This window comes from Artemia sp. Qi Xiang Cuo, chromosome 15 (assembly GCF_049724085.1).
Source record: "Artemia sp. Qi Xiang Cuo chromosome 15, ASM4972408v1, whole genome shotgun sequence".
NCBI lineage: Eukaryota > Metazoa > Arthropoda > Branchiopoda > Anostraca > Artemiidae > Artemia > Artemia sp. Qi Xiang Cuo.
The window spans coordinates 11,264,820-11,327,781 of NC_142808.1; the positions used below are offsets into that span (position 1 = coordinate 11,264,820).

Genomic DNA, 62,962 nt, shown 5'->3' on the forward strand with positions numbered 1-62,962 from the left:
GAATGAGTTAGACTATTTTATTAGTATTTTGTTGTGGTTTAACATCTCACAGTTACATTATATTGATTTTTCCAAGTTCATTTTGAATTTCCTTCGTTGAAATGCAAGAGTTGGAATATATCAGTAGTGTTTGGTTGTGGTTTACCGCGTCACAGTTACATTTTCTTGATTTTTCAAAGTTCATTTCTAAGTTCTTTCGTTGAAATGCAAGAGTTGGAATATTTCAGTAGTGTTTGGTTGTGGTTTACCTTGTCACAGTTACATTTTCTGGATTTTTCAAAGTTCATTTTGAATTTCATTCGTTGAAAGGCAAGAGTTGGAATATTTCAGTAGTGTTTGGTTGTGGTTTACCTAGTTACAGTTACATGTTCTTGATTTTTAAATGTTCATTTAGAATTTCTTTCTTTGAAATGCAAGAGTTGGAATATTTCAGTAGTGTTTGGTTGTGGTTTACCTTGTCACAGTTACATTTTAATTATTTTTCAAAGTTAATTTTGAATTTCTTTCATTGAAATGCAAGAGTTGGAATATTTCAGTAGTGTTTGGTTGTGGTTTACCTTGTCACAGTTACATTTTCTTTATTTTTCAAAGTTCATTTTGAATTTCTTTCGTTGAAATGCAAGAGTTGGAATATTTCAGTAGTGTGCTGTTGTAGTTTACCCTGTCACAGTTACATTCCCTTAATTTTTCAAAGTTCATTTTGAATTTCTTTCTTTGAAATGCAAGAGTTGGAATATTTCAGTAGTGTTTGGTTTTGGTTTACCTTGTCACAGTTACATTTTCATAATTTTTCAAAGTTCATTTTGAATTTATTTCTTTTAAATTAAAGAGTTGGAATATTTAAGTTGTGTTTTGTTTTGGTTTACCTTGTCACAGTTACATTTTCTTGATTTTTCAAAGTTTATTTTGAATTTCTTTCTTTGAAATGCAAGAGTTGGAATATTTCAGTAGTGTTTGGTTGTGGTTTACCTTGTCACAGTTACATTCTCATGATTTTTCAAATTTCATTTTTAATTTATTTCGTTGAAATGCAAGAGTTGGAATATTTCAGTTGTGTTTCGTTGTGGTTTACCTTGTCACAGTTACATTTTCTTGATTTTTCAAAGTTCATTTTGAATTTCTTTCGTTGAAATGCAAGAGTTGGAATATTTCAGTAGTGTTTGGTCGTGGTTTACCTTGTCACAGCTACATTTTATTGATTTTTCAAAGTTCATTTTGAATTTCTTTCGTTGAAATGCAAGAGTTGGAATATTTCAGTAGTGTTTGGTTGTTGATTACCGTGTAACAGTTACATTTTCTTTATTTTTCAAAGTTCATTTCGAATTTCTATCGTGGAAATGCAAGAGTTGGAATATTTCAGTAGTGTTTGGTTGTGGTTAACCTTGTCACAGTTACATTTTCTTGATTTTTCAAAGTTCATTTGAATTTCTTTCGTTGAAAGGCAAGAGTTGGAATATTTCTGTAGTGTATGTGTGTTGTTTACCTTGTCACAGTTACATTTTCTTGATTTTTCAATGTTTATTTCGAATTTCTTTCGTTGAAATGCAAGAGTTGGAATATTTCAGTAGTGTTTGGTTGTGGTTTACCTTGTCACAGTTACATTTTCTGGATTTTTCAAAGTTCATTTTGAATTTCCTTCGTTGAAATGCAAGAGTTGGAATATTTCAGTAGTGTTTGGTTGTGGTTTACCGTGTCACAGTTACATTTTCTTGATTTTTCAAAGTTCATTTCGAATTTCTTTCGTTGAAATGCAAGAGTTGGAATATTTCAGTAGTGTTTGGTTGTGGTTTACCTTGTCACAGTTACATCTTCTTTATTTTTCAAAGTTCATTACTAATTTATTACATTGAAATTCAAGATTTGTATTATTTCAGAATTGTTTGGTTGTGTTTTACCTTGTAACAGTTAAATTTTAATGATTTTTCAAAGTTCATTTTGAATTTCTTTCATTGAAATCCAAGAGTTGGAATATTTCAGTAGTGTGCTGTTGTAGTTTACCCTGTCACAGTTACATTCCCTTAATTTTTCAAAGTTCATTTTGAATTTCTTTCTTTGAAATGCAAGAGTTGGAATATTTCAGTAGTGTATGGTTGTGGTTTACCTTGTCACAGTTACATTTTCTGGATTTTTCAAAGTTCATTTTGAATTTCATTCGTTGAAAGGCAAGAGTTGGAATATTTCAGTAGTGTTTGGTTGTTGTTTACCGTGTCACAGTTACATTTTCTTGATTTTTCAAAGTTTATTTCGAAGTTCTTTCGTTGAAATGCAAGAGTTGGAATATTTCAGTAGTGTTTGGTTGTGGTTTACCTTGTCACAGTTACATTTTCTGGATTTTTCAAAGTTCATTTTGAATTTACTTCGTTGAAATGCAAGAGTTGGAATATTTCAGTAGTGTTTGGTTGTGGTTTAACGTGTCACAGTTACATTTTCTTGATTTTTCAAAGTTCATTTAGAATATCTTTCTTTGAAATGCAAGAGTTGGAATATTTCAGTAGTGTTTTGTTGTGGTTTACCTTGTCACAGTTACATCTTCTTGATTTTTCAAAGTTCATTTTGAATTTATTTCATTGAAATGCAAGAGTTGGAATATTTCAGTAGTGTTTGGTTATGGTTTACCTTGTCACAGTTACATTTTCTTGATTTTTCAAAGTTCATTTTGAATTTCTTTCGTTGAAATGCAAGAGTTGGAATATTTCAGTAGTGTGCTGTTGTAGTTTACCCTGTCACAGTTACATTCACATTATTGTTCAAAGTTCATTTTGAATTTCTTTCGTTGAAATGCAAGAGTTGGAATATTTCAGTAGTGTTTGGTTTTGGTTTACCTTGTCACAGTTACATTTTCATTATTTTTCAAAGTTCATTTTGAATATCTTTCGTTGAAATGCAAGAGTTTGAATATTTCAGTAGTGTTTTGTTTTGGTTTACCTTTTCACAGTTACATTTTATTTATTTTTCAAATTTCATTTTGAATTTCTATCTTTGAAATGCAAGAGTTGGAATATTTCAGTAGTGTTTGGTTGTGGTTTACCTTGTCACACTTACATTCTCATGATTTTTCAAATTTCATTTTGAATTTCGTTCGTTGACATGCAAAAGTTGGAATATTTCAGTTGTGTTTCGTTGTGGTTTACCTTGTCACAGTTACATTTTCTTGATTTTTCAAAGTTCATTTTGAATTTCTTTCGTTGAAATGCAAGAGTTGGAATATTTCAGTAGTGTTTGGTTATGGTTTACCTTGTCACAGTTACATTTTCTTGATTTTTCAAAGTTGATTTTGAATTTCTTTTGTTGAAATGCAAGAGTTGGAATATTTCAGTAGTGTTTGGTTGTTGTTTTCCGTGTCACAGTTACATTTTCTTGATTTTTCAAAGTTCATTTCGAATTTCTTTCGTGGAAATGCAAGAGTTGGAATATTTCAGTAGTGTTTGGTTGTGGTTTACCTTGTCACAGTTAGATTTTCTTGATTATTCAAAGTTCATCTGAATTTCTTTCCTTGAAATGTAAGAGTTGGAATATTTCAGTAGTGTTTGGCTGTGGTTTACCTTGTCACAGTTACATTTTCTTGATTTTTCAAAGTTCATTTTGAATTTATTTCATTAAAATGCAAGAGTTGGACTATTTCAATAGTGTTTGGTTTTGGTTTACCTTGTCACAGTTACATTTTCTTGATTTTTCAAAGTTCATTTTGAATTTCTTTCATTGAAATGCAAGAATTGGAATATTTCAGTAGTGTTTGGTTGTGGTTTACCTTGTCACAGCTACATTTTCTTGATTTTTCAAAGTTCATTTTGAATTTCTTTATTTGAAATGGAAGAGTTGGAATAATTCAGTAGTTTGTTATTGTAGATTACCTTGTCACAGTTACATTCCCTTAATTTTTCAAAGTTGATTTTGAATTTCTCTTATTGAAATGTTATAGTTGGAATATTTCAGTAGTGTTTGGTTGTGGTTTACCTTGTCACAGTTACATTATCTTAATTTTTCAAAGTTCATTTTGAATTTCTTTCGTTGCAATGCAAGAGTTGGAGTATTTCAGTAGTGTTTCGTTGTGGTTTACCTTGTCACAGTTACATTTTCTTGATTTTTCAAAGATCATTTTGAATTTCTTTCATTGATATGCAAGAGTTGGAATATTTCAATAGTGTATGGCTATGGTTTACCTTGTCACACTTACATTTTCTTGATTTTTCAAAGTTCATTTTGAATTTATTTCGTTGAAATGCAAGAGTTGGAATATTTCAGTAGTGTTTGGTTGTGGTTTACCTTGTCACACTTACATTTTCTTGATTTTTCAAACATCATTTTGAATTTCTTTCGTTGAAATGCAAGAGTTGGAATATTTCAGTAGTGTTAGGTTGTGGTTTACCTTGTCACAGTTATATTTTCTTGATTTTTCCAATTTCATTTTGAATTTATTTCGTTGAAATGCAACAGTTGGAATATTTCAGTACTGTTTGGTTATGGTTTACCTTGTCACAGTTACATTTTCTTGATTTTTCAAAGATAATTTTGAATTTATTTCGCTTAAAATCAACATTTGGAATATTTAAGTAGTGTTTGGGCGTGGTTTAACTTGTCACAGTTACACTTTCTTGATTTTTCAAAGTTCATGTTGAATTTCTTTTGTTGAAATGCAAGAGTTGGAATATTTCAGTAGTGTTTGCTTGTGGTTTACCTTGTGACAGTTACATTTTCTTGATTTTTCAAAGTTCATCTGAATTTCTTTCCTTGAAATGCAAGAGTTAGAATATATCAGTAGTGTTTGGCTGTGGTTTACCTTGTCACAGTTACATTTTCTTGATTTTTCAAAGTTCATTTTGAATTTCTATCGTTGAAATGCAAGAGTTGGAATATTTCAGTAGTGTCTCGTTGTTGTTTACTTTGTCAGAGTTACATTCTCTTTATTTTTCAACGAAAGAAATTCAAAATGAACTTTGAAAAATCAATAAAATGTAACTGTGACAAGGTAAACCACAACCAAAAACTACTGAAATATTCCAACTCTTGCATTTCAATGAAAGAAATTAAAAATGAACTTTGAAAAATCAAGAAAATATAACTGTGACAAGGTAAACCACAACCAAACACTATTGAAATATTCCAACTCTTGCATTTCAATGAAAGAAATTCAAAATGAACTTTGAAAAATCAAGAAAATGTAACTGTGATAAGGTAAACCACAGCCAAACACTACTGAAATATTCCAACTCTTACATTTCAAGGAAGGAAATTCAGATGAAATTTGAAAAATCAAGAAAATGTAACTGTGACAAGGTAAACAACAGCAAAAACTACTGAAATATTCCAACTCTTTAATTTCAAAAAAATAAATTCAAAATTAACTTTGAACCACTACCAAACACTACTGAAATATTCCAACTCTTGCATTTCAATGAAAGAAATTCAAAATGAACTTTGAAAAATCAAGTAAATGTAACTGTGACATGGTAAACCACAACGAAACACAACTGAAATATTCCAACTCTTTCATTTCAACGAAAGAAATTCAAAATGAACTTTGAAAAATTAAGAAAATGTAACCCTGATAAGGTAAACCACAACCAAACACTACTGAAATATTCAAACTCTTGCATTTCAACGAAAGAAGTTCAAAATGAACTTTGAAAAATAAAGAAAATGTAACTGTGACAAGGTTAACCACAGCCAAACACTACTGAAATATTCCAACTCTTGCATTTCAACGAAAGAAATTAAAAATGAACTTTGAAAAATCAAAATAATGTAACTCTGACAAGGTAAACCACAACCAAACACTACTGAAATATTCCAACTCTTGCATTTCAACGAAAAAAATTCAAAATAAACTTTGAAAAATCAAGAAAATGTAACTGTGACAAGGTAAACCACAACCAAACACTACTGAAATAGTCCAACTCTTGCATTTCAATGAAAGAAATTCAAAATGAACTTTGAAAAATCAGGAAAATGTAGCTGTGACAAGGTAAACCACAACCAAACACTACTGAAATATTCCAACTCTTGCATTTCAACGAAAGAAATTCGAAATGAACTTTGAAAAATCAAGAAAATGTAACTATGACACGGTAAACCACAACCAAACACTACTGAAATATTCCAACTCTTGCATTTCAACGAAGGAAATTCAAAATGAACTTTGAAAAATCAATAAAATGTAACTGTGACAAGGTAAACAACAACCAAACACTACTGAAATATTACAACTCTTGAATTTCAACGAAATAAATTCAAAATGAACTTTGAAAAATCAAGAAAATGTAACTGTGACAAGCTAAACCACAACGAAACACAACTGAAATATTCCAACTCTTGCATTTCAACGAAAGAAATTCAAAATGAACTTTGAAAAATCATGAGAATGTAACTATGACAAGGTAAACCACAACCAAACACTACTGAAATATTCCAACTCTTGCATTTCAATGAAAGAAACTCAAAATGAACTTTGAAAAATCAAGAAAATGTAACTGTGAAAAGGTAAACCACAACCAAACACTACTGAAATATTCCAACTCTTGTATTTCAAAGAAAGAAATTCAAAATGAACTTTGAAAAATTATGAAAATGTAACTGTGACACGGTAAACAACAACGAAACACTACTGAAATATTCCAACACTTACATTTCATATAAATAAATTCAAAATGAAGTTTGAACTATTAAGATACTGTACCTGTGACAGGGTAAACTACAACAGAACACTACGGAAATATTCAAACTCTTGCATTTCAAAGAAAAAAAAAATTCAGAATGAACTATAAAAAATCAAGAAAATGTAAATGTGACAAGTTAAACAATAAACAAACACTACTGAAATATTCCAACTCTTGCATTTCAATGAAAGAAATTCAAAATGAACTTTTAAAAATCAAGAAGATGTAACTGTGACAAGGTAAACCACAACCAAACACTACTGAAATATTCCAACTCTTGCATTTCAAAGAAAGAACTTAACAATGAACATTGAAAAATCATGAAAATGTAACTGTGACAAGGTAAACCACAACCAAACACTACTGAAATATTCCAACTCTTGCATTTCAACGAAAGAAATTCTAAATGAACTTTGAAAAATCAAGAAAATGTAACTGTGACAAGGTAAATCACAACCAATCACTACTGAAATATTCCAACTCTTGCATTTCAACGAAGGAAATTCAAAATGAACTTTGAAAAATCCAGAAAATGTAACTGTGACAAGGTAAACCACAACCAAACACTACTGAAATATTCCAACTCTTGCATTTCAACGAAAGAAATTCGAAATTAACTTTGAAAAATCAAGAAAATGTAACTGTGACAAGGTAAACCACAACCAAACACTACTGAAATATTCCAACTCTTGCAATTCAAAGAAGGAAATTCAAAATGAACTTTTAAAAATCCAGAAAATGTAAATCTGACAAGGTAAACCACAACCAAACACTACTGAAATATTCCAACTCTTGCATTTCAACGAAAAAAATTCAAAATGAACTTTGAAAAATCAATAAAATGTAAGTGTCACACGTTAAACCACAACCAAACACTACTTAAATATTCAAACTCTTGCATTTAAACTAAATAAATTCAAATTAACTTTGAAAAATCAAGAAAATTTAACTGTGACAAGGTAAACCACAACCAAACACTACTGAAATATTCCAACTCTTACATTTCAATGAAAGAAATTCAAAATGAACTTTGAAAAATCAAGAAAATGTAACTGTGACAAGGTAAACCACAACGAAACACTACTGAAATATTCCAACTCTTGCATTTCAATGACAGAAATTCAAAATGAACTTTGAAAAATGAAAAAAATGTAACTGTGACAAGGTAAACCACAACCAAACACTACTGAAACATTACAAATCTTGCATTTCAAAAAAATAAATTCAAAATTAAATTTGAAAATAAAGAAAATGTAACTGTGACAGGGTAAACTACAACAACACAATAATGAAATATTCCAACTCTTGCCTTTCAACAAAAGAAATTCAAAATGAACTTTGAAAAATCAAGAAAATGTAACTGTGACAAGGTAAACCACAACCAAACGCAACTGAAATATTTCAACTCTTGAAATTCAATGAATGAAATTCAAAATTAAATTTGAAAAATCAAGAAAATGTAACTGTGAAAAGGTAAACCAAACACTACTGAAATATTACAACTCTTGCATTTCAGTGAAAGAAATTCAAAATGAACTTTGAAAAATCAAGAAAATGTAACTGTGACAAGGTAAACCACAACCAAACACTACTGAAATATTCCAACTCTTGCATTTCAACGAAAGAAATTCAAAATGAACTTTGAAAAATCAAGAAAATGTAACTGTGACAAGGTAAACCACAACCAAACACTACTGAAACATTCCAACTCTTGCATTTCAACGAAGGAAATTCAAAATGAACTTTGAAAAATCAAGAAAATGTAACTGTGACAAGGTAAATTACAACCAAACACTACTGAAATATTCCAACTCTTGCATTTCAACGAAAGAAATTCAAAATGAACTTTTAAAAATCAACAAAATGTAACTGTGACAAGTTAAACCACAACCAAACACTAGTGAAACATTCCAACTCTTGAATTTAAAAGAAGTAAATTAAAAATTAACTTTGAAAAATCAGAACTTTGGAGGGGGGAGGGGCCGGCCGGAGGGGGTCGTTCTGTGTCTCAATGCACAAAAAAAGTAAAAAAAATGGGGGAGGGAAGGGGAGGGGAGGGGGAGGGGAGGAGGAGGAGGAGGGAGGAGGAGGAGGGGAGGGGAGGGGGAGGAGGGGAGGGGAAGGGGAGGAGGAGGGAGGAGATGGAGGGAGGGGGGAGGGGCCCTTTGGGCCCGGAGGGGGGGGTCTGGGGGAACCTTGAGGGCCGGGGAGCCCTTTGGGAGCCCAGTGGACCTTTGAGGACCAGTGGCTTCCTTCGGGGTTGGGTAGAGGGATTGGAACCCTTTGGGGTTGGGGTAGGGGGATCGGAACCCTTTGGGTTGTGGTATAGGACCTCACAACACTGTTCAAATGGAACTTGTGTATTATAACGACCACAGAGTTTGACCCTCAAATTCTCTTCTAAAACCTTTCCTAAAATCATCTTTTAAAATGGCTCTAACTGTTTCGCCGAAATAATTCCATAACCTGTCTAAAACAGTTTCGCCCAAATAATCCCTAAACGTAAATTCAGCGTGTTCCTTTTGTTTTTGGCATCTCTGCGCTGAAGCATTTCAAATTAATAAGAAACCTGATTCCCGCGCTAAAACAATTCATCGCTAAGATGTTTCTTTGAGAATTGTTTCCATGGCGTTTGGTTATTAATATCTTTTGGAGTTCGACCAAAAGAGCTGTTTCCGAGGCAAAGACATTAATGACTTGGATCTATTCCTGGAGAAATGTTGACAGTATCATAAATTGCTGTTGACATCCGTAAATGTGAGAAAGTTTCTGTTTTTTCATTCTCAGTGAGAAAACCATAAACCACGTGGTCATGCCACGACTGGTACCCCCCCCTTTCTACTAACAGGCTCATTCGATTGGAAATTAAAGGGCTAGTGCCCTTTTTAATAGTCGAAAATGATTGGAGGGCAAGTCCCCCCCCCACTCCCAAATTCCCCCGAAGACATCCAATCAAAATTTAGAGATAGCCATCTTGTTCCGCGTAGTTCATTTCCATATAGAAAATATATTTTGAGGAGGATGCTCCCCTACAACCCTCAGGGCAAGGGTTTTAAGTTATGCCCTGGGGGCATATAAGGTTTTTATAGAAGGCGTTGTCGTAGAATACCTGAATTCCCAATGAGAGTTAGAATGTTTTGGTATGAACGCACACCTATTAGGTCTCTGCTCTCCTCCCTAACAAGGAAAGAAACAGAGTGTAAGGCAGTGGCGGATCCAAGGGAGGGGAGAGGGGTGCCCCCTTAACTTAGTCTAAAGTAATGTAATTTACTTAATTAACGCAAGATTGCGTTTATTGAACTTGCTCCTAACGCAAGTTAATCGGATCAACCTATTTGGCACCCCCCCTAAAAAAATACTGGATCCGCTCCTGGTGTAAAGGCACTATAACTTTTATTTTGTAATTAACTGAACCCTGTTACAAAGTTTTTATGCGACCACCCCTTCTACGTAAAGTGCCCCTGAAAAAATAAATAAGTATTATTTCATTGAACCCTTATGGCTCTTTACTTAAGTAACGCCATAGCATTGCTTCTGACCTAAAAAGTTGAGTAGAAATTTCAGCTTGCATTTTTATGAATATCCGAAATTATCTGAGGGGAATATGTTTGCGGGAGCATATTTCACGGCTGGGAAATTTCTGCTGGGTGGAATTTAACGTGGGAGAATTATCAGCAGGAAAAGAAAATCTTCTTGGATGGGGGAGGAATTCCCAAGGGTTGAGTTTTCCAAATGTGAATTATTCAGGGAGGGGACGACTAAACCCATTCGATAATGTTCTAAATTTTACATCTGAAAGTAACGGGAATAAAGAATCAACGGAAATGTCAGAGATAGCACTTCTGGTTCCTTTAGACGATTATTTTCGTGCCTTTTGACAAAAAGACATTTTCAAAAGACAGATTATTTTCATTGGTATTACTTTCTCTGTGGCTGCTCAATTATGCATGTGAGGGGGGAGACTTCCCCCACCACTGTTTACGCTAAGGTTTCAGTTTTTATCTCAAGGCTTAAAAAGGAACGCAATGCGATAAAAGAATACCTCAAAATAATGCATATACAAAAATATATGCATGTAACACGGAACAATTAATCAAATTTGCATATTATGAGTTGAGGCTCATCCAAATCATGGGCCAGGGGGCATGAAAGCAACCCTGCAATAACTAAAAATATAAAGTATTTTTGAGTACAACTTCCACAACTCAAACGGTCCAACATTCTACAGCCCAAAGAGTCTCTCTAATCTCCTAAATCGGGAACGGAGGAGATAAGTGAAGTTCCGCCCCGTATTGGTTGAGTCGCCAACCTCACCCTTACCCTCTCCTACTGTCTACGCTAAAGTTTTCTTCTTTATGCCAACTACGCTGTCCCCACTCCAAAGGCTTTAATAAGGTAAAGTTTTGTATGGGAAGAATACATAGTAAATCTATTATAAAATACTAAAAATTACAGCCATACTTAAAATAAGGTTAAAATACATACTTTGCGATAAATACTAAATTATTGTGGCACGAAAAATCCGAAAAATGGTCTAATCAAAATGATGCTGTTCTTTCTTCATCAACAAATGGAATAACCTAGCAAGATCCATTCATTGTTGCGTGAAAAAATCAGGTTTGATTTTTCAGAGGCATGTAAATTAAGCTGTGTATAGCAAAGGCCATAAGACTTCAATGTTTTATTATTATTAATTTAAAAAAAAACCTTACATAAAAATAAGTTTTCTAAGAAGAGTAAAGAGCCATATTGAACTCAGGACCAGCAGAAATTAATTCCTATTATAGTTAAAACTCAAAAAGACCAGAAATTACCCCAAACGAACAGAAATTAAAATTAACTATCTTACAAACGTAAAGATAACCGGTGCAAACATAAATAAATGAATAAATCTTATATAGCTTCAATATTTTTTATTATTTTCCCCCCAGAGCTGCTTCATATACAAGGGTTAAAAATACCATTTTATTAAAAATAGTTGAAAGGTTAAGTAACAAAACTCTGGCGTCGACAAAACCCCCCAGGGCCCGGGGGCAGGAAGGGATTCTCGTATAAACTTCAGAGAGGGCTCATTTGATTGCAAATCGGAAGTTCTAGTCCAGCTCTTAAGAGTCAAAATTGATCGAAGGGCAAATAACCCCCCCACGCCCTTTTCCCCATCCCTTTCTTTGAATTAATTCTGTTTATACCTGAAGGTCGAATGAGAGTTAAAATGTTTTGGTATTAACACACACTTATTAGGCATCTGCTCTCCTCCCTAACAAGGAAAAAACAGAGAGTGTAAGGCAGTGGCGGATCCAGGGGAGGGGACACTCCCCCACAATCCTCAAGGCAAGGATTTTAAGTTAAACCCTGGGGACATATAAGGTTTTTATAGAAGAGGGTGTCGTATAAACTTCAAAAAAAGCTCATTCGATTGGAAATTCAAAGGGCTAGTGCCCTTTTTGATAGTTGAAAGTGATTGGAGGCCAACTAACCCCCCTCTCACGCCCACCTTTTCCCCAAACACATACAATCAAAATTATGAGACATCCATTTTATGAAACGTAGTTTTAAGTTCTGGAAATTAGGTCTTTGAGGATGACAACTCCCCCACAGCCCTCAGGGAAAGGGTTGTAATTTAAGGATTCTCCGAATCCTTTCCATTATTTCTTATGGAAGGGATGCTCGTATAAACGTTAGAGAGGGCTCATTTGACTGAAAATTTAAAGTTCTTGTTCACTTTTTAAGAGTCAAAAGAGATTGGAGGGTAACTAGCCCCCCCTCCTCCAAGCCATAAATGCATCAGATAAAAATTTTTAGATAGCCATTTTGTTAAAATAGTTCAAAGTTCTGATAAAAAAAAATTCCGGTGTCGACAGAGCCCACCAGGGCCCGGGGGTAGGTGTTTTAAGTTATGCCCTGGGGCATAACTTATTAAGGGGGGTTTATAACTTATGGGAAGAAGACATAGTAAATCTATTATAATTATCCAATTATAAGGTTAAAATACATACTCTGTGATAGATGCAAAATTGCTTTGGCATACAAAATCCTATTAAGGTCAATTCCAAACAGTCGTGATCCCTTTGTGTCAGCAAGTGTAATGCTCTAAACCCCCTTATTGAAGATATTTTTTAGATCCATTGATTTTTGTTCATCGCATTCCACAATTAATACAAGCTGTCTATTGTTTATATATAAGTTTTCTATCAAACAGCTTATCGTACAGATTTTGAAAAAAGCGTCGTTCGATTTAAATTGAAAGTTCTAGATCTGTTTTTTAAAGTAAAGAATAATCGGACAGTAAGTACCCCCCCCCATGCCATAAAAGCTTGAAACTTTTTGCAATCAAAAACGAACAAAAATTAATTTTAAAAAAAACTTTCCAAAAAATAAGTTTTTCAAAGAAAAGTAAAGGCCATTTTAAACTCAAGCTCAGTTAATACGAATACCTGTTAAAATTCAAACTCAAAACGATCAAAGATTACTTTTAAAGAAAAAATGAAAACCAAATCGAACAGAAATTAAAAAACAATCATAGCAAAAAACACACGACAAGTAACAATATTAATGAATAAATAAATCTTAAAGCGAATAATGCTTAAATTGAATATAGAAATCAAGCTTAAAACGAAAACATATGTTTTGCTATTAAAGTATAAATGAAACTTAAAACGATCTGAAATTAAATAAATAATCAATGCGAACAAACATACAATATATATTAATGTAAATGAATAAATAAATCTTAAAACAAGTGAAACTTAAAAAAAAAATGCAAATCAAGTTTGAATCGAATAAAAATAACTACAAACAAGAGTTTGGGTGTCGCCTCACTGCAGAAGCCTGAAACCTACTGCGTCATTGGCGCTTTAGTGAAAATAATTCTTTGAAATGTTTTCACTTTTGTAACTTTAAGAAATCAAAAATTAATTAAGATTTTAGGGAATAAATATCAGCACATGTATATTAAATTGACAATGCACATTTTTTTCAGTAAACTCATTTGAATTTTTTTTCTGTAAAGTACAAATTATATTCTGGCTTTTAGAAAGCATAGGGGTTTTGAACCCTTCTCATATTAATATATGCTCGTTTTGAAAAAACTATTCCCAAATGCCCATGGATGTCCAAAGGTCTGATCAATGCTACACATATGAAGGCGTCTCTGTTCAAGGTTGCATGTAAAAGTAAAACACAGGATGATTTTTTGAAGCATCAATTTAAAAAACTTTTTCCACAAAATAAGTTTTTCAAATAAAAGTAAAGAGCTCCATTAAACAACAAATGAGCAAAAATAAAATCAAATAATCTACCAAGCTCGAAACTACCACAAATCAGCATCGATAAATAAATGAAACCCAAAACGAACAGAAATCACAAAAAAAATAACATAAGTTGGGCACAAAACCTCTATGCCTTCCCAAGGCCAGAACAAAATTTGCACTTTACTGAAAAAAATATAAATGTTTTTACTTTTATAACTTTAATAAATCAAATAATTTTAACATTTTGATTAATAAACATCATTATATGTATATTAAACTGACAATGGACATTCATTTGTATTTTTTTTTTCAGTAAAGTGAAAATTTTGTTCTGACCTTGGGAAGGCATAAGGGTTTTGCGCCCAACTTATGTTAATTTCTGCTCGTTTTGAGTTTCACTCGGTTACTTTTTGTAATTTCTGTTCGTTTTGGGTTTCATTTATTCATCGATGCTGATTTGTGGTAGTTTCGAGGTTGGTAGATTATTTGATTTTATTTTTGCTCATTTTTTGTTTAATGGAGTCCTTTACTTTTCTTTGGAAAACTTATTTTATGGAAAAAGTTTTTTAAATTAATTTCTGTTCGTTTTATATTGACATAGTCTTTTCAGGGAAAAAGAAAATAGCACTTTAAATCTTTTCGTTTTTTAAGACTTTATAGTTTGGCCTGCTATTTGTATGCTGGAGAAAAATTTTCAGCAATTTTTAACAACATACACCATTTTGAAAATCTGGACACAAATAGTACTGTTTAACTTAGTTTCATACCTCCACTAGTTGACCTGAAATGGAAAACTTGATACCATTGGCAAAAAAATATGTTTACTCTCTTTGATAGCTTGAATACACTTACACTATTTTGATTTGGTTAAATTTTAAAAGCAGAAGTAGCCTCGAAAGTTTGAACATAATACCCTCAGTTGTTCTTGGGATACTGCTCAGATGCCTTATTTGGAATTAGCATTATCACATTGCATTTTGAATTAATCTTAAGGCAACATTTAGTTTTGAAACATATTGGGCAAATGAGAGGGAGGACGTTTGTGTAAAAACCTCCTCAAAAATATATTTTCTATCTGGAAATCAACTACGCTGAACAAAATGACTATCTCAAATTTTTGATTGGTTGTGTTTGGGGGAATGATGGGCACGGGGGGGGGTGATAATTGCCCTCCAATCACTTTCGACTATCAAAAAGGGTAATAGCCCTTTGAATTTCCAATCGAATTAGCCTGTTTTGAAGTTTCTACGACAACACCTTCTATAAAAACCTTATATGCCCCCAGGGCATAACTTAAAACCCTTGCCCTGAGGGTTGTGAGGGAGTTTCCTCCTCAAAAACATATTTTCTGTCTGGAAAACAACTACACTGAACACAATGGCTATCTCAAAATTTTGATTGGATGTGTTTGAGGGAATGATGGGCGTAGGGGGGGGGGCTAGTTGCCCTCCAATCACTTTCGACTATTAAAAAGGGCACTAGCCACTCCAATTTCCAATCGAATAAGCCCTTTTCGAAGTTTCTACGACAACGTCTTCTATAGAAACCTTATATGCCCTCAGGGCGTAATTTGAAACCCTTACCCTGAGGGTTGAGGGGGAGTGTTCTCCTCATAAACATATGTTCTATCTTAAAATCAACTAAGCTGAACAAAATTGCTATCTCAGAATTTTGATTGGATGTGTTTGGGGGAATTATGGGCGTGGGAGGGGGGCTAGTTGTCCTCCAATCACTTTTGACTATTAAAAAGGGTACTAGCCCTTTGAATTTCCAATCGAATGAGCCCTTTTGAAGTTTCTACAACAACGCTTTCAATCAAAACTTTATATGCCCCTAGGGCATAACTTACAACCCTTGCACTGACGGCTCTGAGGGGGTTATCATCCTAAAAGACAAAATTTCCAGAACTTTCAACTACGTTGAACAAAATGGATATCTCAAAATTTTAATTCGATGTGTTTGGCGAAATGATAGTAGTTAGAGGGGCGTTAGTCGCTATCCAATCACTTTCAACTATTAAAAAAGGCACTAGCCCTTTCAATTTCCAATTGAATGAGCCGTTTAGTTTCTAAGACAACGCTTTTAATAAAAACTTTATATGCCCCCAGGGCATAACTTACAATCCTTGCCCTGAGGGCTGTGGGGAGAGGGGTTGTCATCCTTAAAGACCTAATTTCCAAAACTTTCAATTACGCTGAATAAAATGGCTATCTAAAAAATTCGATTGGATGTGTTTGGGGAAAAGGTGGGCGTAAGAGGGGGGTTAGTTGCCCTCAAATCACTTTCGACTATTAAAAAGGGTACTAGTCCTTTGAATTTCAAATCAAATTAGCCCTTTTTCAAGTTTCTACGACAAAGATTTCAATAAAAACCTTATATGCCCCCAGGGCATAACTTATAATCCTTGCCCTGAGGGTTTTGGGGGAGTGTCCTCCTCAAAAATATGCTTTCTATCTGGAAATCAACTACCCTGAACCACATGGCTATCTCAAACTTTTTATTGGATGTGTTTGGGGGAAAGATGGGTGTTGGGGGGGCTAGTTGCCCTCTAATCACTTTTGATTTTAAAAAGGCCACTAGCCCTTTGAATTTCCAGTCGAATGAGTTTTTATTGAAGTTTCTACGAAAACGCCTTCTTTAAAAACCTTATATACCCCCAGGGCATAACTTAAAAACCTTGCCCTGAGGGATGTTCGGGAGTGTCCTCCTCCAAAACATATTTTCTATCTGGAAGTCTACTACGCAGAACAAAATGGCTATCTCAAAATTTTGATTTGCTGTGTTGGGGGGGATGACGGGCGTGGGGGGCTAGTTGCCCTCCACTCACTTTCGACTATTAAAAAGGGTACTAGCCCATTGAATTTCCAATCGAAAGAGCATGTTTTGAAGTTTCTTTGACAACGCCTTCTATAAAAACCTTATATGCCCCCAGGGCATAGCTTAAAACCCTTGCCTTGATGGTTGTGGGGGAGTGTCCTCCTCAAAAACATATTTTCTATCTGGAAATCAAGTACGCGGAAAAAATAGCTATCTCAAAATTTTGATTGGATGTGCTTGGGGGAATCATGGGCGTGGGGGGGGCTAGTTGCCCTTCAATCACTTTCGACTATTACCATAGGCAGGGCTACCGCGCTGCCTATGATAAACATTATAAAAATGTACTTACTTCGTCAGTACTTGCAGCCAAAAAGCTCTATTTTTCGCGTCGAATTGATGAGTGTAAGGAGAACTTGCGAAAGGTTTGGACTGTAGTTAATGAAGCTATTTCTAGCAAGAAACTCAAACAGTCCCCCCCCCCATGTCATTACAGGAATGCAGATGGATTTATTGTGGATAAAAATTCTTCAGCAAACGCCTTCAAGTCGTATTTCACCACTCTTACTTCGGTTCCCATTCAACCCAGGATTAGAGTAAGTAGTTTTCCCATAGCAAAAAAGTAATTTTTCCTTTCCGCATGCAGTGATATTGAAATTTAAAGTATTATTTCCCAGTTCAAGTAGCCATTAATTTGATGGTTTTGGTTTGAGTAATAATGTTCTTAAAAAAATTGGTCAGTTTGTTTCTAACCTAATCTCACACATAAATAACCTCTCTCTTTCTTCTGGTGTTTTCCCTCATTTTTTCAAAGTTGCTAATGTTTTAACTTTGCATAAAAAAGGTGAATCATCTCTAATTTCAAATTATAGACCCATTTCTCTTCTTCCTTTCATCTCTAAGGTTGTTGAAAGGGTAGTGTATCGTACACTCTCTTCATTTGTATTTAGTACTAATACGATTGCAGGAAATTATCTTATAACTAACCATCAGTATGGTTTTTTTCCCACTTTCTCTACCTCGTATGCACTTTCAGATGCAACAGAGTTTGTGCGTGTTAATCTCGACAAGGGATTGTGTGTTTTGGGTCTATTTCTTGACTTTTCGAAGGCCTTTGATATGGTTGACCACTCTGTTCTTTTGTCTAAGCTATCTTTATGTGAAGTACATGGAGTACCAATAGAATGGTGAAGGTCTTATCTGTCAGGAAGATCTCAGTATTTTTCGGATAATGGTAATTTTTCCACTACTTTGCCTATATTGAAGGGTGTCCCACAAGGCTCTGTGCTTGGACCACTTTTGTTTTTAATTTACATTAACGATCTTCTTGATGGTCTTTATCCCCTTGTGCACCCTATTGTTTTTGCTGATGACAGTAACTTTTTCATTGCTGCAGTGGACCTGCCATCTGCCACTTCCCTTGCTCAAGATAATCTTGATAAAGTAAAAGATTAGTGCTGGTCAAATGGTATGATTCTCAACAACCAAAATAGTGCTATTGTACACTTCAGGACCCCTTATCGTATAAGAGAAGTAAAGGAGCCAATTATCCTGACTTATGGGAATGATATTATACCGAAAGCTGCTATGGTGAAATTTGTTGGTGTGTATCTTGACTGTTTTCTTTTTTTTAAACCTCATATAACTCATTCCCGTTCCCTCATCCTCCGCAAGTCTTCAATATTGAACCGAGTTAACTCGTTTCTTCCCCCAGGTGTTATGCTTTCTCTTTATTATGCTTTTATTTTTTCTTACCTTTTTTATTACTCCTCTGTCTGGGTTAATACTAATGAATCTCTTCTCTGCTCACTTCAAAGAGCCCAAAATAGGGTAGTGAAGGCTAGTTTTCTTCTCCCTCGGCTTCACCCTTCCTCTGATCTTTATAATGATACTGGAATAGATCTGCTGGAGAGTTTTGTGGGTAAAAGCAGTCTTTATTTAGCACATTCTGCTTTTCTAGGTACACTTCCACCGCCTCTGCAGCAATTTTTTTCATGGACAGGCTCAGGTAGGTACTCTACTTTTTTACGTAGTTCTTCTCGTAGACTTATTTTACCCAAACGTTCATCTACAGCATCCCAGAGGTCTCCTGTTTATAAATCAATTCTATTATGGAATTCAATCCCACCGGATGTCCCGTTATTTCTGTCTGCAAATGTAGTTTTTCGTCGCGTCTTTCCAGTTTAGTAATTTCTCTCTCCCCTTCGTTTATTTTCCGTGTTTTCTCTTTTCCTGGTGTTTCTCCTTTTTGTGTTTTTCCCTTATGTATCGTTATTATTATCATGATTTTTTTTTTTATTGTATACTAGTGTTTATTCTCTATAATCTTTATTTCATATATATTGTTTGATTTAGGGTAATATTTATGGTTCTTTTAGTGCTTTATACAATGGCCCACAACAAGCCAAGCTTCTTGGGCCAAATAATTTCTCCTTTTCTCCTTTTTGTGTTGTTCTCCTTTTTGTGTTTTTCCCTTATGTATCGTTATTATTATAATGATTTTTTTTTTTCACTGTATGCTAGATTTCATTGTCTATAATCTTTATTTCATATATACTGTTTGATTTAGGGTAATATTTATGGTTATTTTAGTGCTTTATTATTGTGTTGTATGGCCCACAACAAGCCAAGCTTCTTGGGCCAAATAATTTTTCTTTATGTTTGTAATAGTGTTTAGTATTAATATAATGATTGATGATTTATGATTGATGAAGTTATCACGGGTTTTTGATGAATTTCACAGTGCTGGTATTTTCCATAGATTATAAAATTTTATTTGGCAGCACTGTACTGAACGAAGGTTTAAATTTAAGGCTTGTAAACATGTAAAAAAAACAACAACTGTTAATAGTTTAATATAACATATGGTAAATTTTAATTTCATAGGGTATGCATTGTTTGGTTAGCCTATGTCAGACAATTTTCTGTGCTTTTAAAGTATAATCCTGTGTATTTAGTGTTCCAGGTCAGATACAAGTGACCCCCAGACCAAGGTTTGTCCCCTCCCCCAGCTGAAGTTTAGCATCTTCAAAAATCTTATCAGAATAGGCCTAAATAATTTGAGAGTTTGAGTATCCATGGAAATTGACAATATTCAATTGGTCATTTTCACTTGACTTAGGAGTGTTGGTTCCAATTTGGCTTGCCACCCCCCCCCCACCCCCCAGGATTTTGACAGATTACACCCTTGAGTGGCTCTTCCTGATATGATAGCCTAAGGCCAAAAGAGAGATACTTTTAAATGATTAATCCATGTTTTTCTTATGTTTAAGTAGGCCTAATATTTGTGGTAAATATTTACCAAATCATATTATTGAGTGACAACTAAAGTGAATATACCACTCAATGTCCTTTTTATGTTCTTTACAAATATAACAATCATTTTTGTCAGAAATGTATTTCACCCCCACCCCTATATATACCAATCCAGGGTATATATTTCCACAGTCGGGGGGTAGGGGTAATTTTGTTTCTGATATAACTGAGAGGTTAGTTTAAAATTTCCCCCCACCCCCCTAATGTGCAAATATAGCATATACCCTGAATTGATATATATAGGGATGGGGGCTAAAATTCATATCCAACAAAAATGATTATTACATTTTTAAGGAGCATAAAAAAGGTATCAAGTGGTATATTCACTTAAGTTGTAACTCAATAATATGATTTGGTAAATATTTACCATATTTGTGACAATTCATCCTCACCTCCCCTCTACATAGCCTTAGGCTATATTTAAAGCTAACATAAAATAATAATGATACTAGTAGATTCCTTATTTTGTGCAATTTTTAACACTCACACCCATGATATATGCATATATAGGCTAGCCCTAATAATATAGGGGATATTCACTCTTTGACTATTGAAAGAAAATAGTTTATAACCTTATACTAAATGGAACTATCCAATCTCCTTATAGTTAAAGTATTTTTGCCATCTAGTTGGAAAATTTTGCCCATCCCTATAGGAGAAATCTATATTTGCCAACTAGTTGACAAGAACCATTTTCCCAGCAACACTTGATTTTGCCAACTAGCTGGAAACAGACATTGCTGCAGAAAACAATTCATTTTTCAACTAGTTGACTAGTAACCTCTCCTCAACAATACTTTATTTTTTCAATAGGCTTTCACCCTTGTCTATTTATTATAGGCTGGGCTACTTTAAGCTATGAGTGCACATAGCTCTAAATAGAAGGGTAAATTAGTCAAATTCCAAATAATGGTAAAATTTCAGTTTAGCAGCACTTCTCAAAAAACATGGTAGGCTAATAAAATAAAAATAGCAAGGCTCTTATTTCATGCTCTTTTTCAATATAGTAGTTGTTATCCTACAACAAAGCAACTTTCTCTCCCTGATGATCCCATCAATATATACAAAACTAAAAGAAAATTCCAAAAAGTGGATGACAATTTGCTAGATGTTTTCTATAGAAATGGCCTACAGATTTTCCTAGGTACCCAGATAACTGACCACATTTCAAAGAGTAGGCTGTACAAAAAATGTGGTTCAATCCTGCTTTCTAGGGCTATAATGAAAGAAATGTTGAGATGGCTAGGGCACATTCTGCAGATGAAGGATGACAAATTGCCAAAGACTTTCCTTTTTGTCCAACAGTCTAGGGCTAAAAAGGAAAGCAAGTTGTCCTTGCCTGGGGTGAGAGGACGTCATAAAGAAAGATTTAAAGGAAATGGAAACTTCCTGGGAGGGGGGAAACTACTAGTTTGAAAATGAATTGTTTTCTGAGGCAATGTTTGTTTCCAGCTAGTTGGCAAAATTAAGTTTTGCTGGGGAGAATTTATTAGTCAACTAGTTGGAAAAATTAAGTTTTGCTGGGGAGAAGTTATTGGTCAACTAGTTGGATAATGAAAAGTTTTACTGGGGCAACATTTATTGTCAATTAGTAGGCAAATTTAAGTGATGTTGGGGAGAATTTATCAGTCAACTAGTTGGAAAAATCAAGTTTTGCCGGGGAGAAGTTATTATTCAACTAGTTGGAAAATGAATTGTTTTCTAGGGCAATGTTTGTTTCCAGCTAGTTGCCAAAATCAGGTGTTGCTGGGGAGAAGTTATTAGTCAACTAGTTGGAAAAATAAAGTTTTGATGGGGAGGAGTTACTAGCCAACTAGTTGGAAAATGAATTTTTTTCTTTGGCAATGTTTGTTTCCAGCAACACATGCAATGAAAATTAAGTATTTTGCAGTAGGCATCAAGACATGGCTAATTGTAGAAAAGTCCAAGACAGATAATCCGAGTGATTGAGAGGGAAATCTGGGATAAGCCCCTTTTAGGATTGTATAAACATGATGTTAGAAGGAGATTGGATAGTAACATTCTATATAAGCTTATAAAGTAATTTTTCTAATAGTCAAAGGGTAGAATCCCCTTTTGCAATAGACTTCCACCCTGGCCTATTTATTATACGCTGAGCTACTTGAAACTGTGAGTGCACACATCTCTAAGAACAGAAGGGTAAATTAGTCCAATTTCCAAATAAGAGTGAAATTTCAGTTTAACAGCACTTCTCAAAAAACATTGTAGGCTAGGCTGATAAAGTAAGACCAGTGATGTTTTCATTTCATGCTTTCTCTCAACATATTAGATGTCATACATAGAATAAAGTAACCTTCCCTTCCTAATGATGCCATTATTATACACAAACCTAAAATAAAATGCCAAAAAGTGGATGATAATTTGCCACATGTATTCTATAGAAATTGCCTACAGATTGTTCTGGGTATCCAGCTGACTGGCCATAATTCTTTTCAGGGGCAATGTTTGTTTCCAGCTACTTGGCAAAATTAAGTTTTGCTTTGGAGAAGTTACTAGTCAACTAGTTGGAAAATGAATTGTTTTCTGGGGCAATGTTTGTTTCCATCTAGTTAGCAAAATTAAGTTTTGCTGGGGAGAAGTTATTAGCCAACTAGCTGGAAAAAATCAAGTTTTGCCAGGGAGAAGTTATTAGTCAACTAGTTGGAAAATGAAAGTTTTGCTGGGGCAACATTTATTGTCAACTAGTTGATAAATTTAAGTGCTGCTGGGGAGAAGTTATTAGTCAACTAGTTCAAAAAATTAAGTTTTGCTGGGGAGAAGTTATTAGTCAACTAGTTGGGAAAGGAAAATTTTTGCTGGGGCGATACTTATTATCAACTAGTTTGCAAATATGGATTTCTCCTATACAGGTGGGTCAAATTTTCCAACTAGATGACTAAAATGTTTTGATTATTAATTAAAAAACACTTTCCAAAAAATAAGTTTTTCAAAGAAAAGTAAAGGCCATTTTAAACTTAAGCTCAGCAGATACAAATACCTTTTACAATTCAAACTCAAAATGACCAGAAATTACTATTTGAGAATAAATGAAATCCAAAACGAAAAGAAATTAAATAAACAATCATAGCAAAAACATACAACAATTAATAATATGAATGAACAAATAGATCTTAAAGCAAATAATGCTTACATTGAATATAATCAAGCTTAAAACAAAACAAAAATATTTTTCTATTGAAGTATAAACGAAACTTAAAACAAACAGAAATTAAATAAACAATCAATGCAAACAAAAATACAATAGATATTAATGTAAATTAATAGATAAATCTTAAAACAAGTGAAACTTAAATTGAAACAAAAAAAAAATCACTACAAACAAGAGTTTGGGTATGACCTCCTTCTCTCACTGTAAAACTCTATAACCTACTGCATCATTGGCGCTTTCCTGAAAACCAATTTTATGACAAATATTTTCTTTTGTACCTAATATTAAAAATAACCACTAAAATTATAGGCTATCTATTGTATGTTTGTTTGCATTGATTGTTTATTTAATTTCTGTTTGTTTTAAGTTTCATTTATACTTCAATAGGAAATTTGTTTTCGTTTTAAGCTTGATTTTCATATTCAAACTAAGCATTACTTGCTTTAAGATCTATTTGTTCATTTATATTATTACTTGTTGTATGTTTTGCTATGATTGTTTATTTAATTTCTGTTCGTTTTGAGTTTCCTTTATTCTCTAATAGTAATTTCTTGTTGTTTTGAGTTTGAATTTTCAAAGGTATTTGTATCTTCTGAGCTTAAGTTTAATATGGCCTTTACTTTTGTTTGAAAAACCTATTTTTCAGAAAGTTGTTTTAATTAATTTCTGTCCGTTTTTGATTGCCAAAAATTTCAAGTGTTAAAAATTCCTTATTTCAAAACCAAACTTAAAAAAAAACCCAAATATTCATCAAAGTATCAAAACTGGTATCAAAGTAATAAAATCAAAATAAAAAAATGGGTTTGTGCCAAACTCGTAATTTTTGTATCTGATGTTTGAATTATTTTTAACAAAATAGCTATCTCAAAGTTTTTATCAGATGGGTTTGGGGAAAAAGGGCTTGTGGGGATTAATTAAGGTTTGGTCTCTTTTGACTCTTTAAAAGTGAACTAGAAATTTCTATTTTCAATCAAATGAGCCCTCTCTATAGTTCAAACGAGCATCCCTTCGATAAAAAGCATATAGATCCCCAGAGCATAGCTTACACCGACTGGCCCTGGGCCCTGGGGGGCTGTGTTGACCCTGGAGTTCTAATATATAACGGTTGAACTATTTTTTAACAAAATTGTTACCTCAAGTTTTTATCGGATGGGTTTATCTATCTGAAACACCCAAAGCCGTGGAAGGCAGGAGGGGCTAGCTGCCCTCCAATATTTTTTCACTCTCAGAAAATGAACTACAACTTTTAATTTCCGTTCAAATGAACCCTCTCTGAAGTTTATATGAACATCTTTTTCAAAAGAACCACATACAGCCCCAGGACATAGCTTACAATGCCTGCCCCCAGGCCCCGGGGGAATGTGTTGACACCTGAGTTTTTGTTATCTGACCTTTGAACTATTTAAAAAATGGCTATCTCAAAGTTCTTATCAGATGGGTTTGAGGAAAATAGGGCATGGAGAGGGTGACTAGTTGCCCTCAGATCTCTTTTGACTCTTAAAAAGTGAAGGAGAACTTTCAATTTCCAATTATTTCAGCCCTCCAAAGTTTATACAAGCATACCTTCCATAAGAACCATATATGCCCCCAGAGAAATACTTACAATGTCTTCCTTGGGCCCTGGGAGAGGTTTTGTTGACATAGGGGTTTTTCTTAACTGACCTTTGAACTATTTTTAACAAAATGTCTACCTCAAATTTTTTATCACATGTATTTAGGGGAAAAGGGTTGGGGGGGGGCAATTGCCCTCTTATCACTTTTGACTCTTAAAAAGGGCACTAGAGCTCTCGATTTCCAATCAAATGAGCCTTTGATAACTTATAAACTTTGAAGTTTATACAACGACCTCTTCTATATGAAGTGCCTCTAGGAAAAAAATAAATGGAGTGTGGGGGAAGGCTGGTTGCCCTGCAATCACTTTTTACTCTTAAAAAGTGACTTGCAACTTTCAATTTCCAATCAATTGAGCCCTCTAGGAGGTTTATACAAATATCCCTTCCAGAACAACCATATATGCCTCCAGGGCATAACTTACAACGCCTACCCCCGGGCCCTGGGGGGGGGGCTGTGTTGACACTTGAGTTTTTGTTATCAGAACTCTGAACTATTTTTAACAAAATGTCTATCTCAAAATTTTTATCTGATACATTTAGGGCGTAGAGGAGGGTAGGGGACTAGTTGCCCTTCAATCTCTTTTGACTCTTAAAAAGTGAACAAGAACTTTCAATTTCCAATCAAATGAGCCCTCTTTAAAGTTTATACAAGCATTCCTTCCATAAGAACTATATATGCCCCTAGAGCAATACTCATAATGCATGCCTCTGGGCCCTGGCAGGTTCCATCAACACAGTAATTTTTCTTATCTGACTTTTGAACTATTTTTAATGAAATGGCTATTATAAAAATTTTATTGGATGGGCTTGGGGAAAAAGGGTGTGTGTGTGGGGGGGGGGGGTGGTAGTTGCCCTCAGGCATCTTTTTTTTTTATTAACAAATGGGTCACAAAAAAAACAACATACAAATCTCCACATAATGCTAACAAAATAAAACTGCATATAATACCAACAATATCAAAATAGGTCCCGACTCATACTAGCGTGTTTGGGATGACCCAAAAAAAAGGATCACTTCAACTACTTATACACTCATACAATACCTCAGGGACCTCATACTCTCTGACTCCTCCTCTCCTCCCCCATACATACAAAACAATTAATCAACCTTCTAAGGATAATGCATTTTTTTATTTTACAGGGAACTTAAAGGAATTCAACACTCATATTCTATGATTCATCATGCTTCCTTTCATATACCGACAATCAACTCACTCAACACACAGGAAAATTTTTCTCTTTTAACACTCACAAACATATACTTACTCCCAGATCAATAACTTATCCGTGTCTACAATACTGGTTAAAACAAATACATCGCAAAGAAGCACGAAATTCCTCAAGAACCTTCTTACCTTTTAGTTCCGCCGGAAGCCTGTTCCATACTTCAGGACCAATATACCTAATAGAAAATTTAGATCTGGTAGTAACTGGAACCGGCGTTCTAACTAATTCAAAATTTCTAGTTTCATAACTATGGTCCCTTTCATTATAAAGTTCCGAAAAACATGCAGGTAATAAATTAGAAAAAAATTTATACATAAACAAATTTACATAAAATTTAACCAAACCACAGAATGGTAAAATTTTTAATTGAAGATACCTTGATCTGACCGAATTTTGAAACAAATCATTGGTCAAAACTCTTGTAGCTTTATTTTGTAACACACGGAGCGGATAAAAATGGCTAGTGAATGTCGACGACCAAACTGTAACACAGTACAGCAAATATGGATGAATAAGAAAAAAGTATAACATTCTAATAACCTTTTTAGGAAAAAAATTTTTCAGCTTCCGCAGAGTACCAACTTTTTTGGCTAATTTAGTACTTATAAATGCGATATGATCTTTAAAACTTAGGCATTCATCTACAATTACACCAAGATACCTTACTGTACTTGTCCGTTTTAAACTTCCATTTTATAACTCAATTTCTTCAATCCATGGACAGTAGTTTACACTACTGCCATAAAGCAAGAAAATTGCTTTCTTATTATTGATATGCAGTTTTTTCACTTGCACCCACCTTTCGGGAATCCCTGTTCTTCGTTTAATACCATTTTCGAAGTCCGCGTCGGTTTTTGCAGCCATGTTAAACTAAGTATCATCAGCAAAACTTGGAAGTATTGCTAGCGCCGGGCCATCAGTGTACCTTGGAGTTGACAGTTGTTTGAGGCATCCATTTAAATCATTAATGTACACAAGAAATAATAGGGGACCCAACAAAGACCCCTGTGGCACACCGCACTTTACTACCATCTCTTCTGACAGGACTGTGCCCAGCCGTACTCTTTGCATTCTTCCTTCAAGAAATGAAGCAATAAAGTTCAGACTTTTAAAACGAATTCCAGCATCTTCAAGCTTAGGCAATAAAATCTTATGATCAACACAGTCAAAAGCCTTCAAAACATCTAGAAAAATTGAACCCACCTTTAACCCTGAATCTAGGAAATCGTTAAAAAATTTTGTCAAAAATAATAAAGCAGGCTCTGTAGACATATTTTTTCTAAAACCAAATTGACTAGAGTGAAAAAAATATCTTTTTTCAAAATAATCCATCAGTCGTCTATAAATCAATTTCTCAAAAATACGAGAAATCATTGGAAGTAGAGATATTGGACGGTAGTTGTTCATATCTTCCTTATCACCTCCTTTATACAGAGGATTAACCAAAGCACTCTTCAAGCAATTAGGGTACACTCCAGATTCAAAACATTGATTAAAAAGGTACAACAGATGACTAGATATAATTGGGTAAATTTTTTGAAATATTTGAAAGGTTATTAAGTCCATTCCAGCTGCCGATTTTTTCATACTTTTTAAGATATCCTCAAGTTCCACGATCTCACTGGTTGAGGATAAATTGTTGTATCACTTGCTTCAGGAAGAAAATCCTTCATAATCTTTAAATTTCTGTGCAAAGTAATCAATTTTTGCCTTTCTTAAAAGACTTTTTAACTTTCTACTAAATTCTTTATATTGTTCTGTATCAGATGCTGAATGTTGAGTCACGCACCTTTTATACATCACTTGAAAACTTTTGACTCTTAAAAATTGAACTAGAACTTTCAATTTCCAATCAAATGAGCCCCCCCCTGAAGTTTAGACAAGCTTGCCGTTAATAAGAACCATATACCCCCCCCGGACACCACGTACAACGCCTATCTCCCGGGCCCTTGGGGACGTTTTTGTTATCTAATTTTTGAACAATTTCCAAAAAACTGGCTATCTCAAAATTTTTAGCAGATGGGTTTGGGGAAAAAGAGTGTGGGGGGGGGGGGCTAATTGCCCTTAAAACTCTTGATTCTTAAAAAGTAAACTAGAACTTTCAATTTCCAATCAAATAAGCCCTCTATGAAGTTTATACAAGCATCCCTTTCATCAGAACTATAAATGCCCTAAGGGCATAAATTAGAACACCGTCCCCTGGGCCCCGGGGGGTGGTACTGACATTGGATTTTTTCTTATCCGACCATTCTAATATTTTTAACAAACTGTCTATCTCAAAATGTTCAACACATGGGTTTGGAAAAAGAGGGCATGGGGGGGGGCTAACTTCTCTCGGATATATTTTCAGTCTTAAAAAGTGAGCTTGAACTTTCAATTTCCAATCAAATGAGCTCTCTCTGAAGTTGATACGAGCATCCCTTTCATATGATCCATATATGCCCCAGGGCATAACTTACAATGCCGGCCCTTGGACCCTGGGGGGTTGTGATGACACCTGAGTTTTGTTATCTGACTTTTGAGGAATTTTTAACTTATTGGCTATCTCAAAATTTTTAGAGGATGCATTGGGGGAAAAAGGGGAGTGGGGGGGTCTAGTTTCCCTCCAATCTATTTTGACTCTAAAAAACTGAACTAGAACTTTCACTTTCCAATTGAATGAGCCATCTCTGAAGTTTTTACAAGCGTCCATTCAATAAGAACCATATATTCCCCCAGGCCATTACTTACAACACCTGCCCTCAGGCCTGGGGGGGGGGCTGTGTCGACCCCGGAATTTTCGTTATATGGTCTTTGAACTATTTTAAAAAAAGCTATCTCATAGTTCTTATCGGATAGGTTTGATGAAAAAATGGTGTAGAGGGGGAGGGCTAGGTGCCCTCCAATCTCTTTTGACTCTTAAAAATTAAACTAGAACTTTCAATTTCCACTCAAATGAGCCCTCTTTGAAGTTAATATGAGCGTCCCTTACATAAGACCCAGATATGCCCCCAGGGCATAACATACACCGCATGCCCCCGGTCAGGGGGGGTTGTGTTGACACCGGAATTTTTGTTATATGATCTTTAAACTATTTTTAACAAAATAACTATCTGGAAATTTTTATTGGATGCATTGGGGAAAAAGTGGTTTGGGGGGGGGGGAAGGTGGCTACCCTCCAATATTTTTTTATGCTTAAAAAGTGAACTAGACCTTTCAATTTCCAAGCAAATGAGCCCTCTCTGAAGTTTATATGAGCATTCCTTCCATATGAACCATATATGCCCCCAGGTTATAACTTATAACCCTTGTCCCTGAAGACTGTGGGGGAAGTGTCATGCTCAAATATATTATTTCCAGAACTTTCAACTATGTTGAACAAAATGGCTATATCAAAATTTTGATTGGATGTGTTTGTGGAAATGGTAGGTGGAGGGTGTTGGGGAAATGGTCAGTTGCCTTAGAATCACTTTTGACTATTAAAAAAGGAACTAGCCATTTAAATTTCCAGTCAAATGAGCTCTTTCTGAAGTTTCTATGACAACACTGTCTATACAAAACCTTACATGCCCCCAGGGCATAACTTACAAGCCTTGCCCTGAGGGCGGTGGCGGGGGGGGGGTTGTCATTCTCAAAGACTTAATTTACAGAACTTAAAACTGCGTTGAATGAAATGGCTATATCAAAATTTTGATTGGATGTATTTGGGGAAAATGTGGGCATGAGAGGAGGGTTAGTTGCCCTCTAATCAGTTTCGACTATTAAAAAGGGCATTAGCCCTTTGAATTTCCAATCGAATGAGCCTTTTTTGAAGTTTATGCAACAAAGCCTTCTATAAAAACCTTGTATGCCCCCAGGGCATAACTTACAACCCTTGCCATGAAGGCTTTGGGGGAGTGTCCTCCTCAAAAACATAATTTCTATATGTAAATGAACTATGCTGAACAAAATGAATATCTCAAAATTTTGAGTGGATGTGTTTGGGGAAATGATGGGCGTGGGGGGGGGCTAGTTGCCGTCCAATCACTTTTGACCCTTAAAAAGGGCACTAGAACCCTCGATTTCAATTCGAATGAGCCACCCTTGAAGTTTCTACAACGACCCCTTCCATATGAAGTGCCTCTGAAAAAAAAAAAATAGTAATTATAAAACATTGGATCTGTATGGCCTTTACTATAAGCAATGCTATAGCATTCCCTCTGATAAGGAGATTGGATAGTCCATTTTATATAAGCTTATAAAGTATTTTTTTCCAGTAGTCAAAGAGTGGAGTCCCTAATATAGGTTATTTGTTTGTCATTTTCTCATTGATTTATGGTATAAATTTGGGACCAGTACTAATCATAAGGAGACATATTAAGAAAACTCTTCTTACTTTGTAATATGTATAATGATCCTAGTTAACATATTATCCAAGGGGAGAACCTTTATCCTCACTTCTTTCCTATTTTTTCCTTCTGTTTCCAACTTAAATAAAAATAGAAGAAAGCCCTATTTCTGACAAAATGTTTAGTATGTTTTGAAATCTGTGCTATATTTTTTTTTATAGATGGCATTCTTCCCAGCTGTTCTCAGTTTTATTTTTTATTTTTTTAAATGTGATTCTAAGAAATTCATTAACTTCTTTGAACCTATATATTAACAGAGTATATACCCCCAATTCATGAATTTCTTAGAACCATATTTAAGAAACAAAACTAAGAGTATCTGGAGTGAATACCAACTATAAAAAAATTTGTAACACAAATTTTAAAATATACAAAACATTATTTTGGAAGCATGGCTTTTTCCTATTTTTTTTAAGTTGGAAAAATTAGGAAAAAAGAGGAAAGAAGTGAGGATAAAGGTTCTCCCCTTGGATAATATATTAGCTAGTATCATTATACATTTTGTAAAGTAAGAATTGTTTGCTTAACGTGCCTCTTTATGATTACTACTAGTCCCAAATTTATACCAGTAAAAATCTAGAATATCAGCTTTTTAAAATTGACATACCAGAACAAATAGAGAGACAATTTTGGTTTGCATTTTTTTGTCATGTTTAAACAATTTATCCCCAGCCCCTCTTTAAATATTTCATGTAGACCTAGGCAAAAACTCATAATAAATAGTGAAAACTGATTCAAAAATATAAGAATAGGAAAAAACAAGGAAACATGGTACTGTTCTATTATCTGTAACCCACGCAAGAAGTGAAGTTTGGTTAATGCTATTGAAATAAAACAAAATTGGATGAAAATATAGTAGTATAGAAACAAATTTCAGCTATATATTTGCACATTAGGGGGTGGGGAGTGAAGCATAACCTAGGTACCTTTTTTCCCCCTAAACCCCAATAAACTAAAGTTTAAAATCATAAACGCAGTGAGAAACCTCTGTTTGCAATCAAATTCACCATTGAAACAAGCTGGTTGACTAGTTTCTTTTATCATCTATCTTGCATGTGTTACAGATGAAAGAATAGTACTGGAAACATGAGTCATTAATACTTACTGTATATTATAAAGTAATAATACGACACTTTTTGGCTAGCTATTATTATAACCTAGGGCCATATGAGGTCTCTAGAAGGGAGATGGAGATGTATTACCTTAATTACCTTAATTCACACTTTGGAGCCAAATTTAATTCAATTTATGGGTATACTGGTTTTTAATAAGATTGACACTAACACAGGTATATAAGCCATATCTAAAATAAGAGAAAAAGGGTATACCCAGAAATGAACTCTACCCCCTCCTCTCAATATGCAAATAGCCTATATATATCTAAATTGTATGTAACCACTGGAGTCACCTTAATTTGCACTTTGGAGTGAAATAAGGTCCAAGGTTGGATCTGTTTGACTCCATTGTTGACAGGGCAGTTAAAACATTTTACACAAAATATAAAAGAGCAGGATTGTGACTATGTTTACAGCCCAATGACACTCCTTCTGACTAAGAGTGTGCTAGGATAGATGCAATTTAAGCCCACTTGGTAACAATGACCAGAGACAGTTATGATCAAAGGCACCATTCTTCTGTATTTTTGAGCAGAAACTGTTGCTCAAAATCCAGTTTTTAACAGAGCATGCAAGTTGGTTGGGTAGGATAAACAGTATCAGCATCTCAGCACAACTTTTTTTTATATACAAATAAATTAATCACTATTAATGAGACACAGATGATGGGCAGTTCCAGTTGTATCTTGAAGGCACAAACAAAACCATGAAAATGAACATAAGACTAGTAATCTAAAAATGTCTCTCTTTTTGTTTTAATGAGTCTCCTTCTAGAGAGCCATCATTCTAGACCATTTCTATGCAAGTAATAATAAAAGGAAACAAGATATGCTACATATTATAAAGTAAGAATTTGATCATTTCAGTTTTCTTTAGTTGGATTGCCTGTATATCCTAAGGCTATATATAGGACCATCTGAAGAGTGGGCGTGTCAACAGCTTTAATTGTAAAAAAGAGCATAAAATTGGCCTCTGTTTTTCTTCTTCTAGAGAGCTGTTTCTATTTTGCAACTTTACACAGAAGAGTTTGTTTGCTAAAAGCCAAACTCCTAATTTACCAAAATTCAGATTAAAAAAAATTAGGCAAGAGGGTGTTAAGGACTACTTGCTTATAAAGAATAAACAATAACAAGTTTATCTAAGACACTGAAATTTCTTTAGACATTTAATGAATATTTTGGCCCTATATCCAAGAGCTTATTTCAGTAAAGCACACATATAAATAAAATAAGATTTGCAATAAAATAAGAAATGCAATTTTAGCTGCTAAGTAGTATTGCCCAGTAATCACGTGTAATTATGTTGTGCATTATGCACAAATAGTTCTGTGCAGGAGTGCAGAATATCATAAGCTGTTTTTTCCATAAGCCCAGCTCTTCAGACTTTAGATCCTCCTGTGCCTCCAGAGGTGCTTAGGGTATCCAAGAAGAGTTGCCAGTCATCTCTCATCACTGTAGCGCCCAGATTTCCCATTCAGGTTGGATCATTAAAGCATTTGCTAAAGAATTATCATTTCCCCTTCAGATAATTTTAAATAATATAACAAAAACAGGATATTTTCCAAAGAAATGGAAGAAAGGGTTTATTACTCCCATTCCAAAGAAAGGAGCAGCTAATGATTTCTCTGGTGTCCGGCCGATCACAGTTACGTCAGTTTTTAGCAGAATATACGAAAGCTTTGTTGCCGCATGGCTGAAAAAATATCTTTTGAAAGTAACTGATCGAAAGCAATTTGGTAACATCCCTAAGTGTTCGACAGTTCATTATCTCTTTAATTTAATTGATTTTATTTTAAAACACCTGGATCAACCTGGAAAATGGATAAATTTAATTGCAATTGATTTCAGAAAAGCATTTGACCTTGTTGATCACAAAATCTATTTAGAAAAAATGGCAGAAAAAAATATACCCAGCTTTATCATTAAAATCATCAAGAGCTTCTTAACAAATAGAGAGTAAACTGTGAAGTATAAAGACCAATTTTCCACTTCTCTGCCAGTTTTTTGTGGAATTCCACAAGGAACTGTAGTCGGCCGCTGGGCTTCCTCCTCATGATAAATGAAATTGCTGCTGAGCTGGTGGACAGATGGAAATATGTTGACGACTTGTCTTTAACGGAAATCGTATCGAAGGATTTGAAGAGCAATGCTGCTGGTTTCATTGACCAAGTTACCTCAGAGGTGGCTGAACTAAACATGGTTGTGAATAAAGACAAATGCTTGGTCACGACATTTTCTTTTCTTCCGAATACTCAACCGTCTTTCGAACCTCCTATTGCTTCCGATCTAATAAGCCATAAAATAACTTTACTTGGTGTGGTGATTTCTTCTGACCTCCCATGGTGGGAGAATACAAAGACAATTGTAAAAAAAAGCTAATGGCGCAATCCAAATGCTAAAAACCCTGAACAAATATTGAGTTCCTAAGGACAAGTTGAAACTAATATTTCACACCTTCATCCCCCCCTTAGTTGAATATGCTTGTCCGGTTTAGCACTTTGCCCTTACCCAGGATGAAATTGATAAAGTAGAACGAGTTCAGAAGAGATCACTGCAAATCATTTATGGCGGATCCCCTCTACCTTACTCCTTTTACCTCGAGGAATTTAAACTTGAATCCCTTTCTTCCCGCTGAGGAAAATTATGCCAAAGATTTGGCTCCTCCCTCCTTCAACATCCCATCGACTGATCATTCCTTCCCCTATTTTTTGTCCATATAAGATCTCGTCCCCCCAGGGAAGTGGCTGAGAAGGCTCCGAAACTAACCCCAGTCCACCTTGACACCTTGCACTACAGTAAAAGCTTTGTGCCAAGCTTTGTGAAATATTACAGTGATCTCTAGTGTTTTTAGTCTTTAGTTTATTTTATCCTGACGAAGTTTTATCAGACAATTTTATTCTCAATCTCAAGTGTTTTTTTCCTTTAGTTTATTTATCCTGACGAAGTTTTATCAGACAACTTTATTTTGCTAATTATGACTAAGAGACATCATATTTGGGCTTTGCCCGCGAGAGCTATGTCTTGTTTTTGAATTAATTGAATTTGAATTTTGAATTTGGATTGAGTCATTGAGGTTTGTGATGTCAGCCCGGTAGGTACATTGTAGGGGATTCGTGGAGCGTCCTCTTCTTCTGGTACCACGTGGCTGCCACTGAAGGATGAACTTTGGTAGTCAAGTTTCAGACATGCAGATCACATGACTGAGGTATCTCCACTTCCTATATTTGATCACTTTGGTTACCAGTGGCTGAGATGTCTTCTGTTGTATGGTAGTATTTGTTACTTTTTGGGACTAGTGGATATTTAGAATGTGCCTTAAGCACATGTTTTTGAATGCAAGGAGTTTCTTTTCAAGTATTTGATCTGTGTGCCATGTTTCAGAACCATGGCAAAGAACCAAGAGAATGCTGCGGTTGAACAGCCTCAGCTTGAGTCAGAGAGAGTACTTCTGGCTGCACCAAATTTTAGAGTTTCCTGAAAGATGCATTAGTCTGGTCAATTCTTATCATGACTTCTTGCTGACACGATCCTGAATTGTGGATGGTACTTCCTAAGTACTTGAATTCTATGACTTGCTCTGTTGTCTGGTTATTGCATTGTAAGTTGAGTGGATATCCAGTGTTTGACAAACTTTTTATTTTGTTGGTATTTATCTTAAGGCCAAAATGTTCAGCAGCATCCCTGACTTGGTTAAGGTAATGCTGGAGCTTTTGTTTGCAGGACTCTGGGAGGCCGATATTGTCAGAAAAATCAACATCTCCGAGTCTCTTATTATCCAACTGGATCCCATGTCTATTGCAGGTCCAGAGAATATAATCAATAAAATGATAAATAATAAATAGCAGTGGTGATAGCACACAGCCTTGTTTCACCCTGTCATGATACAAAAGTAATGGGCACTGTCACTTGTCTTCACAAAGCATTCTGTGTCTTTGTAGAAGGCTTCAATGATTTGAATGAGCTTATCAGGAATACTGTACTATTGGAGAACCTTCCTAAGTGTTTGGCGATCTACTGAGTCAAAAGCTTTCTTGAAGTCTATTAAGACCAAGTAAAGCTTACTGAACCATTCATTTGCTTCTTCTAGCAGCATTCTAAGAGTAAATACAAGATCAGTGCATGATTGGTTTGGCCAAAATCCATGCTGCTCCTCTTGGATATGTTCGTTCAATGCTGGTTGGGTTCTGTTAAGGAGTATAGTGGCCGATCGTATGCTTGGTATAGATACAAGGCTGATACCCCTCCAGTTTTCGCACTTTGCAGCATTGCCTTTTTTGAATATTTTGACAAGAGTACTTTTTGTCCAAACCTTAGGAATTTCTTCTTTTCTCCAAATTATAGAGAAAAACGTGGTCCACACAGTTATGCATGCAGCTACTGAGCATTTAATAATTTCGGCTGCAACTTGGTCTTCCCCAGGGGACTTTCCAGACTTCAGCTTCTTAGCTGCCTTTAGTATCTCCTCACCAAAGGGTACTTTAATATCAACAGTTATATTTAGAAATGGCATATCTTGTATATCTGGAGGATCAGCAGGTGGTTGTCTATTTAACAGTTTTTTGAAATGCGTCGCCCAGGCTTTGTTCACATTATCAGGGTCAGTAAGAAGTTGTCCAAACTCATCTTTTACAGGTTCATCCGTCTTTGGACGTTTTTCGACTATCTCATGGGGGATGTGGTACCCTGACCAAGAGTCTCCCCATCTAGCAGCTTCTTCAGCCTTCTGAGCTTTCTGTTCAAGGCTGCGGCTTTTATCAGCATAGACGCTCTTCTTTGTAGCGTTATCAAGCATAGCATATTCTAGTTCAAGAGGGTGTCTTGCATCACCCTCTTGCATCAAACCACGCTCTACACCCAAGTCTGCCACAAAACCTACAACCCCAAAATCAGTTTCAAAAAATCAAGCTTCCCAAGTCCCCCCTTGTGTTGACTGTGTTAAACATATCAAACAGCTGGCTCATCTCCAAGATAAATACAAGTCCCAGTTAGAGAAGAATTCAGAGCATGAAGTAGCCATAGAAGATTTGAAAAAACAAGTTGATATTTTTCTCAATGACCAAAAAATTGGTAAGGATATACTCCATGAACGCGATCTTGAAATTAAAAAATTAAGTGAAAATATCAACTCCCATAATTCCCAACGCCTCCTTATTGAAGATGAACTCTGCAGTCTAGAAAACAATCAAGTGACCCTTAAATCGAAAATCACCAAATTACAAGAGGACTGAAAAAACAATGAACCAATTATAACTACACTAGGGAATCAGAGTTCAGCAAATCCAGCATTAATTGCAGAGTATCCCATGAGAGCATACAAATACCAACGTGTAGTATGACTACTGATGACGCCCTTGAGTTCGTGAATTCCAGTGACTCTTGGTTTTTTACATAAATTATCAGGTGATAATAAACTAAACAAAAAGGTTATGGAGAAGTCATTACCAGACGATGACATTTTTATTACCTTTGAAAAAATTACGAAAGTGAAGGATAAAAGTGAAATAAATATAAAAATAAGCAGAAAGGAAAATGTGATCTGCAAGCATTTTGATAGTGGTTTCTGCAAGTTTCGCAAACAATGCAAGTTTCTATATATTTGTTTTCAGTTTATTTCGGGAGTTAATGTTTCTTATATGTGTATTTTGACCATGTTGATCTTTGTTCTGTTTTATCTTGTATTGATAAGTCGTGTACTTTTGCTCATGCATCTTCAGGATTGGAGCGCAGGTTTAAAACCCAACGTTTTTTAGGGCGACGCCGAAAGTATTCACGACCCCCCCTCCCCTGGTTCGTGTGCCATTCGACTTTCAGTCTTATCCCCCTGCATACCGGATACAGAGCAGTATACCTCAGGAATCCATCCCTCGAAACAATCCTCCGCCCCAAGTACTTACGTGTGCCCAGTCAGTCCAACCCCCACAATCACTTCACTCAATTTGGACCATCCCCAAACCCCCCCCCCCCCCTCACTCATATTCCTCCTAAAAAATCCACTTCCTTTCGACTCCTTTCTTCTCCGTGCGTCCAAGAAGTTACCGGCCGGTTCTGGACTCCACCCGTTATTTGCCGAAACAAACCAAACCCTTCTCCTCTCAGACACCCCCACCGTCGTTCCCTTCCTCAGCATCCTCTTGCCCCCCGACCCCCCCCCCCCCATTTAAAGAACACTCCCAACATGACTTATTCCCAGATCACCAGGAAACCTTTCTCCCTTCCCTTGCACTTTATCCCCCCTGGCTACCCTACCAGTATGACTCTGGTTTAAGAGTAAGCAGGCAGAATGATCCTCTTTTAACACCTCCATGCAGAGTTTCTAAAACTTCAAATAGTTACCGCTGTTTAGAGACTCCGCAAGTACCTGCTCAATTAAATACAATTGTATTTGAAAAAGATGGATTTGATCCCCCTGTCCCTTGTTCTCACTTTAGCCCCCGTCAAGAATTGCACTAGAACCCCTGACTACACCTGTGATATAAAAAAAGTAAAGTGTTAAAACGAGATCTTCACAAGTCGTTTTCTATTCCCTACACTTTTGCTGAGCAACGCTGAAAGCCTTAACTTTGAAATACTTGATGAATTTGTAACCCTTTCTAAAATATATAGATTAGATGTAATCGCTATTACTGAAGTTCAAGCTCAAAATTTGCGCATGTTAAAGATTAACAATTTTTCTCAATTTATTAAACTGAGACCAGAAAACCACCCTCTGGGTAAGAAAGGTGGCGGAATTCTGTTCTTTATCCGTAATGATTTATATCCAAGTGAAATCTCAATTCCGTGTCTAAATCACTTTGATGAAGTTATGTGGGTGTGTGTTCGACCTAAAGTGTTGCCAGCGTCCTTTTAATTTAATTGTCCCGTGTTGCTGTTATTACTCCCCTAATCATAGATCTGCTGACAAAATAAATTTTATCAAAAAATTACATGCAAGTGCTGACTTTGTACTATCAAAATACCCAAATGCAAGAATTTTCCTGATGGGTGACACAAACAATATAAGACTTGATTCTACATGTAACGCTTTTAATTTAAAACAGGTCGTTAATGTCCCTACTACAAAAGGAAATACTACTCTTGATTTAATTTGCACTAATCTTTCGAAGTTGTACAAACCCGTCTCCACTCTGCCCCCTCTAGGGGGTAGTTACCACTTTAGCTTTTTCCTATAACCGCTGGCTAAAGTTAAACAGTCGTGTTATATAAAAGAAACCGCTTATATAACAATCACTGAATACTGACATTTAAAATTTTGGTACAGGATTAATAATGAAAATTTGTCCACTGTGTATCAAACAAATGACGTTGACTACATGGCTTTGTCCCTCCAAAATCTATAGAGGAGTAATTATGAATCCCATTTTCATGAGAAAAAATTTAAAACGTGTTCTACAGATAAGTCTTATGTTGCTGAGTATTTTAAAAAACTTATAAGAAAAAAAAATCAATTTTTTCAATACAGGTCTCATTACTGAGGCTAATGGTCTAAGGAAGTTCCTAAAGAAAAAATTAAGAAAAGCAGCTTCTAATTATTATAATAGTAAAGTCAAAGATCTATATTCTAACAAGCCCAAGCAATAGTACAGAAAAATTAAAGAAATATGCGGAAAAAGTCCTTCCGAAATTGATTTTCATCTCCCTGACCCCCTAATAAGACTGCCAACGATCTGAACTTGTACCTTGCTTCCATCGTGCAAAGTCTCCCCCTTTCACTGGCTCAAGTCCAACTATTCCTTCCAATACTTCCTTCCCCTTTATTTCTCCCTCTGATGTAATAAATAAAATTCTTAAGCTTAGAAAATCAAGTATTTGTCCCTTGGACATCCCAGTTGACTTAATTAAAGCCTTTTCGGACAAAATTGCAGAGCCTTTATCAAATATTTTCAACCACATCACAAAATTTGGTAAATTCCCAAGTTGCTGGAAACAGGGTTTTATAACACCTGTCCCCAAAAGATGCGCCAGTCTGACTTTCGTCAACATTCGCCCCATTACGCTCACTTCCGTTTTTTCCAAACTTTATGAAGGTTTCCTCTGTGACTGGCTTAAGGATAAAATTTGTCCGTGTATTGACACCCGGCAGTTTGGTAACTTAAAGAAAACTTCCACCACCCATTACCTTGTGCACATAGTGCATACCATCGTAAGTAACCTTGATAAACCAAATGTCTGGCTGAACCTTGTCTTAGTTGATTTCCAAAAAGTTTTTGACCTGGTTGACCACACCACCCTAATTCGTTCACTACTGGTTAACTTTAAACTTGATCCTCTGTTAGTAAATATTGTTGCATCGTTTCTTTCAAATAGATCCCAAGTTGTTAAATACAAAATATTTTCTCTAAACCACTCCCTATTTATTGTGGAAGCCCTCAAGAAACCTTATTGGGACCACTTTTACTTCTAGTAACGATTGCCAATAAGGACGTTCCCCAAAAACGGAAATGCAGGAATGAGTAGGTAATTCTTGATATACGCCACAGTACTATAAAGGGAAACCCCCTTGAAATTCGATCCCATATTTTAAATGAAGTTATGAACATAATTAAGAAAGCAACTTCCCCAAAATCAAATATAATGACAAAAAATTTCTTGAAAACTATCCCCGCCTTCCTTGACCCTATCCCCCCAGATATTTCTGTGTCTTCCTTTAAATTACTTGGGGTTACAATTTCCTCTAATTTAAAGTGGGATATCCACGTGAAAGATATTGTCCGTAGAGCTAATGCGTCCATGTCTCTCCTTAAGCCCTTGAATAAATTTAAAGTCTCCCCCTTCCCATTCTTTAAGGATTTATGCTTCCTTTGTCCGCCCGCATCTTCAATATGCTTGTCCAGTTTGGCATCCTGGCATCTCCCGTGATGAATCAGATAAAATTGAATCTATTCAAAAAGGAGCCCTAAGAATAATTTTTAAAGAAACTTTGGTACCATATTCACTCCTTCTAAAAAAGGCCAAGCTGGAAACTCTTGAGCACAGGAGAGGAACACTGTGCCTCCGTTTTGCAAAAAATGCAATAATAAACCCTCGCTCGGAAAACATTTTCCCCAAAAGACACTCCCCATCCAGACACCGCCTGCCACGTACTGTTTCTGAACCCGTTCCTATCTTGTCCCCCATCCTTTGTTTAACCTACAGATATGAAAAAATCTTTGTCCCCTTCATTAATGATCAAATTAACCCCTATTTTTTTTTTTTTTTTTTTTTTTTTTTTTTTTTTTTTGTATTGGTGATACCCATGCTGGTCTCCGTTTGGCTCTTCCGTTCCCTCCCCTTTTTATATACTCTCTTTTAAACCTTTTTAACACTATTTTTATCTCATTTTTTTTGGTTTTGTTTTAATTTCTGCCTTTTTAACTTTCTTACATTTGACACTTTTTGTTTTTTAGACTAATTAATGGCTTTGCCTTTCTGATATTGTTGTTTTTGGCATTGTTTAGCCAGTTTTTTTAGTTGTTGTGCTATTTCTATGTCTTTTTTTATTATATGACCCCGAAATGTGAATTCGGCCCTTCGGGGCTTGTGATAGTCATTTTTTGAAATAAATATCTTATCTTATATCTTATCTTATCAGGGGAAAGAGTGTTGAGAACAGATCTCTTTTTGTCAGCCCTCTTCTCGATCAGATCCCACAATTCGACGGAGGTCCATTCTGCTAAAATTCAGATGCATAAAAAACTAAGAAAAGAAGGCCCTACATTGAACTGGTTATATTCTCATTGTGTGTTTATTAACATGCATGATTGAATATATATTTTACCAAAATTTTATTTGAAATGATTTTAAAATGTTTAGGGGAGAGTATTCATAGTTGGGACAGGCCTAAAGAGACATCCATGCCATCTTGCAAAAAAATATCAAAATTTGCGCAAAAACATCTGCAATAGGTGATATCTAGAGAAGTTTCATATCCAAAGTCACCTTTTTGTCTTAAACTGGATAGGTCTTAAAATTCAGGTGCACTCCAAAGTATTTTGTGAAGTTCTGTAAACTCTCTTGGGAGATATAGGGTTTAAAGTGACCATTTTCTTTCACTTCCTTATTCATAAGTTCCTTTTGAAACAGAATGGGTGGGTGTGAAGAGTTCTTTTTACCATTTTAGATTAAAATTGAATTATTTCAGTGAAATTGTTTGGTTCCATATTTGAGACTGTCCCAAATATTTGTACTTGCAACATGTCCTATGTATGGCAAGTAAAAACAGAAATTAAATAGCCAGGGTTATTTTACTTTGACATGTTAAGCTATCTTGACATCTTTGAAGTCTTGGAGTTGGCCTATGAGTATGCAAGAAAAAATGGATTGTTTTAGGCCTATTCTTCAAGTTGGGATGACAAGAAAAGACCAGGCAAGAAATGCTATTATGGATTTAGGTTATGAAATCAAGGCCTTTCACTCAGAAAACCTGAAGCAGTTAGTCCCTCTAGGGGATAGGTTCAACCAATACAATTTGGAAACTCAATTCCACCAATACTAATCTTCCCAAGGAAAAGAAAAACAACAGCAACGATTACTTTAGGGGTATCACCTTGTACTTTTGCTTGTGTTAGTGACAGTGGATAGACTACAGCATTAGTGTTCATTGAGTTTCTTCATCACTCTGTCTCCACTCCAATACCAAACAAAGAGAAACCCCAGCTATTTCTTATGAATAATACAAATCTCACTTATCAGTTGAAGCCATCCAGGTAGCATAAGATAACCATGTGATCATGTTAACCTTTCCACCACATACATCACACAAACTGTAACTGCTTGATCCTGGGGTCTTCTACTTTCTGAAATTCTATTATAACAAAGCTATTTCCAGTTTATCTTTTATGAAATCCCCCAGTCTCTTTCTATCCCCTTTTCTCTTTCTATCCTTCTTTCTATCTTTTATGAAATCCCCCAGTCTCTTGGTATTGCTTATTCTCTTTCATTCACCTTATTGATCATCACTGCAGAATTCAAGCAGTAGGTATTTTTCCATTTAGGGAGTTGGAGGCAAAGAAAAAGAATTGTCCAAAGTACAGATACTCTCCCATATAATAATGATATTTTGTTTTAGATAGATAGATAGACATTCTATTTATGAAATATACATAACGCTATAAAATACACCTGCGCACATGCCTAGTGGCATACTTATTTAAAAGCCTAGGAGAGACTAAAGTATGTTATCTAATGTTGTTTTAGAGGATTCTAAGTCAGTTTCTATTTCCTCTGTCCCCTTTGGGCTCTTTAACCAAAACTTGTGGAAGGCACATTCTCCTAAAACTGCTGCTCTCTTCCCCAAAAATGTAAAGAAAATATATTAACTAAATAAGTAGAGTAGCTCTAGTTGCCCGAGTAAATGAGCTCTGTAAAAGAATTGTACTAAAATGAACAAGTAAAGGAGCTCTAGATTCCCAAGTAAAGGAGCTCTAGATTCCCAAGTAAAGGAGCTCTGTAAATAACATGTACTAATCCGACCAAGTAAAGCAGCTCTAGTTGTCGAAGTAAAGGATCTTTTTAAAGAAAATGTACTAAATTGACCCAGCAAAGGAGCTCTAGTTGCCTAAGTAAAGGATCTATGTAAAGGAAATTTACTAAACTGAACAGGTAAAGGAGCTCTGGTTTCCCAAGTAAAGGAATTCTGTAAAGAACATGTACTAAATTGACCAAGCAAAGGAACTCTAGTTGCCTAAGTAAAGGATCTCTGTAAAGAAAATGTACTAAACTGAACAACTAAAGGAGCTTTGGTTTCCCAAGTAAAGGAGCTCTGTAAAGAACATATACTAAACCGACCAAGTAAAGCAGGTCTAGTTGCACAAGTAAAGAAGCTTTGTAAAGAAAACTGACCAAGTAAAGGAGCTCTAGTTGCCCAAGTAAAGGAGCTCTGCAAAGAAAATGTACTAGAACTGACCAAGTAAAGGAGCTCTAGTTTTTAAGGATAAAAAAAAGTCAGTATGGCCTTGCATCATACTTTTTTCTTGTTACATAAGTACACTCTGTGCACTAAATTGCTGTAACTGTACCTGAAAAATGCCAGACACCCTATTCCTGGGTATTTTTTGCCCTCTTTCTGCACGTTTTCAAGAATTTTGAGTAAAGAATGTTTGTTCCTAAGCATAGCTCATAACGAGAAACAAAAAAGCTAAATCGACAGGTCAAAGTGCCTCAACTGAATGGGTGAAAACTTTTTGGTATTCTTTAAATCTAAATTTTAATTAGCTGATTTATCTTTGTATATTGTTGTACTTTTCATTTCTGTAACCCAAAGTACCCTAAGGTCATAAGCATGAGCTCACATATTTTGAGAAGAATTAATTTTTGGGAAACAGACTTGAAGAGTCACAGTGTAGGAAATTATGGGGAGCTTTTTAAAGTTCTGAAGAATATGTATGGGCCTGCCCCTAACCTCCCCCTCGATTCCCTTGCAAGCCCTTTTTATGATTTTTCTGAGCTGTATCCATGGCTGCTGCTTATACATGGGAGGAGCATACCAGTATATGTAAAGTCTATTTGTAACGCCAAAAATTTGTAAAACAGCTTTTACATAATAGGAGGCAGAAGGTTAAAAATTGAATTTATGCTGTCTCTTCCCCATAAATAGACTTTCTTATCTACTCTCCTCTCTCCTATGTAAAAACCTTGCAACAGCCATACATTTTCAAGCTTTCTATAGGCATTATTGTGGCCTTTTTCTTAAATACTCAGAAAGTCTTGGAATTTTAATTTTATATTTTCTTCAATTAATCTTAAAATTAAAGCCAAAAAATACATTTATTGTGGCCTCCTGTAAAATTAAGGACAAAAAGTGGTGGACAGCTAAGGATTACATCCTGGGAAAGGCATTTCCTTGTTGAGGTTGGTTTCTGCAGATGATCCAGAGCCAAATTGGACAGTAAATATTCACTTTTTGCAATATATATATATATATATATATATATATATATATATATATATATATATATATATATATATATATATATATATATATATATACCCAAGTGTGATGTGACCTTTGTAGGGGAGGGTTTATATTTTTGTTGTAAAGACATCCAGAAGAAGCAATTTTTTTTTTCTCAACCAAGCACTTTAAAAAGTAAGGGTAAATACCCTTGATGATCATTTTGGGGCTCCAAACCAGCTCTTACCTTTGTGAGAAAAGGTGGTTGCTAGATTTTGGTTATAATTGCTGAGAATCAGTTGCTGAATCTCAACCAAATGAGGAGAGTAAATATTCTAGCTGTAATTTTTTTGGCGTGGACACAATCTAATATTTGGGAAACAGAATGCTCCTGCTAATTGTTACCACCAGGGACTTTGTGTGAATGGATTGTCGAATCTCAACCAAACTTAAGGTTTTTTTTCACCATCCAAACGAAAAAAACTGTTAGGTAAACAGTTTTCCCGTCCAACTAAAAACTGTTAGCTAACATGATTAGAGAATATCTTTAACAAATCAAATACTTGTTGAAGAAAATTGTTTTAGAATATATTTCTGCTAGCTTACAATTGTTTTTCCGCCACCCAAACAAATACCTGTTAGCTAACATTGTTAGTAAACAATTGGACGGCGGAAAAACCCCTTTAGTGGAAGGTAAGAGTATACTAATAGCCCTAATTTTAACTTTTTGGGGTCTGTACGGGATTTGACAGGCCAACTTCCAATAGGTCCCTGATTTGGGTACCCATATTCAAGTCATCAGGGTATCTACCAAAATGGGCTGTTGGACCTCAAAATAATTTACCAAAAATAGCCTAATGTTTAACGTCTTAGCTAGGTCTTTTCAGAAACCTGTTTCGTTTGATCTCTGTGGAAGAGGACGAAGAATTGGGTCTAATTCCCTCCCCCCCCCCCATTCAGGGACGATTTGTTTTGTTTGGTCCAGATGGATGACCAAAAAAGAAAAATATTTAGTAATTTATTATCTTTTTTTCCACAATTCTTGGCCTATTTATCTTGACCTTTTGTTCATTATAGCCACAGAAAGTGGGATTGAACTTCTTTTTTTCATCGTTTTTAAGATTTATGAATATTTGATTTATAGCTGGAACTCACTTTCGACAAAAGCAAAAAGTTGAAATTTAATATGAAGTTCCTTTATTTTAGGATGATGCCGAGGATTATCTGTTTACTGACGAGCTTCTTGGAGTTTTAGAGCCTGCTGCAATTGGGCCATCTGGAAATGAAGTTGCCAGGGAAGAGTCCCAAGATCTATTTGATAGAACTTCTCCAACAAGCCCGGTTTTATCAAATCGACCCGCAGCATTGAAACGGCGTAGGTGCTTTCATGCCTCACCTACTCAAATAAGGTCACCGCAACGAAGATCGTTACGGAAACGCCCGGCGGCAGATGCTGATTCTCAATTTGTAAAGCCAATTTCTAGAAGAAGTCTTGATTCACAGAATTTGTTTGGAGATACTCAACTAACTGCTGCAACTAACGCAAGGTTTGGGAAGTCTGTGAGTGGTTTGACTTTACCGCGAGGTAGTAGCTCAGCTTCTTTGGGAAACGCATCAATTCTTGGTAATAATTTAGAAACAGAGAAAAAGTCTCCAGCATTCCTGATTTTGACTCACTACACTGATGTTGGTCCGTTTTTTGGATTACCTGAAAAAGTACAGGAGCTGCTAAAACAGCAAAAAGGCATTGATAAGCTTTATGGTAATTTTGATTATTAAGATAATATAAAGTGTATTTTAAAGCCAGAAATACGGCCATTTACCTAAAAACCACAAAAAAAAGTACATCAGCTATCTCTTTTCTTCCAAATTCCTATCACAATGAAAACACTTACATGAAATACACATGAAATACTGCATTTAGTCAATAAACATAACACCTATAGATAAATAGATAGATAGATCAGTGTATTTCAAAAACCGAAGGGCCATATGCAAAAGATTCATACGCTTGGTAGATTATTTGATTCTATTTTTGCTCTTTTTTAGTTTAAAGGAGTTCTTTATTTTTCTTTGAAAAACTCATTTTGTGAAAAATGTTTTTTCTTTCTTTTAACAGAATATTTTAAATGAAGTTAAATTTGCTAGAATGGGTTTTCGAATCTCAACCAAACTTAGCGGAAGGTAAGAGTAGGCACACACTAATTACACTAATTTTAACTTTTCGGGGTCTCTACGTGATTTGACATGTCAACTTTACATAGGTCCCTATTCGTGTGGTAAGTCACGACTGCCACCAGTATTTGAGTAGTAAGGTACGGGTTTCACCTTTTATTGGTGCAAAAATGGTGCTACACTACTTGCTAGAGGGGAAATCCCCTCTATCGCCAAATATTATAATGGCATCCCTGCGCTTACTCCCACGGTTCAGTAAATATAGGGTACGCCAACATCCAATCTATAATGTACCCTGTTCCAGGGTATGATAGCGTAATCAAATAGTCAAACGGCCAAACTATAAGGCCAAGGGTGCACCCAACCCGGGTCACCACTAAATTCTCTAGCTATCTCCTTGGAGGGTAAACGACCCCCCCTGTAGATATGATAATGACGATATTTATCATAGCTGTTATTCTACCCTGTTTGTGTTCCTGGAAAAATGGTCTACACAGCCTTAGAAAATAACTTACTTGTAATCTTCCAAAAAAATGTAGTCTCACACAAACACATATATAGATCCCCATACGGGGTCTCAACGTCAACTCTCAATACAGACTAACTAAAAAGTATTTCGAAACTTCAAGAATCTTGGCACTTGGGGCGTGGCTCAGTGTGACGCAGCCCAATCAAATATAGCAGGTCCTCAAGTGAGTTTGTCCTACACGTACTTCCAAAATCAATCAGTTGAATTTTAGCAAGTCCATACGATGATTCGTACTGAATTTCAATACAAAAAATTTACTTTCTCTTATAAACTGATCGCTTTGGCGACGAGAGTTAACATACAATTTAAATTTATCTTTTAGGCAAATATAATTACAGAAAGGAAAATAGGTCATTTATCTGAAAAGAAAAGAAACAAGGGTGGAACCCCAACAGTCCCTGATTTGGGCATCTATATTCAAGTCATCAGGGTTTCTACAAAAATGAGGTGTTGAATCTAAAAATAATTTACCAAAAGTAATATTTAACGTCTTAGCTAGGTCTTTTCAGAAACTTGTTTCGGTTTTATCTCTGTGGGAGGAAGAAGGATGGGGTCTAAATCCTTATAATATACTAATAATATAGTATACTGATATAATTATAGTATATAGTATACTAATAATATAGTATACTAAAAGAAAACACGAAAACAATGAAATTTTTACTTTGTAGTATGCACCATGTATTAATCTGATTATCATGTTTCCTTCCATTGTTATCCACATTTTAAAATCATTTGACAGTTCTTTTGTAATCGCTCGGAGGAACGGGATTTCACCTGGTCAAGAATACAATAAACCGGCTTACAAAGAAGACATGACGCATCATATATATATATAATATAAATATAATATACTGATAAGCAAATATGAAGGGGGTGTCTAATTATTTTTTGTTATTTTTTTTATATATATTTACTTTTTTAGATTATTTAATAATCTACGATTTTCTTTTAATTTTTGGTAATTTAAATAATTTTAGTTTATATATATATATATATATATATATATATATATATATATATATATATATATATATATATATATATATATATATATATATATATATATATATATATATATATATATATATATATATATATATGATCCAATAAAAATTTTGAGATAGCCATTTTGTTCTACGTAGTTCATTTCCAGATAGAAACTATCTTTTGAGGAGGACATTCCCCCACAGCCTTTAGGGCAAGCTGGGGGCATATAAGCTTTTTATAGAAAGCTTTGTCGTAGAAACTTGAAAAAGGTCTCATTCGATTGGAAATTCAAAGGACTAGGGCCCTTTTTAATAGTCGGATGTGATTGGAGGGCAACTAACCCCCCTCTCACGACCACCTTTTCCCCAAACACATCCAATCAATATTTTGAGATAGCTATTTTGTTCAATGTGGTTGAAAATTCCGGAAATTAGGTCTTTGAGGATGACAACCCCCCCCCCCCCCACAGCCCCCAGGGCAAGGGTTGTAAGTTATGCCCTGGGGGCATATAAGTTTTTTTATAGAAAGTATTGTCGTAGAAACTTCAAAAAGGGCTCATTCGATTGGAAATTTAAATGGCCAGTACGCTTTTTAATAGTCAAAAGTGATTGGAAGGCAACTAACACCCCGTCCATTCCCACCATTTCCCCAAACACATCCAATCAAAATTTTGAGATAGCCGTTTTGTTCAACGTTGCTAAAAGTTCTGGAAATTATATCTTTGAGCATGACACTCCCCAAAAGGTCTTCAGGCCAAGGGTTATAAGTTATGCCCTGGGGGCATATATGGTTCTTATGGAAGGAATACTCTTATAAACTTTAGAGAGGGCTCATATGATTGGAAATTGAAATTTCTAGTTCACTTTTTAAGTGTCAAAAGATAATGGAGGGTAACCAGCGCCCCACGCTCTTTTTCCCAAATGCATCCGATAAAAATTTTGAGATAGCTATTTTGTTAAAAGTAGTTCAGAGATCATAGAACAATAACTCCAGTGTCCACTCAACCCCCAAGGGCATGGTGGCAGGCGTTGAAAGATATCCCCTGGGGGCATATATGGTTCTTATGGAAGGGATGCTCGTTTAAATTTCAAAGAGGGCTCATTTGATTGGAAATTTTAAAGTTCTAGTTTACTTTTTAAGAGTCAAAAGAGATTGGAGGGCACCTAGTCCCCTCCCCTCCACACCCTTTTTTCCCAAACCCGTCTGATAAGAACTTTGAAATTGCAATTTTATAAAAAAAAAATGGTTCAAAGATTATTCGAGGTTTAACGTACGGGGGTCACCACTTTTAAAGGCAAAAATGGCGCAAAGAGCTGCTATGCCACTTGCTGAAGGGGGAGATCCCTCGTCGGCCCAAAATAGTGGGATTTCCGTGGTTACTCCAATGGTTCCGTATATACTAGCGTGATCAGATGATCCAGGGCAACTTTTAAAAGCCAATGTTTACCGATAAGATTTCTAACTATCTCTTTAGACCCGACCTAGGCTGAAAAGTTAAAAGAGAACAGAGTATAAGAAAAAGTCTTACTGTATTCACTTGACGCTGTATAAGAACTGAACTTAAAAAGGGAATTTTTTCTCCCAGCCCGCTCCGCTAGCCGTGTGTCTGCGACTTGGGGTACGGGGTGGTAAATGAATTTTTCCAGCCAATCCTAGGACTTACTAACTTACTGGTCAACCTCCCTAACTGCGCAATTTCTTACCTCGTGGTCTATTCAGCAACTACGCAATTAAGAGGACCCAAATTGGTGTCACAAAATAAAAGGAAAATTATTAATTATTACTCGGGGAAGGAAAATAATTAAGGGGCCAAAAGAAAGGAATCTGGGAGGGACATTTATCTAAACAAACTGGGACCAAGGGTTCCAACACCTTCCTCCTAAGATAAATGGCCGGCATCTCCAGTGGATTGGCTGGAAACTCAGACATAAAATAAATAACACCAAACTTAAAATCACTAAACTTGTTTATCTTCTCTTCTACCAATGCCTGGACTTCCTCCGCTTGGCTCTGGATCGGTCGTCCTCGACACGTCTCTACTGTAGGACCACCATGGTCTAGATCGTCTAACATCCGCATTTGGTTTTCAAAGTTGAAGTCCCCAAGATTCGTAGAACTTCTTTGTGCACAGCACAATCAAAAACAAAAATTTTCTTGCTCTCACGAATTTACATTTGAGAGGAGCAGAGAATCAGTTCCTTGCACTTTCGATGATGCCAGCCATCGTGAAAAATTGGCTGCACAAGCCTCTTAATTTCCATCTGTGGGAACAACCCCACATCTCAATAAAAAAGGTAAATTGCCCCTTGCCATAATTTCAAATAGTCTAAGGCCGAAAATGCAAAGGCCTGTGAAAAAGATAAGGGTACTGGGAATGAAGTAAAATTTTGAGCGAACCATGAATCGTCTTTTTTTTCTGGCTTCCCTCACCTGGGATAATCAAATGCAGAATATGCGTTGATGCTAATTAAAAATGAAATTTGGGTACATCTCCCACTGAATACAATTTGCCGGAAATAATTGTCCGTTCCCATGAAGAATAATAACTATGAATAGGGTTACTGGACAAAGATTTGGGTGAAGTATGAAGTGACTGGGAGAGAGTATCCCCCAAGGATTCCAGATCAGAAAGGCAAAATCTCGGTAAAGGGATCACAACTTGTCTGCCAGTTGTGCATTGAGGAAAAATGGCTATCTTTCGCGACTTCCCGCGGGAGATCTTCCCCAAGGGATTCCTCCCCCTCATAAAGGATCGATATATCTTTTGAATTGATAACACTAATCTCAGATTGTTTTCCAATTTTTTCCACTCTGGCTTGACGTTTAATATCTCCCAACTTTCCCCAACCCGTTGTAGGTCATTCATCTCTATTTTGTAACCATTTTGTTTTATTCTCCGTGGGCCTTTGACCTCTTTTCCCTCCATATTATTTATGTTATCAAGGCACAGCCCATCCAACATTTTATTTTTCTCCCTATTATTTATATATCTCTTTATTCCAATCGGGACATGCCGTCAGCGTTCTTGTTATCTGTCCCTGGTCTTGACTTTATTTCGAAGACGTATTCTTGTAGTCACAGGGCCCACCATGATAATCGTTGGTTTTCTGGCTTCATTATATTTAGCCATTTCTATGGTTTGTGATTTGTCACTACTATAAATTTTCGTCCATATACAAAATAGTCCAGTTTTTGGACCGCATAAACTATCACAAGAAATTCTTATTCAATCATGCTATTGCTTAATTCTGCTTTTGACAATTTTCTGGATATAAATGTGATTGGATGTTCCCCATCTTCAAAATTTTGGGATAAAACTGCCCCTAATCAGTAATCTGAACTGTCAGTTTGTAGCACAAATGGTAAGGAAAAATCAGGATTTCTCAGTATTCTTTCGCTACAAAGAGCATCTTTCAGTGTATCAAATGCATTTTGTTCAATTTCTGACCATTTAAAGGGGCCTATGGACCCCTTTCTTGTTAACTCCGTCAAAGGTGCAGCAATTGTTGCAAAATTTGGTATGAACTTTCGGTAATATCCTGCCAACCCCAAAAATGACCAAACTTTTTTTTTGTAGTCGGGACTGCTGCGCTTTTAAATTTCTCTTTTTTTCCCTTAATGGGGCTATTATACCGTTTCCTATTTTGTGTCCTTGGTATTCTGTCTGTGACTGTACTAATTTACATTTTTCTACATTCAAAGTTAGTCCTGCTCTTCTCAGCCTGGTTAATACTTGTTCCATATGGATTAGATGTTCATTGAATAAGTTGAAAAATACTATAATGTCATCTAAGTAGGCTCTTGTATATGGTAAGGAATTTAAAATATATTCTACTAGTCTTTGGAATGTTGCTGGTGCCCCTTTTAGTCCAAATGGCATGTACCTAAATTGGTATAACCCAAAAGGAGTAATAAAGGCAGTTTTGGCTGAATCATCTGGGTCCATTTTCACTTGCCAATATCCCCTTCCCAAGTCTAAAATTGACATAAATTTTGCGGAGCCAACTGACTCTAGAATTTCATCCATTCTTGGTATTGGGTACGCGTCAGATTCGGAAATATTATTCAGTTTTCTGTAGTCTACGCAAAATCTAATGGAGCCATCTTTCTTCGGGACTAATACGACTGGTGCTGCATATTCTGAATTTGATGGTTCTATCACCCCTAACTCGAGCATTCGGTCAATTTTTTTTTTTCATTTCTTTCCTTTTTGCTTCCGGTATTCGGTACGGGTATTGTTTTCTTGTCCTTTAATAGTATCTTATGTACTACATTTTCTGTTTTTCCGATTTGGTCTGTTAATACGTCTGCAAATTCCGTGAATAACTTATTTAATTGGGATTTCTGAGCTCGGCTCAGATATGTTTCTGCCGAAACCCTTTCAATGGCGTTTATATGTGTTTCTGCCGGGTTTATTGTACCTAAAGGGGCACTTTCCTCGTCATCTTCTGAGGTTGAAATCATGAGACAGTGCTTTTGGAGATCCTTGAGGTTTCCTTTTTCATTTTCCTTGTTAAATTTCCTCAGTAAATTCACATGGTAAACTTCTTTCTTTTTTCTTGCTCTCTCTAATTCTATCATATAATTTATATCATTCATTTTCTTTTTCACCTTAATCGGTCCCTTCCATCTTACTTCCAATTTATTATTTCCATCTGGTAATAAAATGAGGACTTCCTCCCCTTCCGAGAATTCACGCATTCGGGCGGATTTATCGTACCATGTTTTCGTTTTCTCTGCATATTCCCCCTGTGCTTGCTTTGCAATTTCATGGTATTTATGCATTTTTTCTCGTAGTGATAGTAAGTGGGTTATCACTGTTTCTTCATTTTTCTCCTCGTTCTCCCATGATTCCTTTAAAATGTCTAACACCCCCCTCGGGTTTGTCCCATGTAGCTTGGTGTGGAGTTTCTCTGTATGCAAAAAGGACGTAAGGAAGCATTTTGTCCCATTGGTTTACATCATCTCTTACAAACCGTCTCAACATACTAATTAGGGTTCCGTTAAATCTTTTTGTCACTCCATTTGTCTGAGGATGGAATGGAGAAGTTAATACTTCCTTAATACTGATAAATTCGTATAATTTTCGGATGTATGTCGATATAAAATTGGTTCCATTATCTGTTAAAATTTCTTTCGGGATTCCTTGACACGAGACATATTTCGCTAATTCGTCTGCGATTTTTGGTGATTTTACTGTCCTCATTGGGATAGCTTCTGGGTATCTCGTAGCCAGATCATTAATAACTAAAATAAATCTGTTTCCCGCGCTAGATTTCGGAAGTGGACCCACAATGTCCATTGAAATTCTCTCAAAAGGTTTGCCGAAAATGGGCATTTTTTCATTGGAACCTTTTCATTTGTTTTTTTGTATGCGACTAATTGACAATCTTTGCATCTTTTACAAAAGTTGATAATATGTTTTTTTAAATCTTTCCACCAAAAACGCTGCACGACTATCTCTTGTTCTTTGGAATCCCATGTTTCCCCCCGTTGGTCTCGAGTGAGCCAACTTTATTACCGCTTTCCTTAATTCATGTGGTACCAAAAGTTGTAATTTTCTAGCGTTTTCCCCAGTCTCCATTATTTTGTAAAGTAGATTTCCATTACTGGAAAACTGTTTAGATTGCAGATTTCTTTATTCGTTAGTGCTAGTTTTATTTTTCTGCAATCTTTATCATTTGTTTGTAATTCTGCGAATTTTTCGGAAGTTATTCTGAGTGTTTCGGTTAGCTCCTCTCTGGTCTTTTCTGGTTCTTTTTCTATGGTCAATAATTTCTCTTGTTTTTGGTTATATTCCTTTTTATCTGCCCTTTTTTGGCTTTTCGCTTTTCTTAGTTTTGCATTTTTATGAACATCTCGTCGTTAAATTGAAATGGGTTTTGTATATTCTGATCATCATTTTCATTAGTGGGCGGCACAGCCTCCCTTTTATTATTTTCTTGACTTCGTGTCACCGCATTTACTATTTTTATCATGGAGGTTGCTTTTAGTGCAAGAAAGTTTTTGATATTTCTGAAATCTCCCCCTAATAAAACGTCTACTGCAAGAATAGGTACAACCCCTACTTTTAATTCCTTTTTTACCGTATTTTCCTCTTTATTGGCTAATTCTATTATGACCTGAGCTGTCGGACATTTATGTTCTGCTCCATAGTAGCATAGCGATGCCACATTACTTTTGTGATTTACATCGGTTTTCCAAATTGGGTCTTCCCGTACATAGTTTTGGTCACTGCAGGAATCAATCGCTATTTCTATCAATTTACCCTGTAGTTCGTCACATACTTTATGTGATTCTGCCACTGCTCTAGTTTTAATATTCTCTGGGCTTTTAACCCATGCGGTTCTCTTATACGTTTGAGACTTTTTCCAAGTATCTCGGGATCGATCATTTCTCGGATTGTCTTGTCTTCCGTTTGCCCCATCTTCCCTTGTTCTGTAATTATTGTCGTAATTTTTTTTCGCGCTTCGGCAATCTGAGGCATAATGTCCTCGTTCATTACAGTTAAAACAGGTAACGTCATAGTGTTCCTGTTTTTGGCCGTATTTTCTACCGTCTTTATTTGGGCAATTGGTGCTATAGTGGCCGCCCAAGTTACAGTGGTAGCATGTTACTTCTCCTTGTGTTTGCCATATTTGGCTAGCATTCTTTTTATTTTCTGTGTACGGGTATTCTTTTCTACCATTTCCTCCTAACCTTGTTCTTTGTGGGAATGCCTCCCTCCTAATTTCAGTGTGCCTGTCTGCTAATTCGGACATTTCTTCAATTGTTTGTGGGTTTTTCTCTTTTAAGTAGCTTACATTCTCATATTTGGACAGGTATTTTCTAAGAATTGTTCCATCGCTGTTTTATTTACTATTCTCGTTATCTTATCTTTTATTTCTTCCGTAGTCTTCTAATATTGTATAGTTTTCTATCTCTAGCCATTTTAAACACATATCTTTCAATTTGTACCCGTGTTCTTTATAAGTTTCGTTGTTTCGTTTTCTTTCGCTTCTAAACCTTCTTTGAAAGTGCTCGGGGGAGAGTTGAAATTTTTCAAAAATGGCTTGTTTTAGTCTTTCAAACTCTTTTGAGTAGTCTATTGGTAATGCTTTATATGCAAGTTATGCTTTGTAGTTAAGGAGGGGCTGTATTCTTGTCACCCAATTTTCTCTCGGTAATCCGCTTAATTCCGCCGTTTTTTCAAAATTGTATATGTATAAATGTACATCTTCATTTTCTTTCATTGGTCGAAGGTTTACTGCCTGCATTATCTCTATTGTAGACGATTTTTGAGGCTCTTGGTAATTTCTCCCTGCAATCATTTCCATTATGTATTTTCTTTCCTCTCTGTCTGCCTTCTCCTTTTTTCTTTGGCTACTCTATCTCTTTCTCTTTGTTCTCTATCTTCCTCCTCCTTTCGTTCTCTTTCTTGTCTATCTTTCTCTCTTTCTTTTCTATCTTCCTCCTCATTTCGTACTCTGGCTAATCTTTCATTCTCTATGAAATTTAAAATTTGTTGTGTCATATCTATTTGAGTACTTTTTCGTGAGCCCCTGCTGGAAATTGAACTTCTACTACTCCTGCTACTTGGCCTGCTATGATTCTCACTGTCTTTATATTCTCTTAATTCATTTTCTGAGTCTGCTCGTTGTATAATATTTTCTTCTTCCTGCAACTCCCCTACTTTTTTGTACCTTCTCTGAAGGGTGAGTTTGTTTTGTTTTACCCGTTCTTTCATGTAATGATTTTTCCTCATGTATTATCGCCACTGTTTCTTTTTTTCGGATTTCTTTATCTGCTAGTAATTCTTTCTGCATTTGTCTTAGAATTTTCTCTTCTTCTCTGGTTCGTACCGGGGATCTTTCTATTACTGATTTTGTTTTGAAGATTTCCTCTTCAAACGTCCCAGAAATGTCTATTTCACCGGTTGAGTGATATATGGTTCTATTTGATGGTGTTTTTCTTAGGGTATTTCCAACGGGAGTCGCATACAATTGTGTGTCTGAATCCGATTTTTGTTTTACCACGGTAGATCTTGTCTGAATTCGTCGTTTGTCCGCCATTATTTTAAGGTTTACTTAACGTCATTCGTTCAAATGAAAATCCTTTTATCAATGTCTCTTTTTATCCTTTCGTGAAAAATTATTTCACTTTAATTTGCCGATTCTACGTGAGTGACGCAGCCTCCCTTGTTTCACAAGTTAATTATTCGCGTGATCTATTGATTCTTAAATTTTATTACCTATTATTATCAGACTAGGCACAGCTCAGATAAAAAAAAATTCTCTTTGCGATTTTTCATATATTTACCCACAGTAGGCTACTTTCTAGGCCAAATTAACCCGTCCCTTCAAAACGCGGAAATATTTTATTATCGGATTTACTGATAGGATCTTAAATCACTGTCACCACTTATTGGAGGTTTACATACGGGGTCACCACTTTTAAGGCAAAAATGGCGCAAAGAGGTTGCTATGCCGCTTGCTAGAGGGGGAGATCCCTTGTCGGCCCAAAATAGTGGGATTTCCGTGGTTACTCCAACGGTCCCGTATATACTAGCGTGATTGGATGATCCAGGGCAACATTCAAAATCTAAGGTTTACCAATAAGATTTATAACTATCTCTTTAAACTTGACCTATGCTGAAAAGTTAAAAGAGAACATAGTATAAGAAAAAGTCTTACTGTATTCACTTCACGCTGTATAAGAACTGAACTTAAAAAGGGAATTTTTTCTCCCAGCCCGCTCCGCTAGCCGCGTGTCTGTGACTTGGGGTACGGGGTGGTAAATGAATTTTTCCAGCCAATCCTAGGACTTACTAACTTACTGGTCAACCTCTCTAATGGCGCAATTTCTTACCTCGTGGTCTATTAAGCAACTACGCAATTAAGAGGACCCAAAATGGCGTCACAAAATAAAAGGAAAATTATTAATTATTACTCGGGGAAGGTAAATAATTAAGGGGCCAAAAGAAAGGAATCTGGGAGGGACATTTATCTAAACAAACTGGGACCAAGGGTTCCAACAAAGACCATATAACTATATTCCCTTTGTTTTTTCAGTATTTTCATTTGGCCTATAAAAACCTCATTTTTGCTCGTTTTTCTTTCTTTATGTGACCATATAACGAAAACTCGGGGGTCGATACAGCCCCCCAGGGCCCGAAGGCAGGCGTTGTAAGTTATGCCCTGGCGGAATATATGGTTCTTATGGAAAAGATGCTCGTAAAAATTTCAGAGAGGGCTAATTTGATTGGAAATTCAAAGTTCTAGTTCAGTTTTTGAGAGTCAAAAGAGATCGGAGGGCAACTAGCCCAGCCCCCAACCCCACGCCCCTATTTTACCGAATGAATTCAATAAGAATTTTGAGATGGCCATTAATTTAAAAAAATTTCAAAAGTTAAATAACAAAAACTTGGGTGTCGACACAACCTCCTCGGGCCTGGGGGCAAGCGTTGTAAGTTATGGCCTGGGATATACTTGGTTCTTATGAAAGGGATACACGTATAAACTTCAGAGAGGACTCATTTGATTGGAAATTGAAAGTTCGAGTTCACTTTTTAAGTGTCAAAAGATATTGGAGGGTAACAAGCGCCACCCGCGCTCTTTTAGCCAAATGCATCTGATAAAATTTTTGAGATAGCTATTTTGTTAAAAGTAGTTGAGAGATCATATATCAAAAACTCCGGTGTCGACACAACCCCCCAGGGCCTAGTGGAAGGGGTTGCGAGTTATGCCCTGGGGGCAAATGTTGGTCTTACTGAAGCGAGGTTTGTATAAACTTCAAAGAGGGCTCATTTGGATGGAAAATTTAAAGTTGCAATTCACTTGCAACTTTTTGTTGAAAGCCAATTTTATAAGTTTTGAACTTTGAGGAGGACACTCCCCCACAGCCCTCAGGGCAAGGGTTGTAAGTTATGCTCTTGGAGCATGTAAGGTTTTTATAGAAAGCGATGTTTTAGAAACATAAAAACCCACCATTTCCCCAAACACATCCAATCAAAATTTTGAGATAGCCGTTTTGTTGAACGTAGTTTAAAGTTCTGGAAATTAGGTCTTTGAGGATGACAACCACCCCCTCCCCACAACCCTCAGGGAAAGGATTGTAATTTATACCCTGGGGGCATATAAGGTGTTTACAGAAAGCGTTGTCGTAGAAACTCAAAACGGGCTCATTCAATTGAAAATTGAAAGGGCTAGTGTCCTTTTAATAGTCGGAAGGGATTGGAGGGCAACTAACCCCCCTCTCGCGCCCACCATTTCCCCAAACATATCAACGTAGTTGAAAGTTCTGAAAATTAGGTCTTTGAGGATGAACCCCCCCAGCCCTCAGGGCAAGGGTTTTAAGTTATGCCCTGGGGGCATAACTTAGAACCCGTCGTAGAAACGCGTCGTCGTAGCGTCAACCCGCCAACCCGTTATAGAACGTGTCGTCGTAGAAACTTCAAAAAGGGCTCATTCGATTAGAAATTGAAATGGCTAGTGCCCTTTTTAATAGTCGAAAGTGATTGGAAGGCAACTAACACCCCTACCACGCCCACCATGTCCCCAAACATATCTAATCAAAATTGTTAGATAGCCATTTTGTTCCACGGAGTTTAAAGTTTAGGAAATTATACCTTTGAACAGGACACTCCCCCACAGTCTTCAGGGCAAGGGTTATAAGTTATGTCCTGGGGGCATATAAGGTTTTTATTGAAATCTTTGTCGTAGAAACTTGAAGAAGGGCTCATTCAATTGTAAACTCACTGGGCTAGTACTCTATTTAATAGTCGAAAGGAATGTCAGGGCAATTAACCCCCCTCTCACGCCCACCTTTTCTCCAAAGCAATCCAATCGAAATTTTAGAGAGCGATTTTATTCGACATAGTTGATATATTTTTAAATTAGGTCGTTAAGGATGACAACCCATCCCCCCCTACAACCCTCAGGGCAAGGTTTGTACGTTATGCCCTGTGAGCATGTAAGGTTTTTATAGAAAGCGATGTTGTAAAAATGTCAAAATGGCTCATTCAATTGAAAATTGAAAGGGCTAGTGCCCTTTTAACAGTCGAAAGAGATTGGAGGACAACTAACCCCCCTCTCATGCCCACCATATCCCCAAACACATCAACGTAGTTGAAAGTTCTGGAAATTAGGTCTTTTAGGATGAACCCCCCTCAAATTCATCAACTTTTTTCGTAGTTTTTATTGAAATCTTTGTCGTAGAAACTTGAAAAGGAGCTCATTCGATTGGAAATTCAAAGGGCTATTGCCCTTTTTAATAGGCGAAAGTGATTTGAGGGTAACTAACCCCCCTCTCACGTCCACCATTCCCCCGAACATATCCAATCAAAATTTTTTAGATCACCATTTTGTTCAACGCAGATTGGAGTTTTGGAAATTAGATCTTTAAGGATGACAACCCACCCCCCCCCACAACCATCTCGGACAGGGTTGTAAGTTATGCCCTGGGAGCATGTAAGGTTTTTTATAGAAAGCCATGTTGTAAAAATATCAAAAAGGGCTCATTCAATTGAAAATTGAAAGGGCCTTTAATAGTCGAAAGTGATTGAAGGGCGACTAATCCCCCTCTCACGCTCATCATTTCCACAAACACATCCAATCAAAATTTTGAGATATCCATTTTGTTCTACGTAGTTGAAAATTCTGCAAATTAGATCTTTTAGGATGATAACCCCATCAGAGCCCTCAGTGCAAGGGTTGTAAGTTATGCCCTGGGGCATATAAGGTTTATATAGAAATTTGTTGTAGAAATTTCAAAAGGGGCTCATTTGATTAGAAATTTAAATTGCCCATTTTAATAGTCGAAAGTGAGTAGAGAGTAATTAACCTTCCTCTCACGCCCACCATTTTCCCAAACTTCTTCAATAAAAGTTTAGAGACAGCCATTTTGTTCAACCTAGTTGAAGTTTCTGGAAATTATGTATTTAAGGATGAAAAACTCCTCAGAGTCCCAGGGGGAAAGGTGGTAAGTTATGCCCTGGGGGCAAATAAGGTTTTTAATGATAATGTTGTCGTAAAAACTTCAAAAGGGGCTCATTCAATTGGAAATTGATAGGGCTAGTGCCCTTTTTAATAGTCGAAAGTGATTGGAGGGTATTTATCCCCCCTCTCACGCCCACTAGTCCCCCACACCCAGCCCATCATAATGTTCAGATAGCCCGTTTATTCAACGCAGTTGAAAGTTTTGTAAATTATGTCTTTGAGGATGACAACAGTAGTAAGGGTGTGCACAGTATGAGATATACATGAAAATATACATTGAAATTGCTGTTGATTTGAACAATACATGAAAATATACATTGGAATTGCGCAAGAAAAACCCATGGCTATGTCATTAAACTTACACGTGAATATTTTAAAAGTTGGCAAACTATAATGCATGTTATGAAACTAAAGTCAAGGTTTTTTAAACTTGGCAAGGTATAATATGGTCAAACAGGTTTTGAGAGTATGGTCGTAATTATATTACTTGAGCAGACAGGTTTTTTTTGTTATTAAAAAGAATTTCATAAGAATGTACATCGTGAGTTCAGGTGCACATTTTTATTTTAAAGGTGGTATGGTATAAAGTAGTCAGACATGTTTTGGGGAGTTTGCACGAAATTATGTAACTCAACCATAGTATTTTTCGAGGCAACATCCGTTTTTATTCGTCCTTGAAATTCCGTATAAAATGTTCATGCATAACAATTTAATTTTCATAAAAGTGTTTTGGGGGGAGATGGGTTGATTGTGTACTGTATAATACACAAGTGATGTTTGGACAGTGTTGTCAATTTAAAATACACTTCGATTTTTTTCAAAAGGGTTAAAGTGATTAGCAGTTACGAGCGGGGATTCCCCGGTGGTTTTTTTTTATCGAAAACTAGAGATTGTCGAATTGCGTATTAAGGAATGCTTTTGTAGGGAAAGCTGTCAATCACCCGTGTGTTATCCACAGTTCCATTTTTGAAGTCTGTGCTATCAAGAGCGGTTTCTAATTTGTTTTGGAGAATTGCCTTTAGCCAACAATAGTTTAGAAATAAAAACAATTAACAAGAAATGGCTGAAAAGTGTTTTGGGGGACAGGGGATGATTGTGTACTGTATAATACACAAGTGATGTTTGGACAGTGTTGTCAATTTAAAATAGTTAAAAAATAAAAAAATTTAACAAGAAATGCCTGAAAAGTGTTCTGGGGGGAGACGGGTTGATTGTGTACCGTATAATACACAAGTGATGTTTGCACAGTGTTGTCAATTTAAAATGTACTTCGATGTGTTGTCAATTTAAAATAGTTAAGAAATAAAAAAAATTTAACAAGAAATGGCTGAAAAATGTTTTTTTTGGGGGGAGGGAGATGGGCTGATTGTGTACTGTATAATACACAAGTGATATTTGGACAGTGTTGTCAATTTAAAATATAATTCGATGTGTTTTAAATTTAAAATAGTTAAGAAATAAAAATATTTAACAAGAAATGTCTGAAAAGTGTTTTGAGGGGAGATGGGTTGATTGTGTACTGTATAATACACAAGTGATGTTTGGACAGTGTTGTCAATTTAAAATATACTTCGATGTGTTGTTAATTTAAATTAGTCTAGAAATAAAAAAATTTAACAAGAAATTGCTGAAAAGTATTTGGGAGGGAGATGGGTTGATTGTGTACTGTATAATACACTAGTGATGTTTGGACAGTATTGTCAATTTAAAATAGTTTAACGTTGTACTATACGAAGAAGTTGATACTAAAGGGGTGTAGATGACAAGAAAAGAATTGTAATAACTGATAGCTTTACTTCTTCAATGTGTTCCATATAATACATAAGTGGTGGAGTGATGGGAGCGGGGTGTCTTAGAGTTCTTATAGTGTGATAGTGGAGGGGGGAGTTGCGAGTACCAAGTCACATGATAGTTACGCTATTATAGAAAATAATTTCAAAGTACCAAGTCACATGATAGTTACGCTATTGTAGAAAATAATTTCAAAGTACCAAGTCACATGATAGTTACGCTATTATAGAAAATAATTTCAAAGTACGAAGTCACATGATAGTTATGATATCTTAGAAAATAAATTCAAAGTACAAAGTCAAATTATAGTTATACTTTTTTATAAAATAATTTCAAAGTACAAAGTCACATCATAGTTACGATGTTACTTAAAATAATTTCAAAGTACAAAATCAAATAATAGTTACGATCTAGTATAACAGAAATTCCAAGTACAAAGTCACATGATATTTACTCTATTGTATAAAATAATTTAAAAGTAACAAGTCACATGAAAGTTATGTTATTATAGAAAATAATTTCAAAGTACCAAGTCACATGATAGTTACGCTATTATAGAAAATAATTTCAAAGTACCAAGTCACATGATAGTTACGCTATTATAGAAAATAATTTCAAAGTACCAAGTCACATGAAAGTTACGCTATTATAGAAAATAATTTCAAAGTACCAAGTCACATGATAGTTACGCTGTCGTAGAAAATAATTTCATAGTACCAAGTCACATGAAAGTTACGCTATTATAGAAAATAATTTCAAAGTACCAAGTCACATGATAGTTACGCTCTTGTAGAAAATAATTTCAAAGTATCAAGTCACTTGATAGTTACGCTCTTATAGAAAATAATTTCAATAATACACAAGTGATGTTTGGACAGTGTTGTTAATTTAAAATATACTTCGATGTGTTGTCAATTACTGTTTGTTTGTCAATTACCCTACTTCTGTTTTTGACAATTTCTGTTCGTTTTAAGCCTGGCCATCCATTTTAGTTCCTCTTTGTTTTAAGGATTCATTAATTCAAGTACGACAGAATTTGTTATTTTTATGTTCGATGTGATTATTCATTTTAATTTCTTTTGGTTTGGGGTTTAGGGCGTTTAATATTGTAG

General features: G+C 35.6%; 1 protein-coding gene across 1 annotated transcript; it reads left to right on the plus strand.

Annotated features, from left to right (window-relative positions):
* The first annotated feature begins 19,524 nt into the window (after nucleotides 1–19,524).
* LOC148943321 (uncharacterized) lies at nucleotides 19,525–46,169 on the plus strand. Its single transcript, XM_089101098.1, has 2 exons — nucleotides 19,525–19,584; nucleotides 45,597–46,169. Exons 1-2 carry the CDS (start codon nucleotides 19,582–19,584, stop codon nucleotides 46,167–46,169), a joined length of 576 nt encoding a protein of 191 aa, XP_088957224.1. The 5' UTR covers nucleotides 19,525–19,581.
* The last annotated feature ends 16,793 nt before the right edge of the window (nucleotides 46,170–62,962 follow it).